This window comes from Rosa chinensis, chromosome 2 (genome assembly GCF_002994745.2).
Source record: "Rosa chinensis cultivar Old Blush chromosome 2, RchiOBHm-V2, whole genome shotgun sequence".
Taxonomy (NCBI): domain Eukaryota; kingdom Viridiplantae; phylum Streptophyta; class Magnoliopsida; order Rosales; family Rosaceae; genus Rosa; species Rosa chinensis.
Genome location: NC_037089.1, coordinates 55,100,087 through 55,172,175, shown reverse-complemented (window position 1 = coordinate 55,172,175; position 72,089 = coordinate 55,100,087). Strand labels below are relative to the sequence as shown.

Genomic DNA, 72,089 nt, shown 5'->3' with positions numbered 1-72,089 from the left:
CGTTTGATCATCCAATAACTCCTGATCCCGCTCTGTGATTGGAATCAAAATCAACCCAGTCAGATTTAACAAAGATTGATATCCCTGACGAAGCCTTGCTCCAGGGAAGAATTGAATTGAGACTCTCCAAGCGATAGCGCTTGAGGTGCCGCACGCCCTCTTCCCAGAACATAATACTGAAGATTGAAGCCTCAATAACGTCAACCCCTACCAGAAGATAAGCAGCTATGTCTTTCTCACCTTCTATATTGAATACGCATATCGCCTTACATTTGCCCAATAGCATGTTTACACGCAAATATGATATGTTCATTACTATTGGTTGTTAGACTAAATGAGCAAAACCAAATTTCATGATCAATTCACAAATACATAAACACACTTGACATTAATCAATGCCACATGAACCAAAATACAAGATTTATTAGCTAACCTTCTTCTGTGTTGGGAGCCATTGCAGTAGCACTAAACGGACTTGACAGTGAACATGAATTGATCTTCTCCTCAGCTCTGGATTTAAGCTCCTTACTATGGGGCAGGACTTAATGCTTTATAACAGAGAGAGCAGGGACCAACACATCTATATATATTGGTTATGATCCTAAGAATCCTCCCATAAAGATGTTTCTTAGAATCCAAGTGATCAACAACAAGAAAACCTAATGCAACACCAAGTCGAATTACAATGTAATCCAACTAATGGATTCTTAACCTATGAGCTGATATAATTAACTCAATAGCTTTCTAGGTTTTGTACTTAACATACAACTCCTATTTATGAACAAAGTTCCAATCCAACTTGTAAACTGAACATAGATGATAATAGGTCCATTTTAGTTCTAACATTCTCCCACTTGAACCATCATTGTCTATTCACAAACTGAATCAAAACAATTTTCAAAAATAGCTGAAGTGTGCACTGAGATATAAGTGTACCTTAAATCCATTCAATTCTGTCAAAATGCATAACCATTGCAGAATCAAGAAATAGGCATGTTCAATTGAGCATACTCGTTCCAGACCACAAAACAACAGTCTCTGCACTTCACATGAATTTAAACTTAATGTGATGCAATCAAATAACATTTTATATCAAACTGCAGTTGCTATTTGACACCAGTCCATCCTAAGCATTTTGAATATCAAAATCACAATGCAAACACAATTTCTTTACATACAGTGGATCAATGTTTGCTTCTAACTGAATATATGTATATATTATAATCCACTCGAATTGAATTGATAAACTAAAATTACAGCAGCCATAAATTTACCAAAATAAATAAAGTAGTCAAAAAATTTACTGAGAAATACCTCATTTCATTAAATCAAAACATGAAGTACAAAGTTTGAGTTTTTCTATTGGAACCTCCAAATTTACTCACTTGACCTCTATGCTTTTTACACCTCCTGTCAAATTTTCAAATACTAAATTTACTCATTAAACCTCACTAAAGTTCCTCAAATAACCTCACTCATATAATTAATTTACAAACAAACTAAGATCTTTATAATAAAAAACTTAGTCATTTCAATGATTTAATTACTCTATAAATCTTAATTACATTTCCATTCCTTAATCAGACAACATAAATCTCTTATCCAATAAAAAAAAAAAATTCAAACACAAGTATTGAGTTTTAAAAATTAATAAAAATAAAATAACATGAACTATTATGTGATTTTTTTTATTTACCTTTTCTTTTTTGGCTGTTCAAAAAAAAAAGAATAATCATTTTTTCTTAATGTTTCTCTATTTTCTGTACCTCATGATTAATTATTTAAATAGTTTTAATTTATTTTTATTTGCTAGTTCTTTTTTTCTTCTTCTTCTTTTTACAAATATAATGGATAGATTTAGATTTAGATTTAGGGCATAATACAATTTATTTTAGGGAAAATGATCATTTACCCGATTTTAGGCTAAAAATTGCCCACTTGCTCCACCAACTGTTTTTTTAACCCCATTTACCCAAAACACTCTAAGAGATTATTTCCCCTTTACCCAATTAATTCTTTTTTTTTTTTTTTTTTTTTGAGACTTTTTTGCCCTCTCCTTCTTTCTCACTTAGAGAGAGAAGTCACCTTCCACCTTGTTGTGCTCCGGTGACCAGTGGCCGGCGCGGTCTCCGGCAACCGGCGACCGGTAATCGAAATCCGGAGACCGATGACTGGAATCCGGAATCCGGCTATTATTGCCCCCAGTAATCATATTACTACCCCCCAGTAATCATATTATTGCCTCCCAAAATTCATATTATTGCCGTCCAGTGAATTGTATGAACTCCCAAAACCAAAATGAATACACTACAGGAACAATTGATCAATTTATAATCATATTATTGGCTCCCAATAATCATATTATTGCCCCCCAATACAAAGTCCAATGTCTCTACTGCCTCCCAATAGACCACCAAAAATGCACCATTTTGTATGATTCACAGATAATTTGGCTTTAATACACAGAAAACAACAGGTAACTTATCAATACACCACACTATAGTGATCCCTGTCCCTCATTTCAAAGTCTACTGGGGGCCAATAATGTGTCTACTGGGGGCCAATAATGGGTTATTATTATCTTCCAAATAACCATTTCCAAGTGCCTGATCAAGTAGATAAATCTCTTATGTTAAGAGAAACCTCGATCTGGTGGCCTACCCACGGGGCTCGGAGCCACCAACACATCAACACCAATCCCAGAGTAGCCAGTCAAAACAATCCATGCCATCAAAAATCATATCATTGCTGCCCAATAGACCCCAATAAAAGCCAATTACACTATCTTCATTATTAATAAATTGGTTTCCAACTCTCTCTCCTCTATCAGACCTGAAAAAAAAAAAAAAATCCTTCCTCGCCTGCATCCTAGGCTCATCCCAGCCCACTACCTTCCCAGACTTGCCGCCTGTGGGCACAGCAACATCCCACCGCTGCTGCAATAGCCCAGTCAGCGCACGGTGCGAGAGAAAGAGCAGATCGGGAGAGAGAAAAGAAGGTCATGAAACTGGCCGTGGATGTCGCCGCAGACGGTGACCGGACACTTGACAATCTGCACATTCCACTCCTGGGCGAGGATCGTCCTCGCTTGCTCACACAGCGTCTTCACCTCCGCCTCCGTCAGAGGCTTGCACTGCATTAGGTGGTCTATCTGACGGTCCAGATTGACTTTCGGCGGCATCGTGGTGGAGATTTTAGCTCTCGATTGGTGGTGCGGTGAGAGCTGGACTCGCCGGAAATGGAGTGGAGTGGAGGTTCTAGGTTGACTTGTGTTGGGGAGGTGGGAGGAGACGAGGGGAGATGAGAGGCTGAGGGGAGAGAGAGAGAGAGAGAGAGTCTGGGAGGTGAGAGGCTGAGGGGAGTCGAGTGAGAGAGAGAATGAGAGGAATGAGGGAAATTTTGTCAAATACTGTTAGATTGGGTAAATGGGGTTAAAAAACTCTTGCTGGAGTAAGTGGGCAATTTTTAGTCTAAAATTGAGTAAGTGGTCACGGCCCCTTTATTTTATTCTCCCTAACCAATATGCGTTCAATATACATATAATACATTTTTATCTTTATCATAGTTTTATTTCTTAATATATATATATATATATATATAAATATATGAATGCTTTAATGAGTATGTAGTGAAATTGGAAAATGAAAAGAGATAGGGAAAATAATAAAGAATGCATCTAATATTATTGAATTGGAAAGTCTAGAGAAAATAAATATAACCATTTTTTAGGGTATAATTATTGTCCTTAATAGTCATTTTATAGTAGGTTATATATGTCATTTAATAATTCATAATAGAGTGAGGTCAAGTGAGCAGATTTGGAGGTCCCAATAGAAACTCTCACAAAGTTTCTGTTACATAACTCAAAACAGAAAACCAAGAACTAAGCCAAAACAAAACTAAACTGAAGAAACAATTTTCTCAAAACATTTTGCTCCCACTGAAATTAAGCATCTTCAAAACTCGACAGAATTCCCATGTTCCTGGAATGCTCTTTAAAAACTGCTACTGATAATGCCTTTGTAAATGGATCTGCAAGCTGGTCTCCTGTCTTAATACCAGAAATTTCAACCTCACCATCTTTAACTCTTTTTCTGATGCTATAGAATTTTAAGTCTATATGTTTAGAATTGTTTGACCTCTTGCTATTCTTACTGAAGAACACAACAACCTCATTATCAAAAAACACTTTCAAACTTCCAGTTACAAGATCACTCAACACTTTGGTTTCCAAAATAAAATTTCTGATCCATAATCCCTCACACACTCCTTCATATGTCGCTATCACTTCTGCCTGCATGGTGGAAGTAGCTATCAATGAATGTTTCATTGTTTTCCAAGCTACTACACCACCTGCTAACATATAAACATAGCCACAGGTTGACTTCATAGACGTGGGATAATTCCCAGCAAAATCTGAATCTGTAAAGCTAACTAATTCTAGCTTTTTCACATGTTTATACACAAGCATATGGTCTTTGGTTCTTTGCAGGTATCTTAGAACCTTCTTACCAGCTATCCAATGCTCATGTCCAGGATTTGACTGAAACCTGGATAACATTCCAACTGTAAAAGACAAGTCTGGCCTTGTACAGACTTGTGCATACATCAAACTCCCTACCAGCCTAGCATATGGTATTGACTCCATCTCAGTTTTCTCAATATCTGTTTTAGGACACTGATTCTTGGTTAGTTTATCTCCCTTAGACATTGGAACTTCACCATTAACACAGGTTTCCATTCCAAATCTCCTCAGAATCTTTGAAAAATAATTTTATTGAGACAATCCCAATAGTCCCTACTTCCTATCTCTCTTAATCTCAATTCCTAGTACATATGATGCTTCTCCCAGATCCTTCATGTCAAAATTACTTGACAAGAAAGCTTTAGTATCTTTCAGCAGTTTCATATTACTGCTAGCAAGAAGAATATCATCTACATATAGGATAAGAAAGATAAAATTATTTCCAACAAGTTTAAGATAAACACACTCATCGACAAGATCCAAAAGATGAAACCACTGAGTCAAATTTCTTATACCACTGCCTACTGGCTTGTTTGAGTCCATAAATGGATTTCTTAAGTCTACAGACCATATTTTCTTTTCCTGGTTCAATGAAACCCTCAGGCTGTGCCATGAAGATTTCCTCCTCCAGCTCTCCATTTAAGAAGGTTGTTTTCACATCCATTTGATATAATTCCATATCATAATGAGCCACTAAAGCCATTATGATTCTGAACGAATCTTTAGTTGAAACAGGTGAGAAAGTTTCTGTAAAATCTATCCCTTCCTTCTGTGTGAAACCCTTAGCAACTAGACTAGCTTTATGTCTTTCTATGTTTCCACTGGCATGTCTTTTAGTTTTAAAAACCCACTTGCAGCCAATTAGTTTGTGATTTTCTTTTGGCTTTACTAGCTCCCAAACTCCATTATTATACATTAAGTCAAGCTCTGCAATCATAGCTTCAGTCCAAGCATAAGAATCTCTACTCTCAGTGGCTTGTTTAAAACTAGTGGGATCATTGTCATCTGACAACGCAGACTTAACTTCATTTAGGTACATTTCATAAATGTCATCCTCCCCTCCAAACCTTGGTTTTCTCACTCTCTGTGATCTTCTAGGTTGCACAACTTGATTTTGTTGTGGCTCAGGTTGAGGTTAAAGTTTAGGATGAGCTTGTGGTTCAGTTTGAGGTTCAGCTGGTGTTTCTTGTACTTGTTCCTGTTCTAAATTTTGTTCAGCCATTTCAGAATCATGGTCACTAGCCTCAAAAACATTATCTACTGCATTTTGATCTTCAACTAGATTTTGGCTTTGAACTAATCCTGAACTTAATGAATTATTTTGAATGCTTGTCATTACTGCTATATTATCCACATTCTCTACAATTTCTTCAAAATCTGAAGACAAGTCCTCAAAATTTGTATTGCAGACACTTTCACCTAAAAATTTGACTTGATGAGTTTCAAAAACTCTAGGTGAATGATGAGGTGAATAAAGTTTATAACCCTTAGACTTTTCACAGTAGCCAATAAAATGACAAGTTACAGATTTTGGATCAAGCTTTCCTAAATTTGGATTATAAATCCTTGCTTCAACTTTACATCCCCAGACATGACAGTGGTGTAAACTTGGTTGCCTACCACACCATAATTCAAAAGGTGTTTTATCTATAGCTTTGCTTGGGGATCTGTTGCAAAGGTAATTTGCAGTTCTTAAAGCTTCTCCCCAAAGCATCTTTGGCAATCCAGAAGTACACATCATACTTCTCACCATGTTTAATAGAGTTCTATTTTTCCTCTCAGCTACCCCATTACTGAGCCTTAATGCCTACACTTTGCAGATATAATGCAAAAGGACCCTTTTGTTGTCCTTGCTCAGTATATTTGCCATAAAACTCTCCCCCTCTATCAGACCTCACAACCTTAATTTTCAAATCCAGTTGATGTTCAACCTCAGTTTTGAAAATTTTAAAAGCCTCAAGTGATTATGATTTTTCTGACAGTAAGTAGATGTAGCTATACCTGGAAAAATCGTCTATAAAAGTAACGAAGTAGATATTTCCACATATTGTCTTATGTCTAAATGGTCCACATATACCTGTATGGATTAATTCCAACAGTTTCTTGCTTCTGTTGGCATTTTTCTTTCTTAAGTTTGTCATTTTTCCTTTATAGCATTCAATACAATTTTCAAGACCATCAAAGTTCAATTCTGGAAGTGTTTTATTTTTCATGAGTACTTTCAATCTATCTTTGAATATGTGGCCAAGTCTCCTGTGCCACAAGTATGCAGATTTTTCATTATGCAGAATTCTTTTTACACCAGTAATGGTATTTATACTTGATGTGTTATTGTTATTCTCAACAAGAAAAGTTTCTTGTTGACCTAATGAACAATTCAATCTTAAATAATCATTCACAATAACACCAGAACCAAAGATAGAATAATCTTTAGGCAAGAAATCAAGAGAATCCTTGAAAATTTTTATTCCATTAGAACCAATGTAAAAATTACATCCACTTTTAACCAAAAGACTAACTGAAAGTAAATTCCTCTTAATTGAGGGAATGTAATAAACACTATCTAAAACCAGAAAATTTCCTAATCCCAAATCTAGTCTTAAAGATCCTACTGCCTTGACTGCAACCCTCATTCCATTGCCAACGCAGATGTTAGCTTCATCATTTCTTGGCTTCCTCTTCCTTATGAATCCCTGCAATATGTAAGGGACTGCCACTGTGTAACCAATAAGAATGAGGTTCAATGTTAACAAAATTAACTTCTAATGAAAAAGTTTCTAAATGATTAAATAAATTAATCTTACCCTTTTTCACAAGCCATGCCTTATATAAAACTTGTACAGTCCTTCTTCATGTGTCCTACTTTCTTACAAAAGTAGCACTTGAACTTAAATGGCTTGTTAACCTTAGCTGCTGCAGTACTACTTGATGGCTTAGTTATAGTTTTCTTAGGCTTAAACTTGTTCTGTTCTTTGGCTTTTCAACTAGGTTGACAGAGGTGGAGGGCTGCTTCTCCTTTTTCATCCTACTCTCCTCATCCACGCAGATGGCAATGAGCTCATTCAAGGTCCAGTTCTCCTTCTATGCATTGTAGCTAGTCCTCAGGGTGTTAAAACTAGGTGGCAGGGAGTCTAAGACATTGTGAACAAGTTGGTCATCCTTAACCCCCATATCGAGATCCTTGAGCCTAGCATTTAACTCAGTAAGCTTCAAAATGTGCTGCTTAACTCCTCCACTACCAGTGTATTTTAATTCATTCATCTCCTTATTGAGTCTTGCTGCTTCAGCCTTATTGCTCTCCTTGAATTTCTCGGCTATATCATCCATATAATCAACTGCTAAGGCTGGTTCATCTATGCTACCCCTCACAGTATCAGACATGGTGGTCCTCATTACATTCTTAGCCCTATAATTTGCTCTATGCCAATCTCGATAATATTTCTTCTCATCAGGTGAGCTATTGGCATCTATTCCATAGGGTTATGTATCAGTAAAACACAGATCCATGTTCTCATGCATCATGAGATAAAACTCCACACCACTTTTCCAGGCCTTAAAATTTGATCCAGTAAGCATCTGGATGTTATTCAGGTTCATGTAGGTGATTCCTAGGGAGCAAAACAAAGGCAAAATAAGTTTTAGTTTTCAACAGTTCTCAATAACAAGTTTTGTCAAAAATGTTCTGCATATATGTGTTAATTCTAAAGCAGTTCAAGTAAACACACAAGCAAAACAAAACATCTAACAAAACAAACAATACCAAAACAAGGTAATTTTAGCCCCAATTCTGCAGTCAATATCAAGCATCACTTTTTTAGCAGAAAACATGATATTCAAAAATTTTCTCAATCATTATGCCACAACAGTGAATTCAATTTATTCTAAAGGCAATCAACAACTTTATGACAGAAGAAAAGTCTCTAGAATCCCCAGCTGAATCCAAAATTATGCATAATGCTGCTTATCAAGTTAAACCATACAATCCACACTTCTTTGGAAGACAATATATGCACAGTTTAAAAAGCAAGCACAAAATCAGGTCCTTTATCGACTCAATGAATTTTAACTGATAGATAGACAATTGCTTTGTGCAACATGTCTTCTTGATTCGTTAAAATTCTCAGACCATGAAGAAGTTTCTTTCAAAAATTTCTTTCTTAAAAACAATGTATTGTCAGTCGAAATTTTTTTTTTTGTTCAATCTGCAATTTTAACACAACAAGCATGTACCGAAAAATCACAGATCATCAAAGCATAGAACCTTCTTCTTCAGTATGCAAAAAAATCACATCGAAAACATCAAGATATTCACACACATATCCCAAAATCATCATATCACATAATCTGAAAATTAAGTTTCATCCGGTCACCATCTACTCTAGCCTAGGTGCACGCCGGGAATGCCTATATTGTTCTTGTACAAAATGATGATAAAAAATATCCCAGATTTAAAAACCCAAAATTTCCAGAAATTCTAACCTTGTTTTTCTTAATTTGCTGCAAAAATTTATTACGGAAGCATGATTTTCAATCAAACAGCAATTAATCAGTTCGGCTTCTTAATCCGCAGAATTTGGTGTCTTGAATTCCATAGAGGACATAAACGTCCCCTTCGCTTTCAATCCCGGATAGAACCCTAATTCCCAAATCAAATATTACCGTTGGAATACAACGGTCATCTGCAGGGGTTCTGAATGGTCGGATTCAGGTCAGCTTTTCTGCGGGTTTGGGCTGAACGATTTTATAAAAACTGGCCCATTGGTGGCCTTTTCTTTAGCAAGGTTTTAGAAATTTTTTTATAGGTTTTTGCTGAAATTAAAATTTTGGTTCTCCTAAAAATTGATCAATCAAAATTGATTTATGTTTGTGAAAACCTGATGCTTTGATACCATTTGTTAGACTGAATGAGCAAAACCAAATTCCATGATCAATTCACAAATACATAAACACACTTGATATTAATCAATGCCACATGAACCAAAATACAAGATTTATTAGCTAACCTTCTTCTGTGTTGGGAGCCATTGCAGTAGCACTAAACGGACTTGACAGTGAACACGAATTGATCTTCTCCTCAGCTCTAGATTTAAGCTCCTTAGTATGGGGCAGAACTTAATGCTTTGTAACAGAGAGAGCAGGGACCAACACATCTATATATATTGGTTATGATCCTAAGAATCCTCCCATAAAGATGTTTCTTAGACTCCAAGTGACCAACAACAAGAAAACCTAATCCAACACTAAGTCGAATTACAATGTAATCCAACTAATGGATTCCTAACCTATGAGCTGATATAATTAACTCAATAGGTTTCTAGGTTTTGTACTTAACATACCACTCCTATTTATGAACAAAGTTCCAATCCAACTTGTAAACTGAACATAGATGATGATAGCTCCATTTTAGTTCTAACATTGGTTGCATGATTGATAATTGCCACCTATTGTTTTCATGCACCTCCAACTTGCTTCAGTAAGATGTACTGTGTACACATGCACATGAGGCTAAACTTTTTTTTGCATGCGCAACAGCTTTGCCATGTGATATCACATATACTCACAACTATTTTAGACTATTAATAAAGTGAAGGGCACGTCCACCCCGCATGCTACCATATTTATAGATATCAATTGGGTTTGGCCTGTCTTCTCCTATCTCGGCACACACATATGGCTACTCGGTACATATAAATCAATGTACGTAATTTACAATAGCTTGTCAACTGCTTTCTCCAAACACTAATAGTTGCACTTAAGCATCAGTACCAAACTCCACATAGCTTTGCTGTGAGTTTACATTTCATCCTTTATAATTGGTGATCATCACATCTTCAATTACACATGTATGTCACATGGCCCCATGCTTATGTTTTCTCATGCCACTTTTATTTCTAAGCTCATGAATATGCCGTGAACAAAAATTGATTAGTTTTCATTTTTGGCTTTATATTTCAAGTGAGACATAAATTTGCACCCGCTCATGCTTGTGAAAGTTGGGCATCTTGTTGTCAATTAATGTCATGAAGTCATAATTATATTATGCTTCAATACATAAAATCCCAACTACATAAAGGAACAAGTTGCTAATTGCTTACTTATTTTTGAGGAGGTATACTCACCCAAACGGGCATCTTCTTACATGGGCAAGCTCAAGCAAGCTGTCAATGACCATTTATCGATCACATGGAGTCTTATATATATGGACAACTTCAATATTTCTACAATATCTTCACCACTCATGAAAGGCTCCAGATAAGTTCTCATCTACATCTTCTTAGTTTGAGCTAATGCTATACTTCACATGTTTCATTGATTACTATAATCCAAGCATATCTACAAAATGCGATAATTTTAATAGCATATTTACTATGCCTTAAATGTTGATGCAATGTTTAAATGTCTCCATGATTATCAAGCATGACTAAAATGCACAATGTCATTAGTATCTCCATTGTGATTTACATGTTAAACACACATGCCATACTTTTTCTTGAATACATTACTATGTATACACTTGCGATACTCGTTTTACAAATGGTGACATGCATAGATGTCCAAAAAATGTCATGCCCACAAAATTGCCCATTGAGCAATACTCAACAATCTTATATATTTACACACTTCAATCTTATATCCACATACTGCTACATGTTTAACACCTCTGTTGCTTATATACACATGAAATCTCACCAGCGAGATTAGTCCTCGCTCCTGTCATGACAAGTGTTCCCGATACTGGGGGACTTGCATACCATACTCACCATACCTAAATGACATACACTCGCCATACATGAATAACATACACTCGCCATGATAAATGTTCCCGATACTGGGGGGACTTGTACACCATACTCGCCATGGTAAACGTTCTCGATACTAGGGGACTTATGAATCGTACTTTCCATGCCTGAATGGCATAATGACATGCATGCCTAAATGGTATACTCTCATCATGGTAAACGTTCTCGATACTAGGGGACTTATGCATCGTACTTGCCATGCCTGAATGGCATATATTCTCCATGCCTAAATGGTATATACTCACCATGGTCAATGTTCCAGATACTGGGGAACTTGCATACCCTACCTGCCATGCTTGGATGACACATCCCCTCCATGCTTCAGCGACATATCGCCATGCTATACTCGCCATGTTTCAGTGATATCTCACTTCTGCTTCAACAGTATATCATCTACGCCTCAATGGTATCTCATTTATGCTTCAACATCTTATCTGCACCTCAGTGGTCTACCATCTATGTTTCTGTGATATCTTATCTATGCCTCAGCAGTATATTATCCAGGCCTCTGCGATATCTTATCTATACCTCAGCAGTATATTATCCAGGCCTCAGCGATATCTCCTCTATGCTTCAGCGATATCTTATCTATGTTTCAGCAGTATCTCACCTATGCCTCAGCGATATCTCCTCTATGCTTCAGCGGTATCTTATCTATGCTCCAGCAGTATCTCACCTATACTTCAGCGGTAACTCCCCTATGTTTCAGCTATATATATTATCTATCTTTTAGCAGTAATCCTCCATGCTTTAGCGTTTTCTATGCATCAGCGATACATCCTTCACGCTTCACCGACACATTCTCCACACTTTAGTAGTGACCTACATCCGCTATATCTCAATGCAGCATACTTACCATGTTTCGAAGGACACACTCGCCACGCCTCAACTGCGCACTCGCCATACCTCAGCGACATAATCAACGTACTCACCATGCCTTAGCGCCATATACTCGCCTATACTTTAGCTTCACACTTATACCCTACAGGCACTCTCTTAACTCCCCACTCGTGCCCTAGCGGCACTCGGGACAATACTCATACAAACCTGCCCCTCTGGGACTCTAACCAAAGTCTCCAACAATCACAATGTGTTCTCCAACGATCTCAATATATTCTCCAATCATCGCAATGTGTTCTCCAATGATCGCCATATATTCTCTAATAATATTCTCCAATGATCGCTATGTATTCTCAGATGACCGCCACGTCTTCTACAATAATCGCCATGTATTCACCCACGACCGCCTTGTATTCTGTCATTGCTTTTGGAAAATTTTAATGAAATCGGCTCGATATCGCCATGATTTATCTCTTCACCAAAATATCGCTAAAGGCATGGGCAAGCTGTATAGCAATCCTAAACAACTGCCTAACGCAAACAAGCTGAAAGGGCTACATAATTCAATATCGCTAAAGGCATGGTTGTGCTGATATAGCACTATACGTGCTATCACTAGCAAACCCTTTTATTGCCAACGCGATCAATGCGAAATGCTCCAATGTGATTAACGCGAAAAAGCTAAAATGGCTACATAATTCAATATCGCTAAAGGCATGATTGGGCTGATATAGCACCATACGTGCTATCACTCGTGAACCCTTGTATTGCCAATGCGATTAATGCGAAATGCTTCAATACGATTAACGCGAACAAGCTGAAATGACTACATAATTCAATATCGCTAAAGGCATGGTTGTGTTGATATAGCACTATACCTGTTATCACTCACAAACCCTTGTATTGCCAAGGCAATCAATGCGAAATACTTCAATGAGATTAACTCGAAAAAGCTGAAATGGCTACATAATTCAATATTGTTAAAGGCATGATTGTGCTGATATAGCATTATACGTGCTATCACTCGCAAACCCTTACATTGCCAACGCGATCAATGCGAAATGCTATGCGACACTCCGCCAACGAATGAATGAATAAATGTTACGCGATACGCCAACGAACGAATGAATGAATGCTATGCGACACTTCGCCAACGAATGAATGAATGAATGAATGTTACACTATACGCCAACGAATGAATGAACGAATGTTACGCGATACGCCAACGAATGAATGAATGAATGCTACGCAATACTCTGCCAATGCAATCAATGCGAAATGCTTCAATGTGAATTGCTCCAATGCGATCAAGGCGAGATGCCTTAATGAAATGCGATCAAGGCGAAATGCCTAAATAAAATGCGATCAAGGTGAAACGCCTTCGTGAAATGCGAGTCAGGCGAAATGCTTAAATGAAATGCAATCAGGCGAAATGCCTTCATGAAATGCGAGTAAGGAAAAACGCTTTCATGAAATGCGAATAAGGCAAAATGCCTCAATGAAATGCGAGCAAGGCGAAATGCCAATGCGATCACAATGTGAAATGTCTCAGTGCGATCAATGTGAAATGTCTAAATGCGATCAATGCACAATATCTCAATGCAATCAAGCTGAAGTGGCTAAACGCGATCAAGATGAAATAGCCAACACTAAACACCACTACAAGCATGGTTGTGGTGACCTAGCCTAGTACTATCATCGACAACACCTAATATCGCCACAACCATGATCACAACGCACTCTCCTTTATACGCGATATCGCCATGTTTATCTCTCAATTATATGATATCGACATGAGTTATCTTTCTCACGTGGTATCACCATGTATTCTCTCCATTATCTGATATCAGCATGAGCTATCTTCCTCCAACACTCGGTATCGCCATGTCTTATCTATCTATTACACGATATCGCCATGTTTTCTCTCTACTACATGACATCGGCATGCTTTATCTCTATTATACAATATCGCTATGTTCTACCTCCATTACACGATATGGCCATAAGTTCTCTCTCTAACACGCGATATCGCCATATGTCATCTCTCTATTATATGATATCGGCATGAGTTATCTTTCTCCAACATGAGGTATCATCGTATCTTCTCTCTATTATATGACATTGTCATGTTTTATCTCTCTATTACAGGATATCGCCATGCTTTATCTCCATTATAAGATATTGCTATATTTTACCTCTCTATTATACGATATGGCCTTGAGTTGTCTCTTCCCAACACGCGATATCGCCATATGTCTTCTCTCTATGATATCGGCATGAGTTATCTTTCTCCAACACGAGGTATCACCATATTTTCTCTCTATTATATGACATTTTTGTGTTTTATCTCCATTACATGATATCGCTATGTTTTATTTCTCCATTACATGATGCGATATCGCCATGACTTCTCTCCATTATACAATATCGCCATGTCTCATCTCTCTCCATTATATGATTCCATGCCACTACATGCAAAACAAAAGGCTATGTCGAGCTTAACAACAGCGATATCGCCACGTACCTTTCAGCCACTATCGGCTACATTCATTACAGCGATTATCAGCTTCACACCAAAATTATTACTATCGCCATATGCAAAAATGGGCTGACATAGCCAAGGCTATCCTTGTAGATACCACGTGTATCGAGTACACCTTATATCCAGCATACCTAATGCCATATGCTAGAAGACCCTAGTCTAAACCCTCTGACCTCAGTCTCGGGGGACTGGGGGACTAGTCACCCTAAGGAAGAAACTCTCGCCAAATGTCCAATGAATGTTTGAGCCATTCCTACTTAGAAAACAAAATCATCACCCCAGTTAAGACTCCTCTTAGCTGGGGACTTGGGGGACTGGGGGTAATGGTTGTACGGAAGCCATGTGGCAAGGATACTCGCCTTGCACTTCCGATACTTTTACCATGGACAAACTCCCCACCCAAGAGAACTCTTGACCGGGGACTTGGGGGACTTGTTGGTATAGATACCTCTTAGGCACAAGTATCGGAAGCACAAGGCTCACTAGTTACTTAAAACGATGCCGATAACGCCCAAACACGATGCCTATACCGATACCATACACTGGTGGTATCGGGTGGACCACAGCCAGTCCCACATTGGAAATAAAGGGGGTGACAAGCCTATCCCTACACTATAAATATATGTCTCTCCACTCATTCAAGGTAAGCCACCACTCTCCATTTACTCCTACCTAGTCTACATTCTTACATGTATCTGACTAAGACATTGAAGGGTCGAAGGCCAGCTAGCCCGGTATTCCCTTTGACCTCTACTCATGGTTGACAGGTACGGATCTCGGAGGTGGAAGATCTCATGACAACCCTGTTTCTACAACTGAAACAGTTATCATTTTGTTTGTATCGCTTTCATTGTGGTTCAGCTTTCTTTCGTTTTGCTGACATAGCTCTTTTTTTTTTTTCTTTTGTAGTCGACATGCCCATTGAGTCTGCCACCAAGAGTGACGCAACCTACGCTGATTTGAATATTGACTCCATCATCGAGGAGTTACTGAAAGACTCGGAGGTGGTAAGGCGTTGCAATGTGGATTTAGCAAACAAGAGGGAATACAAGACTGAGCATTAGGTAAGCATGTAGTTGCCCGATGACATGTATCAGAGATTTCTTGAGACCGTGTTGGAGTACCTGATAGCTGGACCGTGAATGTTGAGGCGCTGGTAGGTGCAGATGAGGGTGCCATCCAAGAGTAGCAGAACCAGCCGGGGAAGGCGCGGTCTCGATCTCAGAATGTGGCTGCCTAGTCAAGGCAGCGTCCTCGGGAGCCAGCTGAATAGAGGCGGCATTCGCGGGCTCCGGTCCGGCGAAAGGGGCAGTCCCCCTAGTTCAGAGGAAGGCGGTACCTGCGGTGGGAGTCTCGATAGAGGAAGGTTTGTCTGCTGATGTCCGAGTCGAGGGGCAGTCCCCTGGTACTCATGTTGAGGGAGGTGACCGCCATATCGAGCAGGGTGTCGGGAATGCTGTGGGGCAACGGGCACCACCTCTGGAAGTGGAGATCTCCGTAGAGGATTTGTTTGAAGAAGTGGAGTGCCGCCAGAGGGATACCAGTGCTAGAGGTTGCCTGGTGGAAGACGTTGTGTTGGAACAAATGGAGGGTGTTTTAGGTGCCGATATCTGGGGCCCGGGGTCACCAGAAGTTATCGCCATTGACAGTGGGGAGGCAGAAGTGACGAGACAGGTTGAGGAGGTTGCGATGACAACGGCCGAGCTTGATGGCTCTCCGCAAGGCCTTAGAGAGGGTGGAAGTGATGAGGGTGTCCAAAAGCCTGAGGCGGAGGTCTTTGTGTGGCCGGGCGAGGGAGAGGAAACTCAAGGTACTTGCCCGAGTACTGATGGTGCTGGGTTGAGGAAGAGAACAGCTTCACAACTTCGTCTGGGGAGCTCCCCGTGGGTGTGATTATCGACACTCATGGGGGGAAAAGGTTCCGAGTTGAGGAAGTGCTGCGCTCGCGCTCGACGAGTGAGCGTTCCCGCCATTCTCAGGACGAGGTAGTCGAAGGTCTCTCGTGGACTCTGGGTGAGATTGGTGTTGCTGATAGGGCGATCATGCATATGGTGGATGATCTGAGCAACTGTCATCGGGACTGCAGTCGCTTTAATGTGGATGATCCTCGCCAAGGGTATCGGGATTCACAAGAGAGGTTGATGAGGGTAAGTATCGTTCTTTCATTGTATGCATTCCATTTCGTTGTTTTGTTCCTCTTTTTATTTGTTGATGTCTTACGTGGGATGCTGGCTGTGAACATGAACTACCAGGCATCTGCTGAGCTGCTTGCCCATTTTGATAGAGAAATCGCTTGACTTCAGGATGAGTTGAATGCCGAGAAAGAGCGAGCACGTGAGCTCTAGGTTTTGTTGGATCATGGTCAAGTTGATCATGCAGAGATGAGGTGGGCGATTGACGATGGGATTGCGAGGAGGATGGAGTTGGAGTGTCACTGGCGGTAGGGGAGGCTCGGCGGCAGGAGGCCGTTGCCCCCTTGAGGGAATCCAATTTGGACCTGACTGGCAAGCTGCAGCGGGCCGAGGTGGGTTTAAAAGTCATGAAGGAGGTAAGAGTGGAGGTCCGCAATACTGAAGAGCAGTTGCGAGAATTGGAGAGGGAGATTCAAGACCGCGATGCCGAGTTGGAGCTTCGTGGGGTAGCCTTAGAGAGTTTAGCTCCTTATCCTGATCGGGTTGTTGAATTGGAGGGGCAACTCGGTGCATTGCAAAGAGAGGTTGATCGCCTGAGGGTTAATGAGCGCCAGGCTGGCGAAAAGGATGTTGAGTTGGAGCGATTAAGGAAGGAGGTGATTGAGGAGTGCTCTCGGGCTAGTACCTTTGCCGATGATTGCATTCGTTTTTGGGTTGCGACCGAGACTCCTTTTGACAAGCTTCAGAAAACCAAGCAAGACAGTGCGACGATGGCTGTGGATCATTATCTCCTGTCGTCTAACTTTAAGGAGAAGATGAACAAAGCCTTCTCGGATAGGGCCTTGCACTCGATTTGCGACGGTATAGCCGTTGGGTGGATTGATCAGGACAAGATGGTCCACGATATGCAAGCGAAAAAGGAGGCGAGATCACAGACTAGTGCTGTAAGTGGTGGTCGCGGGGAAAGGATTGTTATCCAAGAGATGTCAGCTGCCGTGGGGAGCAATGTGAGCTGAGTCGGGGACCGCAAGGCTGGGAGTGCTCCCACGGGTGAGCGGGTAGACGACACTCGTGTGGCCGATGCCAAGGTAGAGCTGGAGGGAGAGAACGTTGGGGAGCGAGACATGACTGGGGAGTAAGCACACAGTTTTTGCTTTGCTTTTGTTTTGCTGGCGATAGGCCTGCATGTTGACATGTATATGCTTTGGATTTTGTTGGAACATTAGTTAGTTGGCTTATTTATGGAATTTTCTCTTTTTGTTTTGGGAATATAAGAAATTTATTGGGAAGAGCCGTTTCGTTGGGCGATAGTCCCCCATGCGTTGATGTATTTACTGTCTTTTCATTTTTCGACGCTATCATTATTGCAGGTTATTAAAGCGGTCTGACTATTGGTTGTTTGGGGGCGGTTTCGGCGGTGGCTTTCCCCTATAAATAGGTACAGTGAGTTTGGAGTGGAGCATATTCACATGGCATTTTCCTTGTTTTTCATTTTGCTTATGCTCATGAAATCCTTTTTTCCCTTTGTCGATTTTCCTTTCCAGATTTCTGGGCTTTATAGCTTAATCTCATGCATGGGTTGTAGGCTTTATAGCCTAATCTCAGGCGAGCTTCTAGGGAACTAAGTCTCTGATTACTTGCATTTTTATGCTCGTAATTACATTCTAAACACTAGAATTAAGCTAATCTCCAAATCAATTATTATATAATTAATCTAGGATTAAATACTTGTTACTCCTCAAACTTTTGCCTGAAAAACAGTTTAGTCCCTCGCCTTTCAAATTAAACTGGATAGTCCTTATTCTTTCAAATTCTCACACAACCGGTCCAAAACAGGTCTAAAATGACTATTCTACCCCCAATATCCTTTTTTTATTTTTTTCTCTCTCTTTTTTCAATTTCTCTCTCTTTTTTTTTATTTATTTTTTTTGCTTTTCTCTCTCTCCCTCTCCACAGATCGATCTTCTCTCTCTTTTTTCAATTTCTTGTCGCAAATACATAATTTAATAGGCCCAAGCATACTGTGATAACCAGCATCATGAAAATACCTTCATCATCGAAGGCACGGACTTGAAGAGTGGCAAGCCCATCTAAGTCAAGTTTAACATAATTATGAAATATCTGGATTCTGGAAAATTTGTCGATAAAAACTTTGCACCGAATCACAACTCCAGTATTTACGTCGGTAGCATAAACAACAGTCTCCTTCCTACCACTATAAGAAGCAATTGATCTCAACCGCGCACTCGTTGAGCAGTGACTAGTTGAATTATATTCAGGCAGAACAGAGAGAATATCGTGATGATCCCATGACCTGCAACAATTAATATTGAATTTAGGGAAACGAAAAATATCAACAGTAATGTATATTTTCCAAGCACTGGGTCAAACATAAGGGCAAGGAAAATACAACTTCCTGAAATGACATTGAAAGGTTTGTTACTTGTCTGAATACCAGAGGAAATCGAATTACATTTCAATCACAAAACCGAAATCAAATATCCAGACGAGAGGAAATATTCCTCATAGGGTTCAATATTTCTACTCTTATTTAATATTTTTTCAAAAAATTCTCACTGACCAAACAGAGCTTCGTTGTTTGTCAATCCGATCAAAAGGTTATCAATCCCAAACTCAAAAGGAGCAAGTAAAACACAGCTTCATGAAACCACATCAAAAGCTTTCCTACTTTCTTGTCGAAAACCAGTTGCATGGCAATTTCAAGTTTTGTGTTGTAAGCTTTTACGATCCTACCAGATTACAAACAAAAAGAGAGAAATTGCCACCTCACTGCTTCCGATCATCGCTTTCTTTCTCCGGATTCAGCTGAAGCTTATTGTTCTTCTGTGTAGTACTAGTACTAGAAGCTGAAGCCGAGCTAGTTGGAGCCAAAGAAGGCGGTGGAGATTTGACTGAGTTGGTGGTTGGGTTCATCAGAGTAGTCATCGAAGGCAGCGGTGCTGCTGAGCCAGTTGAGGGAGTTGAATCGAAAGACGAGGGCGAGGAAGACAAAGACCCATTTAATGGCGAGGGCGAGGGAGAAAAGCATAAAGAAGTTGAAAAAAGAGAGAGAAGATCGATCTGTGGAGAGGGAGAGAGAGAAAAGCAGAAAGAAATTGAAAAAAGAGAGAGAAGATCGATCTGTGGAGAGGGAGAGAGAGAAAAGCAGAAAAAATAAATAAAAAAAGAGAGAGAAATTGAAAAAAGAGAGAGAAAAAAATAAAAAAAGGATCTTGGGGGTAGAATAATCATTTTAGACCTGTTTTGGACCGGTTGTGTGAGAATTTGAAAGAATAAGGACTATCCAGTTTAATTTGAAAGGCGAGGGACTAAACTATTTTTCAGGCAAAAGTTTGAGGAGTAACAAGTATTTAATCCATTAATCTATTTTTATCTATTTTGTAGAAAATAAGCGGAGTCACAGATATCGGAAAAAAATAGCGCAAAATCAGAGCAAATAATGAAGAAATGAAGAAATGAAGAAAAGAAGAAAAGAAGGGTTTCTGTTAATTAATTTTTCTTCTCATTAATTAATCATTGGACAATGATTAATTAATAGAAATTTTATCATCAGAGTATCATCTCATCACGTGCAGAAGCATGCACAATTAAACAATTACTTATTTAATCAAGTTGATCCAATCAGAAGATGACAAGTGGCAGCCATACAATTATACATTGTGGGTTAATTATGTGAGAATGGGCTGTAGCGTTTCTTTCTTTTCTTTTCCCCCACACATGCTAGCTCGGTAGTACGTGCCCATTTCTTGGTGAACGACAGACCTCATCCTATCTTCCCTTTCTTTGGATTCGTGGTCTCGTGGAGACTAGAGATCTATATATACTCTCAGATGTATTCTCTCTCTCACTAACCACAATTCAGCCGCACACACCAAAATTCCATCTCCACACTATTTCTTCTCCTCACCAAAGTCCATTTTCTTCCTCATGCATCAAGATAACCTCCTCACCAAGATCCTTTTTCTTCCACACCAAGAACCTCCTCACCAAGATTCATATTCCTCCTCACTAAAATTCCATCAAATCCTGATCAATTTCTCAAGGGATTTCAAGGGCCATCAAGATTTGAGATTGGGTATAGTGGGAAGCTATAAATCAAGGCTTGTCATATTTGCTCTATAACAATTGTGACTTGTTCTTGTTACTTTTCACTCATCTTCACCTTGACTTCTTTAATTGATGTATATTGTTGTTGATTTGTGGATGGGTTGTGAGTAGTCTATTTAGGAAGCTAGGGTTTGAGCCATAGCATGAATTTAATGTAATAAATATGTTTTGATTTAATGGTTTTCAATTATGTGTTTGGCATATGTTCCATTCTATAATATTTGGCTTAGATGCATGCTTAGGAGCTTGATTAACTCTTGAATGTGTAGATGAACATGTCTAGAACAAATTAGGGGACCTAATCACTTCTCTAATTTATGGCTAGGATACTTGTTTAGAACATAGTTAGTTACAATACCAATTTCGATTGCCGTATTGGCTATCTTGGGAATCTTGATTCTAGGACTCTTCGCCTTTTGGTGCAACTAGAGGCCCTAAAAAGGCTCTAGATTGTCCCAATTGAGTTTCTACGACCCTTGATCCGGAGTAGGAATACTCTTTAAGGAATCTATTGACCCATGAGCCTTGAAAAGCCTTGGCTACGGTTCTTGATGCCATTATGAATTGAATGACCATTGTCGGAATATATTTATGGATTAAATTTGGCTAGGCTATAATACCCTAGTGACGTAATTTCCATTTCTTGATAAGTTTCTATTATCTTTATCTTTAGTTGCAATATTATTTTCAATTGTCAATTTTTTTTTTCGCAATTAAAAAAATCAAATTTTGCAAATCACTTTCATTGTCCATACCATTTGGTTGTGAAATTCTGCATTTATTTGTGGTTCTCTTGACCAATTTTAGGCTTGGTTGTTCCGAGCCGGGCATGTAAATAGCTTGGTGCTATTTTTCTAGGTTTTGTTTGTTAAATTGTTTGTGACTTAGTAATCGTCATAATCAAGGATTGGAGTTAGCTTTTCAATCCCCATGGTACGATAATTTCGGGTTCAAATATTTCCCACTTCTTTGATGACCGTGCCCGTATTGCTCTTAAGTTGCATTTAAGTACCAAATCAAATGGCGCCATTGCCGGGGATTAAAGTGTAATAGCTTTAATCCCTTGGGTTTTCGGTTGTTAGTTCACTTACATTATTTTCTTAGTTTTAGTTAATTTTTCTTTGTTTGTTTAGATTTTAAAAAAAAAAGTGTGTTCGTTTATTTTACTTTTCTTATTTTGTATATATTTCATACTTGTGTGTTTGTTTTTTGAGACATTGTGATTATTTCTATCGAAGTGATTGGCTTTGTATTACTTTGTAGTACATGTAAGACATGAGCATCGATAGCGATCGTCACTTGCCTTGACTTGTTTGCTAGCTTTTTATTGGGTTTCCCACTTAGACATTAGTTTCTTGAGTTGTTGGTTTTCATCATTTCTTTTCTTTTGTTATTTTATTTTCTTGTTTAATTGTTGTCTTACTTTCTCTTCTTAACCCCTCTCATTCATTGTAAAAAGTGAAATTTGAGTCTCATTGCCTATTTTGTGAATTTTTTAGTACTTATCACGTGGTCTCATTTTTATTTCAAGGTGTATGAACGAAGCATCTTCTTCATATCAACCGATCACTCTCAGAAGCGGAAGGTGTAGATACCTCTACTAGCAAGGCTAGTTTGCTACCTCACCAAGCATAAACAACACCCTCATGGGATCCAACTGCTACTTGCATCTTGTAGCCCTATGTGCAAGCTACGCCACGCCACGGTATCCGGAAGTGGCAAATCCGTCGCCGGGAAGCCACCTTCCTGGCCTTGCCAACATGCCCTCACAACTAGGTTTTCTACACTAGAATAGTTATCTTTGCTTGTCCCACATCGAAAACCATGTAAAGGAGATGGCTTCCTTCACTTATAAAAGGAATGCCTCCTCCCACAACTCAAACAATCCCATTACATCTTTTGTAATCCCCTTTGGGCCGCAAGGCTCAACACACCAGTGTAACATTCAAGTGGACGTAGTTTCCCGCCAAGGCGGGAGACGAACCACTATACATCTCGTGTCACACTCTCTCTCTCTCTAAAGCTAACTAGAGATCCCAAGGATCACTAACGTTAACAGAAGGGTATTGAGTAAGGATACTAGAGGGAGACCAAGAAGGAGGATCCGAAGGCCATTAATGACCAAGAGTGCTCCACCTCGAGTTCTTGATCAAGAGAGAGTATCTTTAAGACATTCACAAGGAGAAGTCAACATGGGAGACGCACAAAATCCTCCCCAAGGTAAGACCATGAGGGAGTACACTAGTCTCACAATTGTTGATCACCCTTCTTGCATTGTACTCCCTCCATGTAAGCATCACTTTGAGATCAAACCAACTACCTTGAGCGTTCTACCCACATTTAATGGCATGGCTTTGGAAAACCCTTATGAGCACATTGCGGAGTTTGAGCAAGTGTGTACTACCGTTCAACCTAATGGTCTCACTTCTAATGGTTTGAAGCTTAGATTATTCCCTTTCACACTCAAGAACCATTGCAAGAAAGTGGTTGAGCAAGTTACCGCCTAGATCAATACGTACATGGGTTGAGATGCAAGAAACTTTCTTAGGAAAGTACTATCCTATTTCAAGAACTTCCAATGTTAGAGATGAGCTAATTGCATTTAGACAACACCCTCAAGAGAGTTTTCATGAGTGTTGGGAGCGCTTTAAGGATCTTGAGATGTCATGTCCTCACCATGGGCTAGAGAAGTGGTTTCTTGTGGACAAGTTCTATAGATGATTGATGGCAGACCAAAGACAAAGAGTTGACACTTTTAGTGGTGGAACTATTGCAAGCAAGCTTCCCAATGCCGCTTGGGACACATATGAAGAGCTTTCACTTAATTCCCTTTATTGGGATGATCATGATGCAAGGAGACAACAAGCACCTAGCAAGGAGAACACATCAAGCCGTGGTGGAATCTATGAGGTTCAAGGAACATCATCCGGGCCTTCTATGCATGAGTTCAAAAGGCTAGAAAGCAAGATTGACCAATTTCTAAACCAAGTGAACCGGAATTCTCCTCAAGCATAAGTCAAGATGGCAACTTCTACACCATGTTTGCTTTGTGAGAGTCTAGCACATTCCACTCAAGAATGTCACTTATCATCCAAGTTTCCGGACTTTATTGAAGAACAAGTGAACAAAGTGGGTAATTTTATGCCAAGGAACCAAAGAAATGATCCTTACTCTAACACTTATAACCCTGATTGGAGGAATCATCCCAATTTCTCTTGGAGAGACCAAGGAGGTGCATCTAGTGCGTTTCAAGGTGGAAAGCAAAGCTTTAGAGGTGGCCAAGGTCAAGACTCATCAAATGTTGCTAATTATGGCAATGCACACCAAGGAAGCACTCATTTTTCACAACATGGTCAACATGGACAGCAAGCATATGGGCCTAATTATCAAGGTCAATCAACCTCAAGTCATGGATTTCATGGTCAAAACACCCCTCCCGGGTTTACACAAGGTGTTGGCTATAGTGGTAGCAAGTTTCAAGGCAATCCAACTCATTTCAAGGCCCCCACCAAGGCGAGAACTACAATTCCCCTCCTATTCTTCAAGGCATTCCTATTCAAGCTCCAAGTGAACAAAAGAAGCCTAATTTTGAAGATTTGATGGGAGAGTTTCTCAAGGTTCAAACTTCTACTAATGCGGAGACCAAGCAAAGCATCTTTTCACTAGTTCAAGGGTAACAAACTCTACAACAAGGCATGGCTAGACTAGAGGTACAAGTGGGCCAAATGGCCACCAACATGAGTGAAAGACCAAAAGGAGCCTTACCTTCACAACCAGAGCCAAATCCAAGAGGCTAAATCCGTGAATGCAATGCCATTACCACTCTACTTTCGGGGAAGGTATATGATAATCAAGTTTACATGCCCACATCTTCTAGTTTCCATACAAATCCTCTATTTGATGACGATGTTGATTTGCATTCATATGGGGCCAAGAGGGAAGAAAATGTACCTCTTGGCCATGTTGTTGATGATAATTTGCATTTGCATCATGATTCTTTATATTATAAGGAGGATGGGACCGGAAGGGAAGAAAATGTACCTTCCGGTAAATATGGAGTGGGTGATGTGACTTTGAATGTGAAAGGAAGAAATAAGGGGGTGGATAAGGTAGCCGGAGGGGAAGAAAATGTACCATCCGGATGAGCTATTCTTGGTAAAGGTTATGGTTTCTTGTCCTTCAAGGATGATGCTAGTGAATATAGTTTGATTGATAGTGGCAAAGAAAGGGTCATGTTGAGAAGAACACTTCTAGGGATGAGGATGTCTCGGACTATAAATTAGATGGTGAGGCCATGAAGGCTAGGGACCCATCTAAGGCCGATGACACCTCTAGGAAGGTTCTTGATGACATTAGACCCACTCATGAGTTAGAGCCATCTACTTCTACCGAAAAAGGGGGAGGAATAAGGAGGAAGATCTACATGTGCATGGTAGCTCTAGGGATAGGAGTGGTCCAGTCTACTCATCACTAGGCGAGGCCTTGAGGGCTAAGAACCCTAGTGGGACCGTGACTACCCTTAGGGGCACCACTGGGAGTCTCACATTTGATCGACCTCTTGATTTGAGAACACCGGAACCTCAACTTCCTTACCCTAATGTGCCAAGAAAGGAAAATGTGAAGAAGAAGAAAGTTGGCTTGATGTCCGAAGTGCATGATATTTTGAAGAAGGTCACTGTCAATATACCTTTGATTGAGCTTCTTCAACAAATGTCGGTTTATGCAAAATTTCTAAAGGACTTGTGCACCCATAAGAGGAAGATAAAGAATGATGAGCGGTTCGAGATTTATGAGCAGGTTAGTGCTATCTTGCAAAGAAGGATCCCTCCAAAACTCAAGGATCCGGGGAGCTTTAATATCTCTTGCACTATTGGAGAGAAAGTCTTTGATAGAGCTTTGATGGACCTTGGTTCAAGTGTTAATATTATTTCTTTTGAGACTTTCCAGAAACTTGACCTTGGACCTATTAAAGATACTCCTATATTCTTGCAACTTGCGGATCGGAGCATTAAGAGAGCCATGGGTGTTATTGAAGATGTGTTAATCAAGGTTGATAAGTTCTACTTGCCGACGGATTTGGTGGTATTAGATATGGATGATGGACCTCATAGTGACAAAGACATACCTATCATTCTTGGCAGACCCTTTATGGCAACCGCGGGAATAAAAATTAATGTTCAAAAGGGCACCATCAAAATGAAGGTATTGGAAGAAAAGGTGTTACTCAAGAGTCTTGAACCCATATATCCTCCAGAAATAGTGAAGAGCTGCTATCTATTAATTTAGTGAAGGGTAATGAAACCAAGAGTGAGAGGATCTTTGGACCCTTGAATCTTTCCAAGCCTACAATCCGTGCACAAGATCATTTTCACCTATTTGGGGCTATGACCATGAGCCACCATTGAAGCATGATCATGTCATTCCTACTCCTACTTTGGAGCCAACTATCGAGCTTGAAAAGCAAACAACCCCTACTCTTGAGACCTATGAGCAACACAAGAAGAGAGAAGTCTACCATTAAGTGAAGCACAAGAGGAGTTCATCAAGAAGTTAAGGGAGGTTTGTGGAGTTCTCAAGAAGAAGGAAAGATCTAAGAGGTATGATTGGCCTCCACCTCCAAGCTACAAGCTCGCTTATTCAATTGTTAGATATTTTGGAAATGATAATGAGGCTAGCACAATTGTTGTGGGTGGTAAGGCAACTTCCTTTGAGCCACCTTGAGGAAGAAAAGTGAAGAAAACCGGCTTGGGGTCTTTAAAAACAAGCGCTTTTAGGGAGGCAAACCTAGGTGGTTTTGAAATTTACTTGTTCATTTTTCATTCAATAAGGCTATTTAGCCATCTTTTTGGGAGGATGGGAGGTGTTAGGAGTTTGAAATGGGGAGAAAGAATGAATTTGGCAGTGAGCAGTTTCTGTCCAGAAAGTTCAGTTGAATTTGGTTGACTATAGCTTCCAATCCACATGTGAATTTCAGCTGAAATTTTTTGAAGATATATCCCTGTGTGTCTACTATGTACTACCAAAATTTCAACCTTTTTGAGTCACTGGAAGTCAAGATATTTACTGGTCAATTAAAGAAGGTTAGAACAGAGACAGTTACTGTAGGGTGACTTTGGGAAGCTGTACCCTCTACATATCAAGCAATTTAGAGCTACGATTTTTCAAAGATGTATCTTCACAAGTTCTCTATATGCTGGAAAAACAGTTTTTAATTTGAACCTTCCTAGCTTCAGATATAGTGTTCCAAGTGACAGAGGTCAGAAACAAGGCACATCAGAAACTGCAGAACACAACAGTGAGTTTGGAGGCCAATGACTTTTGACTCAGAATTAATTTTCTAGTGGAATTTTAGTAGAAGTATATCGATGATTCTAATTTCATTTTCAGTTGGCCTCACCCTCTTTGCGCCTCTGGAGCCTGACTTATTGCAGTTTTGGTGATTGAGGGTCAGCAGAAGTCTTTATGACAGATTGTCAACTTTGACCAGCTATAGATTTCTTCTCAGTTGGAGATAGGTGGCTCATTGTTGTTGGATAGAAAGCTCGCTGAGTCTACTTTCTGTTTCAAGTAGTCTTACTTACTTATCTTTTTCTGAGTTTGAGATATGGGCATTTGAAGACATAAACGTCATTGCTGGAAGTTTTCTGCACTCACTTGTTCTATTCACTAGGGTTGATTGGACTTCTTTGCACCTTGATTTCATCTTTGAAGGCCATTATAGGGTTGTTGTGAGATGTGTTGGATGTGTTCAAGACCATGAGTTTAATGGAGGACTCTTTTCCTTATTCTTTGAAGTGGTTAGTGGTTATTGTGTGACGCATTGCTCAAGGACATTTATGTTCTAAATGGAGTTGATCTTTTCATGAGCACCTAGAGATAGCTTAGAGCATACGTTAAGGAAGTCAAGGCCTTGTGCCTTGATGATGGTGTCTCATATTAGTCCTCTCCGAAGGTCGTGAGCAATGGAGGGTCAACAAAGGGGGTTTCCGTAACTTTTCTCCGCATTAGGATTTTCACTTTCCTAGTTAATTTGTGTGCCTTCGCCGGTACTTCACTCTCATACCTAAATCCGACACGGATTTAAGCTTTCGAGCTCACTTTGCAACATTGAGGACAATGTTGGTTTTAAGTGTGGGGGTCACTACAAGAAAAATGACCTTTTGCAAGGAATTTTTTCCTTGTAAAAAACTGGAAATTCCTTGCATTAACCTAAATGCAAGGAATATTCCTTGCATTTGAGTCCTTGCAAAGCGGCCCTTGCAAAAGAGCAATTACAACAACTTGAAAATTCCTTGCATTTGAGTTCATAAATACAAGGAATTATTCATCTCAAATGCAAGGAATTCAACACCTGAGGTTAACTATGGTTAACTGATATGCAAGGACAATTCCTTGCATATCATTCCTTGCATTTAATATTAAAAAAATTAAAAAAAAATTTAAAACTGAATAAAAGAAAAATACCCCAAATGTCATTCCAGACTTTTTCTTTTTATTCCTTGCATTAAAAACAATTGGTTCGTTTGTACATCAAAAATTGCGCTTAATCACAAAACACTTCTAGCTCTAAGCAAATGACACTTGGTGGCATTTGAAACAGAAACTTGAGACAGTTTGTCTGCATGAGTGCTTGCAATCTATTCTTTCAATGGCAAATAGTGTCGCAGCCACTCCCCAATATGTACCTGAATAACAGAAAGATCGAATAGCTGAGAAATAGCATGACCAGAAGTGGGAAGAACTTGAAAGATAGCAAACAAAACTGGGAAGAACACTGTTGGAAATCCCATTGCCTTGTTTAACAAGAAGTCAATACTTTGTTACCAGTTACAAACAGGAACCCACAAGCTTTCATATCGTTACACAAGGACAAGTACCTACATATAAACCCAGTGTAGAAATCAACATTTGGATACAACTTTCTCTTAACAAAATACTCATCAGATTGTGCAGCTTTCTCCAAAGCAACAGCTACCTACAAATGACATGAGATAACTGCACTCAGACTTTATGGTGTTTATTCTAAGATGGAGATCAGAATGAGTCATATGAATCCTAAAATATAGATTATAGGCATGAAATATGTGATGAACCTAACATTGAAAATAAGTGAACTTCAATACTTGACACCAATACAAAAGTGTCATAAAAAGCTTACAGTGCACTTAAACATCAAAATTCTTATATGCTTCACCCTGAAAATAAAATAACCAAGAATGCATGCATATTTATTTTATAAGCTCCAGTTTCTTGGATATGCTCTGACCTTGTGCTAAAGAAAGCAAGAAATAAAAATCAAACCAATACATATTAACTGTCAGAATTTTTTTTAATTTATTGATAACTATTAGTTTAACAGTATGCAGCAACTTAATTTGTCTATGTTCCATAGGATCCTAATGTTAGTCGATTCTATACTTTTTTCATATGGATCTCTACTTGGAACAGAAACAAACATGTAAAGCAATAAAATCTTGTTTGGACTGTAAGTGATCGATATCATACATCAATTCCATATTATAGCATTCCTGCTAATAGGCAACAATCTCAGTTCTCATTTGGACTTAGAATAATAAGAATAAAATAACACACGAAACCTTTATTACACTTATCATTAGTTTGAACCCTAAGGATCCAAATGAAAATAGCACAAATAAAAACCTTGAGGAGGAAATTCAGGTTTGAACATGGTGCTTCTGGAATCGAAGTGTTTCTCAGTAACTGTGAATTCCACAATAATACATACGAGCCTTTTAGCTATTCCAATTACACAAGAAAATTCAAACGGAAAGTAACACATAATATGCAAAAGACAACAGACCTGAGTCATCTTATTATGCTTCTTCAACAATGAGATTACCAAAGAACCAATAATGGGGGCCTCAACAATCCATACAAATAACTTCAGAAAAAAACTAGTCAAATGCGGAGCTACAAGCACAGAAAAGAAAACCCAATTCACACTCAAAGCCAAATACATTCATATCAATTAGTGTTGTGAAGAACAGTAAACTGACCCTAATGCATTCAAATACCTTAATGAAAGAATCTGAGAGTGAGCATTGAGCAGCATTACCAACCAAATTCCACAATCCCTAACCCTGTGGAAGGAGACCACCAAATTCAGTCTTAGATGAACATATTTCAAGTATATAACTGACATAGCTAAGAAAGTTGATCACAATTCTACACTAATATTGCTGACAATTTCTCAATACCAGTAGCCAAGAAGACACATGAATTTCATTGATACCATTGATTATACGTAATAAAAGTTGCATCCGAATCATCCGACTCCTGAAACAAAATTAACTACATGCATAGATCATCCAATTTTCATGTGTCATCATTTAGATTCCAAGCTTTCAAACAATTGATGATGCCCACAAGAAAAGGTTCACTACCAATTAAAAGGCCCACATTCTACCAGGCATGAACATATTTAGGCATTTAATTGGGAAAACGTAATGATATTTATAATTCATATCTGATAAAACCACTCAAGCCAACATCTAGTAGTCTCTTGACAAATTGACCAAATTGGTACTGAAAATAAAAATACAAGTCAGCCTTAAAACTAAATGTACTAGTCATATACCAAATGCTAAAGTCATATACAAATTTCTGTCAATATTACTCACCAGTTTAACCAAATGTACCGGAAACCAAAACCTCTACAACTAGCAATTATTTGCTAAACCTTCAACCCATTGAATTCCTTAACAGAATCACTATAAAAATATTGAAATTTAACCAAAATTAACCTCCGATGAAATGAAAATCCAAATTGCAGAAAACAACAAACTATCAATAAGAATTCAGATCCTAAGCAAACTAGTTATATTATAATACCTTTCAAAACGAGGCAAAGCAGAGTCGCGAGGATGAACTGAAAATAAGATTCATGCTCAGCTTGCCGATTTGGAACCCAAAATTTCTGCCCGGGCATTTGGAAATCTATCACGGATCGAAAAATCAACTCAAACCTCATAAAAATTGAGACAGTCGTCAATTCACACAAACACAGAACATAAAAGCACAAAATCGAGAGGAAAGCATAAGAGATGTGGTTATTGGGGCTGAGGGGTTAGGATTTGTGTTTTGGGTATTAGGGTTTTTGGGCCTAGATTGGATTTAAGAGGCAATGGAACGGGATCTGAGAGCGTGAGAAAAAAGAATGACGAAGAAGACAGAGGGGAAGGGATGTGTATGTGATTTAGATTTGGGTTTGGAACGTGTTTCTGATTTTCTGCTTTTCGGATCTGGGTTTTAGTCTTAGGGAGAAATAGAGAACGAAGAGATGAAGAAAGAGAACGAAGAGATGGAGAAAGAAAGTAATAGATGGACAGAGAATTGGTTTAAGAAAAAAGAAGAAAAATGATAAATTTAGACCAAACCTTTGGAGCGCCAAAAATCCCGCTCAATCAATGCAAGGAAATGAAAAGCAAATACAAAGAATTTTACTTTTCTTATATTTTAACAAACAAAATGCAAGGAGTTTATGTGTTCTTGGCATTATCTCCGAACTAAATGCAAGGACTTGTACAATTCTTTGTATTATCAAACCAAATACAAGGAATTTTAACTCCTTGCATATAAACCCGTTGCATATACCCAAATTTCTTGTAGTGGGTGAGGGCTCGGGCGCCCTACCAAAAAAAAATTTATTTTTTTTAGATTAGCTTTTTGTAATTTTATTTTAGTGGTTAATGCCTTTTCCAACCCCAATGATGAGCCATGGATTTATCTTGTTATAATTGTGGATATATTGAGCATGATCTAAGACTTTGAATTTGTTTTGTAATTGAGTGCGTTTGTGATCTATGCTTGACTATAGGTGTGCACATAACCTATGGTTAGGTTGGTTCATTATAATTAGAGAAGTATATAGATGATTTGATTGACTTGCATACCCTTATTTGTGAGCTTTTGTGCCTATATCTATAGTGTATGCATCGTTCATTCACTTATTCTTTCATGTGTGTACAATTTCATGACATTGTTTATCTAGAACTTTCTTAAGACCTCTAGAGGCTATTTTTAGCTTATGACGGGATAGAAAGGATTGAGGCAATTAGGTTAATACCACTATGGCCAAAGAAGCATGTGCCCAAAAATATTTACCACTAGATTGCCACTTTGAGCCTATTTATATACTTACCCTTTTTGTTCATTTACACCACAAATTCCTACCTAGCCTATACACTTTTATCCTACCCTTCCATGGTAGTTGATGAAGCGATTCGAGAGAATGACTTTATGTTTGAGTGCTCCAAAAGAAAAGAAAAAGTCAAAAGTGTGAGGTTACAAAAGAATAAGTGTGGGGGTGAGTGTTTGTATAGAAAAGAAAGTTCTCAAAAAAAAAAAAAAAAAAGAAGAAGAAGAAAGTAAACGTAGTTTAGTTAGTGGTTGTACATTGGGATTAGAATGAATGACTTAGCATTTAAAAGCAAAAGTCGTATATCTCTACAAGAGAGAGTCGCTTCATGAGCTTTTATGGACTTTGTTTTTCCTTATCCTTCATTTCTATTAGCCATTTGCCCTTAGCCCCATTACAACCAAATAAAAGACCTCTTGATCTTGAATGTTGTGAGCTATCTAGCAGAGATGAGATTGAAGAGCAAGCATATGACTGCGCATGTTGTGAAATTGCTTTTGAATGAAACACATATAGCCCCTAAACAGTTGAGCGGTAATATTTAGTGAACCTATGTGAGTTTAGCGGGTTATGTTGGGTCTTTTATATGCCTATTTGATTATGGTGGATTGATTTGACACATGGTCAACACATGCATATACTTGAGCATCTATTACATGTGCATTTTAATTGCCTTACAAATTCAAAAATCTTATGTTGTGCTTACATCTTCTTCATGGTCATATACATAATTAGTTCTCTGAGGGTTATGGTTGGTGATTTGTGTGCTTAAATGCAACTTACGCGCAATAAGGGCACGGTCATCAAAGAAGTGAGAAATATTTGAACCCGAAATTATTGTACCACGGGGATTGAAAAGCTAACTTTAATCCTTGGTTATGCCGATTACTAAGTCACCAACAATTTAACAAACAGAACCTAGAAAAATAGCACCAAGCTATTTACATGCCCGGCTAGGAACAACCAAGCCTAAAATTAGTCAAGAGAACCACAAATAAATGTGGAAACTCACAACCAAATGGTATGGACAATGAAAGTGGTTTGTGAAATTTGATTTTTTTAATTGCGAAGAAAATAAAATTAAAATTAAAAATAAAGATAATAGAAACTAATCAAGAAATGTAAATTAGGTCACTAGGGTATTCTCTTAGCCAAATCTAATGCATAAATATGCTCCGACAATGGTCATTCAATTCATAATAGCATCAAGAACCATACCCAAGGATTTTCAAGGCTCATGGGTCATTAGATTCCTTAAAGGATATTCCTACTCCGGATCAAGGGTCGTAGAAACTCAATTGGGAAAATTTAGAGCCTTGTTAGGGCCTCTAGTTGCACCAAAAGGCGAAGAGTCCTAGAATCAAGGTTCCCAAGCTAGCCAATACAGCAATCGAAATTGGTATTGTAACTAACCATGTTCTAAACAAGTGTCCTAGCTATAAATTAGAGAAGTGATTAGGTCCCCTAATTTGTTCTAGACATGCTCATCGACACAATCAAGAGTTAATCAAGCTCCTAAGCATGCATCTAAGCCAAATATTATAGAATAGAACATATGCCAAACACGAAATTGAAAACCATTAAATCAAAACATATTTATTACATAAAATCCATGCTAGGGCTCAAACCCTAGTTTCCTAAATAAACTACTCACTACCCATCAACTAATCAACAACAATATTCATCAAATTAAAGAGAGAAAGGTGAAGAGAAGTGAGAAGTAACAACAACAAGTCACAAATTGCTATAGAGCAATTATGACAAGCCTTGATTTATGGCTTCTCACTTTTACCCAAACTAAAATCTTGATGCTCCTTGACAAATTGATGAAGCTTTGTTGGTGTGGGTGTGAGAAAAGAAAAAGAAAATGGAAGAGGAAGAGATTGGGAGAGAACAGCCCAAAGGGCTGTTCCTTTCGGTTGTGCGGCGCTGTAGCTCTCTTCGTATCTCCCATGTAGAGTTCTGTGTAGAGGATTTATATAATTGTCTCAGCTGCCCTTTTTGTGACCTAAGGGAATGGATGGGTCTGTGGCTGGGAGAGACAGAATGGAGGAAAAGATCATTTCAAGGTCTGGGTTGCGCAGAAAATTAAGAGAAAAGGTAAGGAAAATGGATCTGCCACGTTTTAGCCTTTAATTGGCTCATGTTAATTGAACAACTTAATTAAGCATACAAACGTGAATATGGCTGTGTGGGATGTGGCTGACATGATTAATGAATCATAGTTTGATGACTTGATCAATTAATTGAATCAATGATTAATTAATCCAACTTTTTCTTTTCTTCATTTCTCAATCATATACTCCGATTTTGCATTATTTTCTTCCGATATCTTTGACTCCGCTTATTTCCTACAAAATAAATAAAAATGGATTAATTACATTATAATTAACTTAAGGATTAACTTTATTCTAGTATTTAGAATGCAATTACGTGCATTTGTCCTCAAGCAAACTAAATGAAACATAATCCGAAAGTTTACTAACTCACAAACATAAAGGAAAATGCGGTATTAGCCTTTCCAACCATAACCCTCGGAGAACTAATTATGCATATGACCATGAAGTAGATGTATGCACAACATAAGATTTTCAAATTTGTAAGGCAATTAAGATGCACATGTGAGAGATGCTCAAGTATATAAATGTGATATCCATACGTCAAATCAATTCACCATAATCAAATAGGCACATAGAAGACCCGACATAACCCACTAAACTCACATAGATTCACTAAATATTATCGCTCAAGTGTTTAAGGGCTATACGTGTTTCACTCAAAAGCAATTTCACAACATGCTCCGCCATATGCTTGCTTTTCGATCTCATCTCTGCTGGGTAGCTCACAACTTTCAAGATCAAGAGGTCTTTTATTTGGTTGTAATGGGGCTAAGGACAAGTGGCTAATAGAAATGAAGGATAAGGAAAGACAAATTCCATGGAAATCGGTGAAGCAAATCTCTCTTGTAGAGATATATGACTTTGCTTTCAAATGCTAACTCACTCACTCTAATCCTAATGTACAACCCACACTATACTACGTAATACGTACTCTTTTTTTTTTTTTTTCTTTTTGTCTTCACACAACATACCTTTTTTTTTCCTTGAACTTTCTTTTTGTTTTCACAATTTCTTTTTTTTTTTTCTTTTTTTTGTCTTTTTTTTGGTTGAGAACTTTATTTTCTAAATAGATCACTCATCCCCACACTTATTCTTTTGTAACCTCACACTTTTGACTTTTCTTTTCTTTGGAAGCACTCAAACATAAAGTCATTCTCTCGAATCGCTTCACCAACTACCACAGAAGGGTAGGATAAAAGTGTTTAGGCTAGGTAGGGATTTGTGGTGCTAATGAACAAAAAGGCTAAATATATAAATAGGCTCAAAGTGGCAATCTAGTGGTAAATATCTTTGGGCACATACTTCTTTGGCCATGTTAGTATTAACCTAATTGCCTCAATCCTTTCTATCCCGTCGCAAGCTAAAAGTAGTTTCGAGAGGTCTCAAGCAAGTTCTAGATACGCAATGTCATGAAATTGTACACACATGAAGGAATAAGTGAATGAACGATGCATACACTATGGATATTAGGCTCAAAAGCTCACAAATAAGGCATGCAAGTTAATCGAATAATCTATATGCTTCTCTAATTATGATGAACCAACCTAACCATAGGCTATGTGCACACATATAGTCAAGCATAGATCACATATACACTCAATTACAAATTCAAAGTCCTAGATCGTGCTTAATCTATCCACAATCATAACAAGTTAAGTTCATGGCTCGTCATTGGGGTTGGAAAAGGCATTAACCACTAAAATGTAATTACAAAAAGCTAATCTAAAAAAAATAATTCCTTTTTTTTATTTTTTTTATAGGTGCTCGAGCCCTCACCCCCACACTTAAAACCGACATTGTCCTCAATGTTGTAAAGTGAGCTCAAAAGCCAAAATCCGTGTTGGATTTAGGTATGAAAGTGAAGTCCGGGCAAAGGCATAAAATTAACTATCTAAATGAAAATCTAAATGCCGAAAAAAGTTACGGAAAACCCCCATTGTCGACCCTCTATTGCTCACGACCTTCGGAGAAGACCAATAAGAGACACCAACCTCAAGGCACAAGGCCTTGACTTCCTCAACGTATGCTCCATAATAGCTCTAGGTGCTCATGAAAGATCGACTCCATTGAGAAATATATAGTGTCCAAAGAGCAATGCGTCACAAAAATGGCCACCAAAGAATAAGGACAAGGTCCTTCATTAAGCACATGGACTTGATCACCTCCAACACACCTCACAACAGCCCTACAATGGCCTCCATTGAAGAGTTGAAGTACAAGAAGTCCAACCACCCCTAGTGAACACAAAGTAGTGAGTGCAGAAAGCTTCCAGCAATGACCTTTATATCTTCAAATGCCCATATCTCAAACTCATAAAGAGATAAATAAGTGAGACCACTTGGAATGGAAAGTAGACTCAGATAGCTTTCTATCCATATAAAGTAAGCTATCTATCTCCAACTGAGATGAAAACGAAGCTGGTCAAAATTGCCAATCTGTCATGAAGACTTTTACTGACCCTCAGTCACCAAAACTGTAATATCTGAAGCTCTAGAGGTGCAAAGAGGGTGAGACCAACTGGAAATGAAAGTAGACTCATGAAAATACATACAGTTAAATCAGTCAAAAATTGTTGGCCTCCAAACTTACTGATCTGTTCTGCAGTTTCTGTTGTGCTCTGTTTCTGACCTCTGTTACTTGGAACACTATATCTGAAGCTAGGAAGGTTCAAATTAAAAACTGTTTCCCCTATATATAGAAGACATATGAAGACACATCTCTGAAAATTTTAGATCTAGATTGATTGGGATGTAGAAGGTGTAGCTTCCCAAAGTGACTCTACAGTAGCTGTCTCTATTTTGAACTTCATGCATTGACCATTAAATAAATAGAGCTCCAGTGACTGAAAGTGGTTCAAATTTTGGCACAAGACACTAAACATATAGAAGAATAGCTCCAAAAAATTTCAGCTCAAAATAGCATGTAGAATGGAAGCTATAGTCATCCAAATTCAACTGAATTTTCAGGACAGAAACTGCTCACTACCAAATTAATTCTCCTTCACATTTCCATATCCGGACACCTCCCATCCTCCCAAAAAGATGGCTAAATAGCCTTATTGATGCAAAATAAACCAGGAAATTTCAAAACCACCTAGGGTTGCCTCCCTAGAAGCGCTTGTTTTTAAAGACCCCAAGCTTGTCTATAGAACATGATCTTTGTCAAGGTGGATACTTCTCAAGTATGACCACCCTATTGTTTGGGGCTAAGGGACTCCTTGACGTGTCATAAAGGCAAGACCAAGAGCTACATAAGAATACTCCACTTGGTGGCCAAAAGTGTAGCTTCTTAATCTTTACCTTCTTCTCAATTTTTCTTCTAGGAGCTATCCTTGCCGTCTCCTTCTCAAGTGGATTAGAAATGATTCTCAAATGAACAATAGGTGGTAGAACTCTTGAGAGTAATGGGAAAGGGTGAGTGCAAGTGGTCCATTTCCTTTCCAATCCATCACCTCATTGTAGAAACATTGACCACTTAATGGTGGATTGGGAGGTAAAAGTACCTTGTTCCCAATCCTCTCATTAAGAATGTAAGTGCTCAATATTCTACAATCCACCGTAGGAAGCTCATGATGGATCTCCTTGGATGTAGGAGGAGAGAAAGTCATTGGCTCTTCAATTTCTTGACTATCACAGAGTATTGAAGGACTCTCTTCCTGCTTGGGAACATCGACCTCAATGAATAAAGGATTATGGTGTATGACTTAAAGCTCCGCATCCTCCTCGATGAATAAGGGATTATGGTGTATGACTTCAAACTCCGTATCCTCCTCACTAGACAAGTCATCCTCCTCTTCGAAATCATCTTTAAGTATCTCCCCTTCATTTGGAAGCTTAGATTTCCAATATTGTACCCATTCCTCCGAAGTGTAGTCTCGCACCCCACTTGCATTGAAACTTTCATAACCAAGCTCAATTTCTTGTACATCAACATCACTATCATCATTTTCAACTCGCATAAAGGACTCTTGCTCAAGATGCTCAATATGCACTTCTTCTCTTGAAATAGGCTCCACTTGGTCAAAGAAAGATTCATGCTCATAAATGGTGAAGGGTGGCTCTTGTGCAAAACTTGCTTCAAGTTGCTCATTGGAATGTATAAGCATTTCTTGAGAATCTTGCAATCGAGCTTGGGATGCTTGCAATTGAGCTAGCAGTTCATCAAGAGAAGACCTCCTAGACTCATACACTTGCTCATGAGGATATGCTTCGGGAACCACGGTCTCTTGTGAAATTCTAGCTTGAGAGGCTTGTAAAAGATCTCGGGAGGCTTGCAATTGAGCTAGTAGTCCTTCAACAAATTCCTTCCTAGGCTCATAAGCTTCATCTTGTGGATATGCATTGGGTACAAATGTCTCTTGATAAATGCCCATCTTGTACTCATACTTTTGCATAAAATCCGGGCATTCAAATCTCAAAGAGCACTCAAAAGATGAATGCCACAGAGAATTACACAAAGCACAAGTTTCATTGCAAGAAGACATAGAACCCACCGCATGAGAATTCCACTCTTGATGACCTCCACCATAGAAATTTTCTTGCACATATCCCCTTGGGTCATCCCATTCATAGCTCCATCGATCCATAACTCAATATAAGAAAAATATATGCCTATGAGTTTCCACAAGTGAGATTAGTAACCAAAAAATACAAAGAAAATAGAAAAATAAGCTCACAAAATATAATAAACTATTTAGATCAACAACTATATATATATATATATACATATATATATATATATTTTAACAAAGAAATAAAAATATGCTAAAGTGACCTAAAGAACCAATTTACTAAGGGATTAAGGCTATTAAACCCTAATCTCCGGCAACGGCGCCATTGACTTGGATACACATTTACGCAAGCGTACGTATCATTGTCAAGATAGGGAAGTATAATGCCCAAAGTTTATCGTACCACGGGGATTAGTGGCTAACCCACAATCCTTGGATAATCGGAAATAAAGACACTTAGCAAACAAAGAAAACAAAAAGAAAATAAATAAAAATGCTAATCTAAAGCACCAAGCCCTAGCAATGCTCGGTTTTGGTTTTCACCAAAGCCTAATCAAAACTAAGAGCCTAGTGGTGGATATGTACAAATGAGTGAAAAATTGTCATTCAAAATTGTGTTTGTAATTTTCTAATAACTAAATTGCAAGAATTTAAATGAAAGCTTTAGCTAACAACTAAATTAAATAAAGAAAAGAAAAGTAAGAAATGGAAATTAGGTCACTAGGGTATTCACCTAGCCAAATTCAATACACAAATATATTCCGACAATGGTTAAACAATTTATAATGGCATCAAGAACCGTACTCAAGGCTTTTCAAGGCTCATGAGTCATTAGATTCCTTAAATGGTATTCCTACTCCGGATCAATGGTCGTAGAAACTCAATTGGGACAATTTAGAGCCTTGTTAGGGCCTCTAGTTGCACCAAAAGGTTAAGAGTCCTAGAATCAAGGTTCCCAAGCTAGCCAATACGGCAATCGAAATTGGTATTGTAACTAACCATGTTCTAAACAGGTGTCCTAGCTATAAATTAGAGAAGTGATTAGGTCCCCTAATTTGTTCAAGACATGCTCATCGACACAATCAAGACTTAATCAAACTCCTAAGCATGCATCTAAGCCGAATATTATAGAATAGAACATATGCCAAACACGAAATTGAAAACCATTAAATCAAAACATATTTATTACATAAAATCCATGCTAGGGCTCAAACCCTAGTTTCCTAAATAAACTACTCACTACCCATCAACTAATCAACAACAATCAAATTAAAGAGAGAAAGGTGAAGAGAAGTGAGAAGTAACAAGAACAAGTCACAAATTGCTATAGAGCAATTATGACAAGCCTTGATTTATGGCTTCTCACTTTTACCCAAACTAAAATCTTGATGCTCCTTGACAAATTGATGAAGCTTTGTTGGTGTGGGTGTGAGAAAAGAAAAAGAAAATGGAAGAGGAAGAGATTGGGAGAGAACAGCCCAAAGGGCTGTTCCTTTAGGTTGTGCGGCGCTGTAGCTCTCTTCGTATCTCCCCTGTAGAGTTCTGTGTAGAGGATTTATATAATTGTCTCAGCTGCCCTTTTTGTGACCTAAGGGAATGGATGGGTCTGTGGTTGAGATTTGTTCAGAAGAGAGTATGGGACACGTGGCTGGGAGAGACATAATGGAGGAAAAGATCATTTCAAGGTCTGGGTTGCGCAGAAAAATAAGAGAAAAGGTAGGGAAAATGGGTCTGCCACGTTTTAGCCTTTAATTGGCTCATGTTAATTGAACAACTTAATTAAACATACAAACGTGAATATGGCTATGTGGGATGTGGCTGACATGATTAATTAATCATAGTTTGATGACTTGATCAATTAATTGAATCAATGATTAATTAATCCAACCTTTTCTTTTCTTCATTTCTCAATCATATACTCCGATTTTGCATTATTTTCTTCCGATATCTTTGACTCCGCTTATTTCCTACAAAATAAATAAAAATGGATTAATTACATTATAATTAACTTAAGGATTAACTTAATTCTAGTATTTAGAATGCAGTTACGGGCATAAAAATGCTTGTAATCAGTTGGAAAGCCTAATACTACACTATCTTTATGTTTATGAGTTAGTAGATTTTCGGATTAGATTTCATTTAGTTTGTTTGGGGACAAGCAAAGTTCAAGTGTGGGGGTGTGATTACTTGCATTTTTTATGCTCGTAATTACATTCTAAACACTAGAATTAAGCTAATCTCCAAATCAATTATTATATAATTAATTTATTTTTTATCTATTTTGTAGAAAATAAACGGAGTCAAGGATATCGGAAGAAAATAGTGCGAAATCAGAGCAAATAATGAAGAAATGATGAAAAGAAGGATTTCTGTTAATTAATTATTCTTCTCATTAATTAATCATTAGATAATGATTAATTAATAGAAATTTTATCATTAGAGTATCATCTCATCACGTGCAAAAGCATGCACAATTAAACAATTACTTGTTTAATCAAGTTGATCCAATCAGAAGATGACAAGTGGCAGCAATACAATTATACATTGTGGGTTAATTATGTGAGAATGGGCTGCAGCGTTTCTTTCTTTTCTTTTCCCCCACGCACGCCAGCTCGGTAGCACGTGCCCATTTCTTGGTGAACAGCAGACCTCATCCTATCTTCCCTTTCTTTGGATTCGTGGAGACTAGAGATCTATATATACTCTCAGATGTATTCTCTCTCTCACTAACCACAATTCAGCCGCACACACCAAAATTCCATCTCCACACCATTTCTTCTCCTTACCAAAATCTATTTTCTTCCTCATCAAGAAACTCCTCACCAAGATCCATTTTCTTCCTCACCAAAAACCTCCTTACTAAGATTCATATTCCTCCTCACTAAAATTCCATCAAATCCTCATCAATTTCTGAAAGGATTTCAAGGGCCATCAAGATTTGAGATTGAGTATAGTGGGAAGCCGTAAATCAAGGCTTGTCATATTTGCTCTATAGCAATTGTGAGTTGTTCTTGTTACTTTTCACTCATCTTCACCTTTACCTCTTTAATTGATGTATATTGTTGTTGATTTGTGGATGGGTTGTGAGTAGTCTATTTAGGAAGCTAGGGTTTGAGCCATAGCATGAATTTAATGTAATAAATATGTTTTGATTTAATGGTTTTCAATTTCGTGTTTGACATATGTTCTATTCTATAATATTTGGCTTAGATGCCTGCTTAGGAGCTTGATTAACTCTTGAATGTGTAGATGAGCATGTCTAGAACAAATTAGGGGACCTAATCACTTCTATAATTTATGGCTAGGACACTTGTTTAGAACATGGTTAGTTACAATACCAATTTCGATTGCCGTATTGGCTAGCTTGGGAACCTTGATTCTAGGACTCTTCGCCTTTTGGTGCAACTAGAGGCCCTAAAAAGGCTCTAGATTGTCCCAATTGAGTTTCTACGACCCTTGATCCAGAGTAGGAATACTCTTTAAGGAATCTATTGACCCATGAGCCTTGAAAAGCCTTGGCTACGGTTCTTGATGCCATTATCAATTGAATGACCATTGTCGGAATATATTTGTGCATTAAATTTGGCTAGGCGGATACCCTAGTGACCTATTTTACATTTCTTAATAAGTTTATATTATCTTTATCTTTAGTTGCAATATTAATTTTCAATTGTCAATTTTATATTTTTTCGCAATTAAAAACACCAAATTTTGCAAATCACTTTCATTGTCCATACCATTTGGTTGTGAGCTTCCGCATTTATTTGTGGTTTTCTTGACCAATTTTAGGCTTGGTTGTTCCGAGCCGGGCTTGTGAATAGCTTGGTGCTATTTTTCTAGGTTTTGTTTGTTAAATTGTTTGTGACTTAGTAATCGTCATAACCTAGGATTGAAGTTAGCTTTTCAATCCCCGTGGTACGATAATTTCGGGTTCAAATATTTCCCACTTCTTTGACGAGCATGCCCTTATTGTGCGTAAGTTGCATTTAAGCACCAAATCAGTCTCCATTCAAGTGTGAGACCGAAGGGCACAGATTGCTGGCAGTGCGACGGGGCTACAACGGTGGAGATCGGTCGGCGATGGGGCAAAGATTGACTCCGCCCCCCAGTCTTTCCTACCAGATTTTGACCAGCCCGTCAGCGCCGGTGGCAGTGATCTGCTTTTGGAGCTCCTCATATTCCAAGGAATCAGTCTTGGTGGGAGGGGTGACAAGGATAGATATATGTATCGCATTGGTGTGCTAAGGGTAGATGTGTTTTTGGTGAGAATAAGGGAACTTAGTATAAAGCATGATGGAGAGAGATAGTGACACAAGCATGTATTGTGGTTCACCTTGCCCATGAGGCAAGGCTACGTCCACTTAGATATTTCACTATGAGTGAGGCTAAGTAGCCTTTGTAATATACAAGTGTGGAGATCATGGATCCCTCCTATTCTAAGAAGGGTGGACTCCCTTTATAGCTAAATGAAGCTTCCTCCCATTTCATATTTCCGATGTGGGACATAATATACATATTTGCTTTTCTTGAAGCCTTTTGGAGAGTATGGGAGGATGGCTTCTAGGAATGATATCGGCCGACCTCCACCATAACAAGGTAGCTCGGGTGTCAATCTACCAGGTGCATGGCATAGGCGGGGCTAGTCATGTCATGGAGACCCACCTACGAGGTCGTTGCTTATGCTTGGCGGTATATAATATAAGTAGTATCAACAAGATGTATGTATCGCATTCATATGATGAGTAAAATTTGTTGTATCGCTGTTGGCCGCAAATCCTTTTTAATAATTTTCCTTTTGTGTATTGTTCATTTGTTGTCGATGGATGTATCGCCTTTCAACATGTTACTTGCTATAGTTTGTGGTTTTTTTTTATCATTGGGAGTTGCTTTTTATCATTGACCTGTATCGTTGTCTATTACATTCTACTGCAATGATGTATCATTAACATTCGGTATCATATTTTTGACTTTACATTAGAACTGTGGGCAAGAGCGTTTCGTTAACTTTTGGTATGCTATCGTTCGGCATCACTTTTGAACGTTAGTCATTACTTTATTATTGTTGGTATCGTGATTTTCTTTTAGTCGTTTTCTGCTGTGTATCACATATCGTTGGCCTTTGCTTTACTATCGTTGGTGATCACAATTAGCAATGCAAGGGTATGCGAGTGACAGCATTTTGCTATGTCAGCACAACCGGCCATAAGTGATATTTCCTTTACATTAGTGGTAACACGGAGGCAGTGAGTTAGGATTGCTATACAGCGTGCCCTTGCCTTTTGCGTGTTGAAACATTTAGTGGCTACCTTGGGACCTGATCGTGATGGGCGATATGGGGGATACAATATTGACCACTTAGGGCCCGATTGCGATAGTCATTTATCGTTCGTTAAATGTGATTGAAAAAAGGTAATAATGATAAAAACATTTCATTCATTGCTGCACCAGGGTAGTTGCAAGGTACATTAGATAAAATAGCAAAATAGAACCTAAGTGGTGACCATGTTCCTGTTGCCATGGAGCTCGGTGATAGCGAGGTAGTGTGCATGTGGCCTGGGTGGCTTTGCCTCTACTTGGGATATTAGCGGAGTGTTGGGCGTTCCACGGGTGTGGGAGGGTTATACCGTCTGTTCTCCTCAGGTAGAAGGTAGCGGGCCCAATGGCCTCGATGATCTCGTATGGCCTTTCCTATGTGGCCTTTAGCCCCATTGGAGTTGGCATCCTTTGTTTCATCACCCAATCTCCGACAGATAGAAGGCGAGGCATTACCCTTGCGTTGTAGTATCAGGCGATACGTTGCTTGTTGTTGATGTTGCAAAGGTGTGCTCGCTCTCGGCGTTCTTCCAGGAGGTCAGAATTGAGGCTCAACCCCTCCGGGTTGGTGAGTGCATCGAAACATGCCACTTTATCTTTTTGGACTTCCTGTTCAACAGGGATCATTGCCTCGGTGCTGAACGACATGCAGAAGAGGAACTTGCCATTGGCCTCCGTTGGAGTTGTTCTGATCGTCCAGAGGACCTCAGGTAACTCTTCCGCCCATAGGCCCTTGGCGTAGTCCCAGCGCTTCCTCAGGTTTTGTTTGATAATCTTGTTCTTTGCCTCTACCTCGCCATTTGTCTGTGGATGAGCAGGTGAAGCGTATCGGATCTTTGTGCCATATTGGCCGACGAATTCCCTCAGGGTATCATTATTGAACTACGCTCCTTTATTAGTGATAATTGTTTCAGGATTCCAAACCAGCAGTAGATGATGTTCCATAGAAAGTTGATGACCTTGGCGACCCTGATGGTGGAAAGGGCCTCGACCTCTACCCATATTGTGTTGTAATCTACAGCAACGATATCAAACTTTAGCTGCCCTGGCGCTGTGGGAAACTTGCTGATGAAATCGAGTCCCCACTGAAAGTATGCCCAAGAGGAAATGATAATGGAGAGTAGCACCGATGGTGCGAGAGGAGAGTTGGTGAATTGATAGCACTTGAGGCAGGCGTCGGCAATAAGTTTTGCATCTTCTTCGATTGTGGGCCAATAATATCTTGTACGTAGTGCCTTGAATGCTAAGTTTCTGGCCCCTGCATGGTTACCACAGACTTCACTGTGAAATGATAGTAGAACTCGCTGTCCTTCCTCAAAGGAGATGCATTTCAGTAGGGGGAATGACCTTCCTTTTATGTATAATTTTCCCTCTCAGACAATGTACAATGTCGCCCTTCTGCGGAGACTGGTGGCGATGGCCCTGTCTACTGGCTCGATACCCCTAGAGAGATAATTAATGAATGGGTCCATCCATGAGGGTGGTTGTTGGCTCTCTGTGGCCAATATCTCTGAGAATGGTCAGTCGATACTTGGTTTTTCCAGGATTTCCATTTTGAGGTTTTCGATATCTGTGTCCGGTGGCAATGTTGCTAACCTGGCGACGACGTCTTCTTTAATGTTCTGTGCCCGGGGGATCAGGGCGATGGTGTGGCTGGGAAGGCATTGTTGGAGTATAGCTTTTGTGAGGGATTGATATTGGGATAAATGTGGTTCTTTGGCCTGGAAATTGCCGCCGACCTGGTTTACAACAAGTTGTGAGTCACTGAAGATGTTCAGGCTTATCACTCCCAGTTCTTTTGCCAATTGAACGCCGGCTATTAGTGCTTCGTACTCGGCTGTGTTGTTCAAGGCCTTGAACTTGAACTGTAGCGTGTACTCATATGTATGCCCCTCTGGGTCAGTTTAGACCACTCCGGCCCCGCTGAGTTTGCTATTAGAGGACCCGTTGGCGTGAAGTGTCCATGCTAAGGTGGTGATGATTTCCGATCCTATCTCATTTGGGGGCTCCCTGTCCTCTAGAGGTATGAATTCTGCAATGAAGTTTGCAGCAGCCTGCCCTTTGATGGCTGTGTGTGGCACGTAGTGGATATCAAACTCGTCTAGCTCGATGGACCATTTCATCAACTGTCCCGAGGATTCCGGTCTCTAGAGGACCTGCTTGAAGGGTTGGTTGGTGAGGATGGTACGCCTAAATTAAGCGCATAAACCCTGCAAAAGACACTTGTTAGTATAGGATAAGTAGGGATCGTTCAGTCTGGGGATTGAGGATACTTTCACAAATTTCGTTAATTGAACAAAACTATATATATAAAAAAAAACTAGAAAAAAAAAAGAAAATAAAGTTGACGCAAAAACTAAATGAAAGGGGGGTTTTAAGGTTTGAAAACGTAGACAATAATAAAAGAAAGAAAACGTTACAATTTTTAGGGTCTCTAAATCAGATGTATGGACGTTGAGAACTTCGTAATCCACCACTAGTTATGGTTAGAGAAAGTCAATTTAACCTAATCTTCAATTACTAAGGCATGTGAATGAAACCAATCAAGAACTTTAGGATTGCCGCTAAAGCCTTATTTTCCCCAAAATTACTTAGAACTGTGAATATACTGCATCCTAAGCTTTCTTATATGCAATAAAGGTGTAGAATGCTACCTTATCAAATTAACTCATTAAGTACACATAAACACATTAAGCTCTTTGGAAAGATTGATTTTAGAGTACAAAACTAGTGAGGAACGCCATCCTAGCATGCATTCTATTTGTTTGATTTCACCTAACATGTTGGCTTTACTACGTTAGTGTTTTAAGATCGTGAACGCACTGCACCTTAAAACTAGCTCCAATTACATGCTCATATTTTAGGTGATCAATCTAAGACATAAACATATAAAAGATTTTATAAAACAAAGCCAGGACGGCAATTAATTATGTTTGAAAATGTGGGTCCGTCTTTGAGCCAATCTTGACCTTTCTTTCTGGTTTCGTGTCTGAAATAGAGATGGATATCAAGTCTTCCAAGGCATCTGGCCTTTGGTGTTTGAGCTTCCACTTATCTTCCTTCTTTTTACTACGTGTATCGCAATCGTCCTGGGTTCCGGGGTCTTCTCTTGGGTCGTCAGGCTTGTCGGATGGGGAGGGTAGGTCCGTGGTGAGGAGTACGACAGTCTAGCCAACTCTTGATCGCCTTGGATGGTGAGGGTGCCCCTCGGGGTAGGTATCTTCATCATTAGCATGTGCCCTACAACGAAGCACTGAAGTCCCCAGATGACATCTCGCCCTAGGATGACGATGTAGGATGAGGGGCAATCGACAATGATAAAGTGTGTTGCCATGGTGGCGATAGTGTTGCCTCCACTTAGTGTTATGCTCAAGTTGTCGGATCCCAAGGGCTGTGTGATTTCTCCTGCAAAGCTGATCAGAGGCTCGTGATAATAGGTGAATTTCTTCTTGTCTCGGTTCAAACCTTCATAGCAACTGCCAAATATGACACTAACCGTTGCACCACTATTGACTAGACCCTATGGCATCGATAGTGGTCGATGACCACGGTGATCAAGAAATGGTCATTATAGTGTTTCCTTATCGTGTTCTCCTGGCGGCTAAAGGCAATCGAGTCCCACTCCACCTGCGGGGTGTGGTATCCATAACTGAGTCCCAATACTTCCTGTCCCCGAGGGCATTACCGTTTTGGCAGGTGAAGGGTCTCAAATCCTCTTGGGTCACCTCCTTGTATGGTTAGTATCTGTCCGTAGACTTCAATGGCGTTAGCTCCTGTTGCAGGGGTACTGTATTGCGAAAACTTGCCGTTCTGGATGGGATGTTCGATAGCATTTTTCAGTGCCTAACAAATGTTGGTGGGGTGGCCTTCTTCTTCATGGTACGTGCAGTATTTGCCATTGTCTCGAGGTTTTTCCTGACCAGGTTTACGCCTTGGCGGTCGTGGGATGATGTCTTTGTGCTTGTTTCAAATGTCCTCGTATGAGGCGGTGAATGTGGTATAGATCTCGTATCAGGGTGCATAGTATTTTGGGGTTTCCCTGTATCGGGTACTACAGTATGGTGCCACGCGATATCGGCTGCCCGATGAGTTGTACTTTAACTTTTCGGGGCTTCTGCAGTACTGCTTGTCCCTTTTATCTTTGTAACCAGGCCGCTCCCTCGGAGTTCTGTCATTTTGTTGGGCATACTTGTCTCTATTGTTATCTTTGCTCCTCTTATCCGTGGTCCCGATGGGGTTGTTGAGTTGGGGTACGTTGACTGGGTTTGCATTGGTGATGGTATCATGGCAAATGTGTCATACTCGGCTTGAGCAAAAGCGGTGGCGGCATCGAGTAGGTCATCATATGTCCCGCGGGGGGGGGGGGGGGGGGGGGGGGGAGTAAATAGGAAGTATCCTGGCTAGAGGGCTTGTTTGAATGCTGCTAGGTCAGGGTCGAGAGAGCGGCACTATGTAGCTTGCTTTTGCCATCTTCGGACAAAGTCCTTGAGTCGCTCATTTGGCCTCTACTTGAGCCTAAATAGGTCAGGCGTTGTGCGGTACCCGCTGCCGCACAGGATGAACCGTCTAAGGAATTTATCTCTAAGCTCCTGGAAGCTGTCAATAGAATTGGCGGGGAGGTTAAGGAACCAGCGTAAGGCCTCTTCTGTCAGGGTTTCTTCAAATGCATGGCAGGCCATTGCGTCCGTGTACCATGTCTTATGCAAGAGGGACTGGAAGACCTCTAGGTGGTGGTATGGGTCTCGAGTACTGTTATATTTTTTGATCTTGAAGGGTTTTACCTCCTGTGGGCACTTCTCGGCTTGCATCCAGGGTGTGAAAGGTCCCATCTTCCCTTGGAATCCTACCGTGATTAGTTGCCAACCAGATCTGCTCTCTACACTCTCAATTTGTGCCTGTAGGCCGGCGATGGTCTCGCTCATTTGGAGTAGCAAACGCGTGTTGGGGTCGGGTGGAGGTATGATTGCATTGGTGGTCGCAGCGGCATTGGTGCCTGAAGTTCCCACCATGTCGAGTAGGCTATGTATCATAAATTTTTATTTAATACATTCTTTTATTATAATTTTTTAATTTAATGTGAAATTTATTTCTAATTAATTCTGGCACCTATCAAGGAAAGGAAATCACCTGTCCCTATTTATTCTATCCCAATTATGTCCCACCAATCATGTTTCACCACATATTTATTTACTAACTGAGACATAACGCCGTTTACATCCCCTAAAAATAAAGCTTTATTTTGTTTTTCCTGTACACTTTATTTCTCTCCTTTCTCTCTCATCAAAACCCAAAAGCTACGAACTTCCACGAGCAAAAACAAGTGGAAGCAGCCCAGAAGCTGTGAAGTCTCTCTCTCTCTCTCTCAACGAAACCCAGAAGTTGCTATACAAATAGAGGTTTCTTCTTCTTTTTTTTCTTCAGCAAAGCCATGTCAGATCTCCAAAACTCCTTTAACTAAATCCAAAATTTTGATTTTTAAGTGTGTATTCTATCTAATAAGTCTGGTCGGAGAGAATATGTTAAATTAACATTTGGTTTATGTGACTAGAAATTTGGATACAAAATACTTGCTTTGAAAGTATGAGATCCGAATCATGGAAAGCTGCAATTCAATCCCTTTCCTTTTCTTCAATTTGCTTGAAGTTTTGACGAAACATGTATGGCATACAATTGGTAGCTATGTGGTTTGGGGAAGAAGAGATCTGGGTTTGTGTTAAAATATATAATTTTACTTTAATGTATAGGACCCAAAGCACCAAAATGTGCAAAAATTATCCCAACAACAAATTTTTATTCTCACTTACTCATTTTAACAGAAAATGACCATTTTTCCCTCAATCCAATTAAAATATTACAAGCATGCCATTGCGTCCTCTCTCTCTCTTTCCAGTGCCACCCCCGTTGCAGTTCCCTCTCCGGTCACTCTCTCTCTCTCTCTCGGTCCTTGTTCACGCCAGCGCCAATGACGCACGGGATCTCGTTGGCGATAAGTCGCCGGGGCTGGGTCGATTTTGCCTGCACAGTTTGGATTCTAGTGGGGTCGTCGGCAGCAAGGAGGCTATCTGAAGCTACGCGGTAGCAGAAGTCGAACGAAGAGAAACGCCGGAGTCGAAGGTCTAGTAGGTTCGCTATGGTAGGAGTCGAGGAGCGACGACGAAGCTGCGTGAAGACGACCTGGTACGCAATCTCAGAGTCACATATCTGAAGCACCGGCGCCAGCTTTTGACTTGGGTGCCCAAATTGTTTCTTTTTTTTTTTTTTTGAAAATGAGGGCAGATTTTTTTAATTTTCATAAATTGATAAAATCTGGGCAGAAGGCACAGAGGGAAAGAAAAAAAAGTTTTATTGGAGGGCAATACATGGATGATAGATGTCTATTGGGGGGGGGGGGGGGCAATAGACATCTATTAGGGGGTAATAGACTATTGGTGCAATAGATGTTTATTGGGGGCAAAAAAACCTTTTCGGTGAGATTTTCAGCAAATTCCTGTGGGCGGCTGCTGGGGACCGGAATCTGTGCGAAAGTTGCCGGATTCACGTGGCCGGACTGGGCTCCAGCGAAGTCTCTTATGGTTTCTCTCTCTTCCATTTTCTCTCTCTAAAGTAACAAAGGTGTGAGGGTAAAATGGTATTAAAAAGAAAATCTTAATGGGTTATTAGGGAAGTCCTCCTTAGAGTGTTTTGGGTAAAAGAGAATTAAAAAAACTTAATGGGGTAAGTGGGAAAAAAATCTCTAAAAATGGGGCAAATGGACAAAATCTCTAATGTATATTTGTTTAAATTTTAGTTTTTTAGTAAAGTTAACAGAGTTAAGGGTATGATAGTAGTGAGGACATGTGTCAACAAAGTATGAAAAATGACAGAATTGTGATAGAATAATTGGGGACACGTGATGTCCTTCCCCTGTCAATATGGTAATAACTAAGTATCTATATTCTTTCTCACATCAATGAGGTTGGTATAATTTAACTTTCTTACCTTTGTTGTTCTTCAAGTTGAAAAACTTTTTGTTTGCCTCTTTATTCTAAAAGAGGATCAAAGGGTTTCACTCCTTCCCCCATGGTGACTCGAACCCATGTTGAAAAACTTGATGTCTCTAAAAATTTTAAATATTCAATAAATGTCAATATATTCGTGATCCATATAGTCATGGTCAATATTAAAATCGATAAAGAATGAGCCATGGTGGTTGTTTTGCAAACGAAGTGATTGATGATGATGTATTCATGTATTCAAGATATATTTGATGGTTTTATAACCTCTTTCAATATATTTCAACTAATTTAGTCGCTTGCTAATTCTTCATGTAGACTACAGTTATTTTATCTACCATTAATGTTCATGTATGATCTTGAAGGGAGGTCAATTGTATCATGATCAAAGACGAGGAGAAAATTAATTGGGGTTTAGACCATTTACCCTAATTCTTAGGGACTTTTTTCCCCCTTACACCACCAACTTTTTTTTTCTCACTTACCCATAAAGACTCTAATAAGATCTTCCCTAATACCCAATTAATTTTTTTGTGTTTTTGTTATTTTTGAGACAATTTTGACCTCACCCCTTCATTACATAGAGAGAGAGAGAGAGAGAGAGAGAGAGAGAGATAGAAGCCATAGGAGACTTCGCCGGAGTCCTGTAACTGACTGCACCGACCTCAGGTCATCGGTCACTGGAATTCGGTCACTGACCATCAAACTTCTCTAAAAACCTAGCCGGAAGTCCCCAAAGAAGTCGTCAAGCATCTCATAGGTCACCAGAAAGGTTTATTGCTCTCCCAAAAAACATTTATTGCCCCCCAATAGACATTTATTGGGGGCCATAAAAGTTTATGAAACCTCGCCAGAGGTATCTAAAGCGGTTGTCGAAGATCTCATAGGTGGCCTGAGAGGTTTATTCCCCCCCCCCCCCCCCCCCCCCCCAAAAAAAAAAAAAAAAAACCTTTATTACCCCAATAAACTTTTAAGCCCCTGGAATGAGAACTAATCTTCTTAAAATTAGACAAATAAAACTTAGATTAAGAAAAAAACGAGGAGATTACATTAATTCAAAAATGTTTATTGACCCCTAATAAATGTCTATTCAGGGCAATAAAATATATTTTTTTGTTCCCTTTTGGGCCTTTTGCCCCCATTTTACCAAAAATAAATAAATAAAATAAAAGAATGATTAATCAGGGTTTAATCAAAACCATCCCAAATCAATCAAGGTTTAATTTTTCAGTGACGTAGAGATAAGGATCATGATTGTACATACATGACATCTGCCGGCCATAATCAGCACTCATATTTGACCATGTCACTTTGTCGGAACGACTTCAACAATGTGACCCCTGGGAACACAGCAAGACAACCTTTACTGTCAAGCCATCTCTAGGCCGAAATGTTCCTTGACGCGCCGACACGTGCCATTCAAAGTTGCCTCTACAGAAAGGACCAAAACTCAACAAACTGAAGTATATCAGTCCCACATCGAAAACAAGAGTGAGGCAACTCACTATCTCACCTATAAAAGGTCCACTTCTCTCCCTTCATTGGTTACACATTTTTAATAGCTATCTACCACTACATTTGTCAATACAAGTACATCGTCTAACTTTAGCATCAGAGGAGCGAAGACCGCCAACGCGGTTTCCCCTCTTGACGTCGTTGTATTTCTTTTGATAGATTAGCGGGATTTCAAGAACTCTATATATATATTGGAAGATTGGACCCTCGTCCACGTTATTAGAAGCCGACATCATATGGCTGTATTCTGAACATTAACAATGATAAAGGGCGGTGTGTGGAAGAACACAGAGGACGAGATCCTCAAGGTCGCGGTTATGAAGTGTGGCAAGAGCCAATTGGCTTGAATCTCCTTGCTTCTCGTTCGCAAATCTGCCAAGTAGTGCAAGGCTCGGAGCGTCAAAGTCCTAGAGCGAGTCGGGCTCAAAGGTGTTGGATTCAAAATCGGGCTCGGTGGGTTGGGGCCTTATCGGGATTAGAGAGGCAATCGATTGCATGCGCTGGCGAGCTTAGAGAGGCGCTTAATGATCTTCTCTAGGGATGGAGAAATGACCTGTCGGAGACAGGAATAGGCTTTCAAAGAAGCCATTCTCGGTGGTGCCTTCGAGTGGTTGCAGTGTTAGGAGGGACACAGTGGGGCCGGACTTGGAGAAATGGCTAGGGTTTCCGATTACTGGACTCCGTCGCGCGAATTTGGAATTGTTACGGCAGTGAGTTGACTTAGTGGCATAGAGAGAGAGAGAGAGAGAGAGAGAGAGAGAGAGAGAGAGAGAGAGAGAGAGAGAGTGTGTGTGTGTGTGTGTGTGTGTGGCATGGATGTAATTCATTAATTAGGTCGAGGGTAAAATTTTCATTTTACTTTACATTGGGTTAGTGGGAATAAAAATCTCTTAATGAGGTAATTGGAATAATTTTGGCTCATTTTGGTGCTTTGGGTCAAGGATCCAAAATTTAACCTATAAGAAAATATTTAACTAATATTTTGATATAGAAAGCATTTAATTCTTTTTTTTTAATTCTTTTTATTTATTTACTAATATTTTGATAAGAAAATATTTAACTAATATTTTGATATATAGGGGTGTTCATTGAGTAATTAAGGGTGTGTATATAAAACTTCTCTAATAGGAAAGGTAAGAAGAGTATTTATTTGAATGTCTTTGTTTCGATGACTTTCTTTCTACTAGGGTTTCCTCTAGTTGAGAAACTGATCAAGTTTGGGCTGTGATGGAGGCAGCGGTGGCTAATCCGACAGCCGAGGAGACTGTGGTCAATCTGATAGGGGGCGGTGAGGCGATCCACAACATTTTCTTTTATCTCCGTGGATGTCTGCTATCTCCAAGGCTTGTGGGGATATCGTCATTCACAGCGGTGATCTCCGAAGTTTGGAGACTGAAAGACCGTGTTCTGGTCTGCAAGGAGGAGGGGGTATCTTTGTGTTCCAGTTCAAAGAGAAGGAGGTGAAGACCCATGTTCTCGATGGTGGCCTTTGGTTCTATAAGAATTTGATGTTATTGTTAGCCGATTATGATGGTGTTCATTCTTTGGAGGAGGTACCGCTGCACTTTCTCAAGGTTCTGGTGGCGGTAATAGGGCTGTGCGTTGCAATGGGCAATAAGCGTGCCCAAACCTTTCTTGGCAATGCTCTGGGGCAGTTTGTGCGGTTCGATCAAGCTGCGATTGTGTGGATGGATCCTGTTTAGAGGATCAAGGTGATCCATGATGTACGGCGTCGTATCTGGGCTCAGCACACGTAAAGGTTTTTGCTAGCAGTGGCGGTGGCTTTGGAACTCAAGTAAGAGAAGTGCCATGGGATCTGTAAAGGGTGTGGGTTCTTTGTCCATGGTCAAAGTGGCTGTGATTGGAAGAGGCGGCGATGCTTGTTGCGGCTCCGTTGAGTTTGTGTAGTACCCCAGAAATTCATTATTATTTTTCGAGGATTGTTCAGGAATTTAATTAGTAGTTGTTGGACGATTTTGTGGTTCGTGGGTGAGGTGGAAGTGTTTCGGACGAATAATTACTTGAAACATTTTATTTTCGAGGGGACAAAAGTTTGACTTTTTATTCGTTGAGTTTCTCCTAAAAATTTATTCACAAAAGTCGTAGAGCGAGTCGATACGAGTTCGTGGACATGTGGAACACTGAAATCGGAGTTCGTATGAAGAAGTTATGGCTATCGGAAAAAGTTTCCATTTTGGTTAAATAGGAAAAAAAAAATGAAAATATCAAAAAATTGGAAAGTTGCCAAAAAAGGAAATTTTATCTCTCTTCTCTCTCGAGCCCCGTCGCCCATTTCCCTTCGCTGTTCGACCACCATAGGACTCCAAATCAAATGGGTTCTCTTCGCCTCATCCTCCTCTAGAAGTCTATGGAAGGATTGAAAAGAATTTCTAGTTGTGGAAGGAGCTACATCAACAGGAAGAGGCCGCGACAGAGTTGAAATCGCCTCCTACGGTTCTTCCTCCTCCGGCCACCATAGCCTGTGTTTCTTGCCCAGAGGCTGGGGAATGTTTCACCCAAGGTGGGTTGCAGCAATTTCACATGTGGAGGACGAATCGAGGTTTTGAAACTCTAGGGTTTCAAATCGGCCCCTTTTGTTCTAGGGTAAAATTTAATCGTTTGGCTTATAATTTGACTTCGATGTAGTTGGGAAGTCGTTTGGCCAAATTCCGAGTTTGGATGGCGGCAGTGCCGCCACTGTGGCTGTATTTTCCAGCAGGTTCCGGCCACCTCAGGGGTAGTTTTTGCTCCTTATTGTTATCTACTCGTTGATACGAGCATTTTGATATATATTGTAATTTTTAGAGGTCGAATGAGTATGTTATGATTTTTACGGTTTCAAACCGTTCAATTTTTCAATCTGTGAGGATTAGAGTGTTTGATCGACTTGTGGTTTTTTCATATCGATCGTAGAAGTATTCCAGAGACTTTGGGTGGTCTCGGATGTGGTTTCGACTCGATTGGCGTCACTTTTGTGGTTTTAGTTCAAAACGGGGGTTTCAGACTTTAATCTCTTGTGTTTCGTGTACTAAGTTGGGACCGTATGTGATTATGTACTTGACAAAGTTTGTTGAGCGGTTATGTTGGAATATATGTGTAATGAATTGATGACAACAATGTGATGAATCTTTGTCATGATTATCATGTAAAACTTGTGTAGGAATATAGGTATAATGAATCGGTGACATCTGTGTGATGATCTTTGATGTGATTGTTGTGTAAAGCATGTGAGAATATCTATGTGATGACCGGCGAAATCTGTGTAATGATCAGTAGGATGATGGCTATCTGTGTGATGACCGGTGAAATCTGTGTGATGATCAGTGTGATGACTACTCGATAGTGGAGTTGAACTATTATTAAGTTAACAACGATTGAGAGGACTACTGTGATGGTCGGAGCTACCTACAGATGTCAGAGTGTGGGGTTATGATGATTACTATGACTTGAATTGGTTGTCTTAATATAACCTTTTGAACTAAACTATACGTAGGGGTTACTATGAATTGTTTTGAATTGTGATTGCCTTGTTTTCTTCTTAATTTTATTGATTGATCGGTTGATTAATCTTAATGGCCATAGTGGTGACGATTTTATTATGTGGTGAGGATAGGAATGTGATTCATTTTTTTCACCTTTGATGTCATGTTGTTCACAAAGGCTTCCGGTGGGAAGGAAATGAGTGTGATCTTTGTGACTCGCCGTTGTGCGTCAAAAGATTTCCAAACATTACTTGGGGAGGTTTTGGTTGACTGGAATTTGTATAATTGGATGCTAGGTTGAGAATCTGAGCATGTGATTTTAGTCACGAGTTGACCTATATAAGCATGTCATAGAAGGTTATGAAACAGATGGTTGTAGTTGTGAGTTATGTGCTTATCTTATTTAAGTTGAGGTGACTTAAGAATGTGTTTCTGCTTTGTAGTTTTGAGTTTACTCATACAAGCTTTCATGAGCTTACCGGGTTTGTTGTGTGGCAACCCGGTACACTATTCAATGGTGTAAGGGGTAATCATGCAGGTTAGGATAATCGTGGCTGAAGCTAAGATCCCGTGCTTACAGCTATACGGTAGGAATCCAATTTTGTGACTTTACTGTTGAAAAGACTTCCGTTGTAGTAGCTCTGAGGAGCTTTTACTTATATTTTGTTGTGACAATTTAATTCGTAAACTTGTGTATTATTTGACTCTGCAGAACGAGTCTGTATTGACATAATGGGTTCAGGACATCAGTATGTATTTGGTTTGAAAGGAAAAAGTTTTCCAGGTTTTTTGTATTGATGGATGAACCATTACGCATGTATAATTATGGGATTATATATCGATTTTTATTTGTGTTTAAAAATCGGGGCATGACAGTTTGGTATCAAAGCGTAAGGTACATATTTGGTGATAATCAGTACTACTCGAGTGATGGCCTGTCTATAATGGTTCCCCCATCTGATGCTCTTCAGTATTGATATAATCATTGGGTATGTAGTGGTACTCTGTGTGGGTCAGGGCATAAGTCCTTAGAAATGTAGGGTTGCCCTATAAGTTTATAGTGGAACTTGTTTAGCTTTCCTGAGTTACAATCTTTTGAGGAATGGGAACCTCTGGATTTAACTTTGATTGAGTCGTCGAGGATCGTTTTCATGGAAATGATATCTTTTGGCACGATTGTGGTTACGTAGTTGTTGGGATCATGGTGTTTGATCCATACTTTTATTGAAGGTTGGTATGAGTATTAACTAGTAGTAGTTGTGCCTTCCTAAGTGGAATAGACAGATCTTGTGTGTGTTTTGAGTTTTTAAATTGTGTTAGTGAGACTACTGTGTGGTGACATCATGTTATTAGGTGATGGATCTTCAAGGAGGCAGAGCTAGGGGCAGAGGCAGACCCAGAGGTAGGGGTAGAGCCTGAGGTAGGGGCAGGAGTCCTCCTGTTGAGGAGATTTTTGAAGATGAGGTGGATGCATGGCATGTGGTGCAGCCTGTTCCACCTGTTGTGGATGTTGTAGATGCCACTCGTTTGTCGAAGTTGGCAAAGGAGATTTCTAGGCTGGGAGCAGTCTCTTTCAAGGGAGGTACCGATCACATGTTGGCAAATCAATGGATCGAGAACATGAAGAACTACTTTGAGATGGTTGTCTGTGACATCATGGAGAAGAGAAAGATAGCCTCATATATGCTTCAAGACGATGCACAGGTGTGTGGAACTACATACAGAGAGTTATGGATGTGTCCACCATGACTTGTGATGAGTTTGTGGAACTCTTTAGGAAGAAGTACTTTCCGCCTTCAGTGAGAGAACAGTTGGAAAGGGAATTCATTTCGCTGGTCCAAGGGGCTATGAGTGTGAGAGATTATGAAGTGAAATTTTCAAGGTTGTATCGGTTTGTGAGACAGATGGATGCTGAGAGTTTGGCTATGATGTTTCAGCGGGAGCTGAATGCTTTGATTAGGCGCGATCTTGCTATTCTGGAATTGAAGACGGTGGAGCTCATTTTGGCTAAGGCTTTGGCCATTGAGCAGGAAAACTAGACTTTCCAGGAACAGGGGTCGGCTGAGAGGGACTCCGACAGGAAAGGAAAGGCAACTGCTGAGAGTAGTGAGGGAACAGATAATCAGGGTGGGTCCTGGAAGAGGAAGATGACTCATTAGCAGGTGCCAGGTAGAGTGGTAGCTGCACCTGCTGGGGTTGCACCTGTCGGGCAGGTGGCACCCTTAACATGTTATAACTGCAAGGAGGTGTGCCATATAGCAAGGCAGTGTTTGAAGCCGAAACCTAGGACATGTTATAATTGCGGGCAGGTAGGGCATGTGGCCAATGAGTGTACCCGACCTCAGGGTATGAGACAGAGGAATCAATAGAGGCAACAACCTCAGGGACATGCGAGGGCATTCGTTGTTGGTCAACAGAATGCAAGGATGCAAGGTACCTTATCTGCTTGGAATTATCTTGTGTAGATGAAGTGTGATTATCTTATCTGCTTGGAATTATCTTGTGTAGATGAAGTGTGATTATAGTGTGCCTTGTCTCCTCGTGACTGTGTGGTGATAGGTTTTGTCTGATGTCTAAAGTTAGACCTTTGTGTGTGGCGTCCTTTTGTGGAGCCATTATTGAGCATTGTGTATTGCGTGTTGTATGTTTCATTCGGTGGTAGCTGAAATTCTTTGCAACCCTCTGTGTGTGTGCGATATCATGTGATGATTTACGTGTGGGTTGATCGATGCTAGACCTTATCTTAAATGTGTTTTGAGACGGTAGTACATCATTGAGTGTGATGCATACTTCTTTTCATTGTGGTAGAAATTGCTGTGAGGGTTTGGTCTATGGAAAAAATTTGTGTTGTTTTTGCGAAAGGTTGACTGTGAAGGAACTGTGTGTTGATGTTTGAGTTTAAGTGATGTTGTCATTTTCAATTCTAGGAATGTCAGTGTGGCTTTATCAACGTGTTGATGCAGATACTGTTTGAGAATAGGATTTTGAAATTTTTGGGTAGTCTGTGTGCAGTGCTATAGTTAGCAGAATTGTTGTGATGTTGTGTACAGAAACGAGATTTATGAAATGCTTGTTTTACCACCAAGTGGAGTGATAGAGTGTGCTAGTGTGGCTATATGGTGTATTGCACCTATATTTGTGGTTTGAACTAGACATGTTTTACTTCGAAGATTTAAGACTGTTCTAGAAACTACAAAGAATCACTCAAAGTGCGAGTGCGACCATTGTTGGTGGTTGAATTTCATTTTGTATAGTTGACTAGCTCAATGTCGTGTGGAGGTTTCGCGGTGAGAGCAATTCTTGTTGGGGATCGAGAATTGGTTTTGAGGATGATTTATCCGTACTTGTTGTGTGTGGTAAAAAGTAGTACCCGAGAAATTTCTTTAAGGAGGGTAGAATGTAGTACCCGGGAAATTTATTATTATTTTCCAAGGATTTTTCAAGAATTTAATTAGTAGTTGTTGGACGATTTTGTGGTTCGTGGGTGAGGTGGAAGTGTTTCAGACGAATATTAACTTGAAACGTTTTATTTGAAGGGTCAAAAGGTTGACTTTTTATTCGTTGAGTTTCTCCACAACCTTCCTTTATGAAAGTCATAGAGCGTGTCGATACGAGTTCGTGCACATATGAAATAGGAGTTCGTATGAAGAAGTTATGGTCATCGAAAAAAGTTGTCATTTTGGTTAAATAGGAAAAAAATCAAAAAATATCAGAAAATTGGAAAGTTGCCAAAAAAGGAAATTTTCTCTCTCTTCTCTCCCGAACCGCGTAGCCCTCTCCCTTTGCCAGCTGTGTTCTTCACCGTCCGGCCACCATAGGACGGAAAATCAAGTGGGTTCTCTTCGCCTCATCCTCCTCTAGAAGTCTATGGAAGGATTGATGAGAAATTCGAGCTGTGGAATGAGCTACATCGATGGGAAGAGGCTACGACATAGCTGAAATTGCCTCCGTCAATTCTTCCTCCTCCGGCCACCATAGCCGGTGTTTCTTGAGGGGTTTTGTAGGTCAGAGGCTGGGGAAGGTTTCTCCCAAGGTGGGTTACAGCAATTTCACGTGTGGAAGTTATTACACGCATTTCTATGCATGTAATTGTATCTAAAACACTATAAATAAGTTAATCCTCAAGTCAATTATCATGTAATTAATCCACTGTTATTTATTTTGTAGGAAATAAGCGGAATTGTGAAAATCGAGGAAAAACGACATGTAAATAGAGCTAATTTGAGTTACCGAAAAAATGATGAAATTGCCAATCCAGGTCAACATAGTCAACACGAGCGAGGAAGCCGAGCGAATGAAGTACTTATAAAGAAATGAAGAAAAGCTAATTAATCATTGTTTTGATTAATTAATCATTGATTTGATTAATTGATAATGGGATAATTGGAGTTAGGCATCAGCCATCACGTACAAATGCTGCAACAATTAAACAATGTACTGTTTAATTACTTCAGCCAAGTACAGATTGCCACATGGCAGCTTCCTTATCCCTTTCTTGACCACGGAGACCACATATCACCATGACACCATATTAATCACTCTCTCTGCTGCTTCTCGAACACGGAAACCTTTCTTTATAAAACCATACCATGCTCCATTCTTCTCATTTAGTAGGCGCACCTCTCTTCCCCATCTTTCTCCACCATTTTTCAATATTTTCTTTAGTTTTATTTTAGGGATTAGAAGGACTACTCACACAAAGCTTCAAGGTTCCATCAAGGGGCTCAGCCTCTACAAAATTCAAGATTTGGGTAATTGTGGGAGTTGTAATTCAATGATAGTCATGCTAGCTTTCTAGCTATTTGTGGCTGCCCTTGTTTTCTCCTACACTTCTATACTCTTTTCTCTTTGAATTTTGTAATCTCGATGTCTATGATTATGGATAGTGAGTAGTTCAATTTTGGGAGTTAGGATTTTGAAGTTCTAACTCATGTTGTGTAAATATTGATGCTTTAATGAAATAAATGTAATTTTTCTTGTGTATGCTTTAAATATGAATTTATTGGTCCTTAGAAGCATGTTTCTAGGCTTTGTCACCCTTTGAAATTATGTTGTGGGCAATTGTGATGAATAGATTGATAAATTGACAACTTATTAGTCTTGTGGCATCTAGGATTTGAGTGTGGTGATCATTAGCTAGCTCAATTGTAGCGAAGCTTGCTTGAGTCTCTATTATCTTGCTCTCTAGGCCTCTAATTTTGGATATTGCGGCCTTGACCGACGTAATGCCCAAATTAGAGAGTTGATTGTGACTCTAACCGGCATAGTCAATACATCGAAATGATAATTGGTTTAGTAGCCTTAACCGGTACTAGGTACGAGACTTAAAACATGGAAAATGCATGCATTTGTGAAATTAGCATCGATGTTTATAAGATAGTTAGTGTGAATCATCCAACACTCCCATTAATTTGAAAACCCAAATTTAATTTTCTAGTTCGTTAATTAGTTTTTTAGTTTACTTTTCGGTTGTGTTTAATTTAGTTAATTCACAATTCAAAACTTTCTCCAATTTTCGACTCCTTGTGCATATCCACCACTAGGCTCTTAGTTTTGATTAGGCTTTAGTGAAAATCAAAGCCGAGCATTGCTAAGGCTTGGTGCCTTAGAATAACATTTTTATTTATTTTCTTTTTCCTTTATTTGCTTAGTGACTCTAGTTCCGACTATCCAAGGATTGTGGGTTAGCCACTAATCCCCATGGTATGATAAATTTGGCACAATATTTCCCTATCTTGACACGATACGTACGCTTGTATAAATGTGTATCAAGTTAGTAGGACGAATCGAAGATTTGAAACTGTAGGGTTTCAAATAGGCCCCATTTGTTCTAAAGTTAAATTCAACCGTTTGGCTTATAATTTGACTTCGATGTAGTTGGGAAAGTTGTTGTAGATGTTGTGAAGGAGATTTTTGGTTTAGGAAGTTTGGCCAAATTCTGAGTTAGGTTGGTGACAGCGCCGCCAGTGTGGCGGTGTTTTCCGACAGGTTTCAGACACCTCAGGGGTAATTTTTGCTCCTCATTGTTATGTACTCGTCGATACCAGCATTTCAATATATATATATATATATATCTTGTAATTTTTGAAGATAAAATTTTTACGGTTTCGAATCGTTCGATTTTTCGATCCGTGACGATTCGAGTGTTCGATCGACTTGTGGTGTAGATACCTCTACTAGCAAACTAGTTTGCTATCTCACCAAGCATAAGTGACACCTTCTTAGAGGGGCCCACAAGTCATGGTGAGGCCAACCGCGACATGCATACCGTAGCCCGACATACCACCTACCCGTGGTAGTCGGAAGCAGCCAATAGCTCGCCGGGAAGCCACCTTCCCGGCCTTGCCAAGTTGCCTCCACAATATGACTTTCTAGACTAGAATAGTGGTTTCTTATCCCACATTGGAAAACATGTAAATGAAGGAGCCTCCCTCCCCTATAAAAGGAGACTCCTTCCCACTTACTCAACATCCCATTACACACTTTGTAATCCCCTTTGGGCCGCAAGGCCCAAACACACATAGTACAATATTCAAGTAGACGTAGTCTCCCGCTAAGGCGGGAGACGAACCACTATATTTCTTGTGTCTCACTTTTTCTCTCTCTCTCATTCTTTACGTTAATTAGACCCCTCGATCACTTACATTAACATTGACGCAGTCTGTGGGAAGCCGATACAAAGGCTTTGTCACTTACCATTGAGTTAAGTCTTCTTAATGGAACTCAAAATAACTTTTCTTTGAGTTATGTAATTAACCTTATTAACGGCAACTTATGCCCAATTTTGGTCACCGCTACTCATCCTTCTTAGCAGCAACTTGTGCCATCTGCCGAGTAAAATCCGGTCAACGCTAACTCAAATCCGGTCAACGCTGCACCACTCAAAAAAATATCCTTGCTAGGCTAGCGGCAGAAACCAACGCTAGAAGTGCCAGCGACTCTAGCACAAAAACTCGAAAAGTAGCTCCAACGCTGCACTTGCTCCAGCGACAATACAAAGCTCGCTGGACGCACACCGACAAGTTTTAGTTGGCACCCAGAAATTACTCTGGACACCCATCCCATCTTTGATCTTCACTCAATCCTACCAACAATCCTTGGCCATTCATTCACAAAACACAAGCATCATCACATCAGGTGTTTGATCAATCCTAGCACCTCCGCTAGCAAAGCTAGGACCAGCGTCAAATCACAGCTTACTGCCATCACAGAGGTTAGCTACCACAGCAACCAGCGCCGCTAGCAAGGCCACCACCAACTATCACCGCCAAGCTTCTTCAACAAAGCACCATCAGCCGCAACCCAGCACCGCCAAGCTTCTTCCGCTAAGCGTTGTCAGCGGCAACCGGTAAACAAAGCTCCGCCAACAGCACCATTCTGCAAACACCTCCAGTGTCAACAATCTTGACGTCGTTCGTCAAGCATCACGGCAGCTCCGCTTAACCGCTGACCACCACCGCTGGACAAGGCTACCGCTGACCAAAGTTTACTCCGCTAGCACACCAAAGTGCCAGCAGCACCAGCGGCCTCCATTCAGCCACCCTCCACTGGAAAATCATCCGCTAGGCACCACCGCCATGGCTAGCTTTGGACCAATGGAATCACCTGCGTTCAACTCCGCCAACCAATTACGAACACGGTCATACTTGTAGACGCGGTCTCCCCTGCAGTGGGCTATCAATTTGCTCTCTACACCTATCAACCCAGGTACCTTCAAGCATGACACTCATCAACTCTCATCTAGAGCGCTCTCATCTAGAGCTGGGTGCTGAGTTCCTCTCCGAACACCCACCGCAACTGACAGCAAGAGATGAGTTTTCTTTTCGAAACTTCCACTCACCGTGGTTGATAGCCAGGCTTCATATCACTACAGCACATAGATGATTGCTGCTCACAGCATCATACTTGCTCAAAACAGTTTAACACGATTCATGATCCACTATACTTCTAAATGCAGTTAACTCACTATTATCTGTGATGCACGTATATGCTGGACAGGGACAATATCGATGCGTAATTTATATTTTGATGCCGTCGTATGCTATTTTTTATTTTTCAAAATGACTTGGTCTACTTCATATGCCGCCATTCAGTTCCCCGTACATGCTAGCTCTACTTCACCTAGACACATCAAACACTTGCTATTCACCTATTTGCTGCATGCTCCACATTTACATAATCATGGACACATGCGCATGTCTTGGTGAGACTAGCTGTCCATTCCAGCTTCAAGCTAATTAAGCCCAAGTATTGTTTATTAACACTATGAATCATATAGTTGACCTTCATTTTTCTACACATGTGCCACACATATTCATGCCGCTACACATGTTATTCAAGCATGATCTCATACATATACACTTGCAGAACACATATACAATTGTAATCTATAGGCTCTCTGATAGCATAAGACGTAAACAATTACCACTGCCATTCTCAGTTTCTTACTAGTCTATGTTGACGGACTTGTCACTACTAGCAAAATAACAACACACACGGATTTACTGTAGTTAAGTCACAGATATCAGTGTAAAATATAAATACAAACAGATAACGGTGTGAAATGAGCATAATTGGGCCCACAATAATTTATACAATAACAATATCAACGGAAATCCGTGTGAATAAACAACAGTAACAGATATCTGTGTGAAAATCAATTCACACGGATTTCTGTACGTATTATAAATTAGTTTATTTCGAAATCATTAATTTTTTTTATGTTATGTGAATTATAGAGGGACGGATTTCCGTTACAACAAGTATTTGATATAACATTCTGTGTGAAATGAGTAACACACAAATATCTGTATGAAATGTTGACACAGATATCCGTGTGAAAAGAACAATTAGTTACAAAATTCCGTGTGAAAAAGGAGACTACACACAGAATTTCATGTAAATAATCGACTAACAATTGACATGATAGTTAGTGGTTACCGAGATAAATACACACGGAAATCAGTTACAAAATGTATAAGTATTTTACACGGATTTCCGTGACAATTCTGCTTATAACTAGCAGATTGATCGAAGTTTTCCATTGTTCTTTCTGTTCTTCTGCTCACAGCTTTGGCCTCTCACCTCTCTTCTCTAAGATATTTTTCATATTCACATTAAGCAACGACATCTGCTCCTACTAAGTGCTTCAGCTATTTTTTTTTTATAGCTTTTGATCATCAAGTATCTCTTTATATGAATCTTCTCACATAGTGATTTTGAATCTCTCCTTTGTCTTTTTTTTTTTAAAGATGGATTATGATGAAGACTCAGATATGCAGGTTGATAAACAATATATTTGTTCAAGGTATGTTCTTTCCCTCTTATTTCCCCAAACTCTCTATTATTTTTGTTACTGGATCTTAAATCTTATCAGCGTTTTGTAGTTTCATCTCTAGCAATAGATTGTTTCAGATCCGTAAGTACCTGAAAGAGATTGTGAGATTTGGTTTATGCCCACTTATTTTGCGATTAGTATATGTATTTTATGTAGGTTTCTGTACATACCGCCTATATATCACATACCGCCAAGCATAAGCAACGACCTCATAGGTGGGCCCCACGACATGGCTAGCCCCGCCTATGACATGCATCAGGTAGTTCGACACCCAAACTACCTCGCTATGGTGGAGGTCGGCCGGTACCTTGCTAGGAGGCCACCCTCCCATGCTCTCCAAGAGGCTTCAAGAGAACCAATATGTGTATTGTATCCCACATCAGAAATATAGAATAGAATGAGATTTCCTTTAGCTATAAGAGGAAGTCCTCCCCTTCTTAGAGATGGATCCATGATCCCCACACTTGTATCACTACAAAAGTCACTTGACCTCACTCATAGTAAAATATCTAAGTGGACGTAGCCTTGCCTCAAGGGCAAGGTGAACCACTATACATGCGGTGTCATCTCTTTCTCTCTCTCTCTCTCTCTCTCTCTCTCTCCCCATCATGCTTCTTACTTTAGGTCTCGTATTCTTCAACAGAAACATTGGCGCTAGAAGGAGGGTCCTTAGGTTTGGTACGAATCTCCGACCTTGAGTAAGGGTCATGCACAGATACTATAAGCTTCCAGGTACACGAGCTTCCAGGTACATGAGCCATCAATTACATGAGCCCAAGTTCCACTCTTCATCGGGCTCTCACGCGTCAGCAGATCTCGGAGGCACATACTTCATCCGGAGACCAACACCACCACAATCTCTCGATGACCTACCTCCGGCCTCTAATACCCGTATGGTATAATTACGCTAGTCTCTGCAGCATGGTACCAACAACCCTTACCACTACTCGAAACTTGTCCGGTACCCATGCTTCCTCCAGGAGATCATCACCGGCTTGATAAATCATCTCCCCGACCGGTACTTTCACTCAACTCCCTCGATAGGCAAGACCCGGATCAAGAGCCGGATCCTATCTAGACCCTGGCCGTCATTGGCAGTTCCTGAACTCAATTGCAATCCCGGTACAGCTATCAACACCGAGAGCTACCATTAATCTTGAGAGTTCATGCCAGCACCTCATCACCACCCGGTAACCAACAACCTAACTCAGTACCCATTCATCAACAATTCAAGTCATCATCATCGACAGCCCCAGGATCCAGCCTGCAAACCTACTGAGTCAGTAACCTGTCCGGCCAACGCAGGATCTCGACTCGCCCAAAGGCTCCAAGAAATTGTGAACATGACCTCATCTTGTGTGTCATCTCGAGTACTCACACACCCGTCCGGGACCTTCTGGATTCACTTCTTCCCGGAGATCATAGCCACTCAAGACCCCTTCACCGAAGCCATCAGTTTCCGGTACCCTAATCATCATCCGGGACTCCGGGTCTCTCCCAGCACCACGAGTTCCCTGACATCTACACTGACCAGTACCCTCTACTCTCGGTGAGGTCATTACAACTACCGGTACCCTCCTCCGCTCTCGGTGCCCTGAGTAGTTTCGAGCACGACTACTGTCAAAATGCCATCTTTCCAGCACTTTGGGTACTTGCACACTTCCCGGACCTCTTGACTTCTACCCCACCGGGATCATCGCCGTCCGGGACCTCTTTGCAACCCACTCACTTTCATGATTTCATGACCCCGACGGATGTTGCCTTTATCGGTGAACGATCCATCCCGGCAGCTGCTTCTACTCTCGGTGACTATACCTTGAAATTGATCCCTGTGGCATCATGTATAGGTCAAGGTCCCGGGAACATCATTTCTGGAAGCCCATTATGTTCGAAGTTCGAGCAACAACAAAAAAAATATATTTTTTTTGCTTTCCGGGACCAATTTCACTTCCCAACAGCAACTACAGGCTCCCGGCAGCTCATCTTGGTGACTTCACCGGTAACCCCTTCATCATGTCTCGGTGGCAAAACTAGGAACCCGACTGCTTTCACCTCTCGGTGACCCAATCCGGAACTCACTTCCGGTACCCGCTGACGCTCTCCAACTTACTCTCCGGGAATATATCACTCGTCCGGGTTTAAAAAAAAAAAAAAGAGACATCTTGGTCAAGCAGTCTCCGATACCCCCTGCCCTCACCGGTACTACCAGCTGCCTTTATCAGTACCCTTTGCTCTTGGTACTCTGTCTCTGTCTCGGTCTCGGTGACCCTTGCAGCATTTGAAACTCATGAAGCGGTATTCAATTATGAAAAGTACCGTTCACAGGAAAAAAAAAAAAAAAAGTAACAATTTTTGGCACCCGAGTATCTACTATGGACACCCAGCCCAAACACCATAAAATTTCTTGCTTCAGCTACGGGAAGATCGGTCTCGCTCGACCTCTAGTCATCACCCTCACCCTTGCCGACTTGAACTGGGTACCTGCAGCTCTTTCCTAGATTCATACCCAGAAGAAGCGTTTCCTACTGATGGCTCCGTCATCCCGGTGTCTCACCTCATCCCGCTGCGGTTTCATCTTCTCGGTGACCATCACCAATAGCCCCCCTCACTTCCTGGTCAAACACTGACCGACGAGCATGCTCCGGGTACATACGGAACAGCTGCATCAGATTTTCGCATCTCCAGCCATGAACGAGCTCCGGGTACATACAGCTTCAACTGAACTGCTATCTCACAGGCCTCGTGCACCCATAGCTAAGTATTCATATACACGCTTAATTATAAGTTCAGTGGATGCTTAATTATAAGTTCAGTGGATGCATGAGTTTTCTAACAATCTAAAGAAATATCAAGCATTTGTCTTCACACATGTGTATACTTCGAGCACACACACATGCTTCAGCAACACCTGTCTACAATTAGCTACATGCATGGGTTATTAGTTTTCAAATAGACACCTCAACATAGTATGCAGTGGACTATGCTTTGCATGAACTTATGACTTTGTAATTCATGCATGGTTACCACCTTGAGGGCACGTGTTTGTCAAAGATTAATTATGGCAAAACTCATATGCATGGCCGCTAACCGATATACATGTCAAGTGTCAACCATGCCTGTACTTACAAAGCACATTTGTTGCACTTTATTCATATGGGGTACCGCCATTCTATACAAACATGACAGAAGCACATTTGTTTTATTTCTACATCCTGCTTCTTCAAAATCACCTGAACATTGTTAATTACCTACTATAGCTACCCATGATTATAATTGCCATGCAAATAGCTTTTAGCGTGCTCATTTAATGTTCTCATGTCAGCTTAATCATTTTTCATAGGGCAATGATATAGGGCCTCAATGAGGCCTAAGATTTATGACCTCAAATCCTAGGTGTCATGCCATGTAAGCAAATACTAATTTTATTTTCAATTTCACATAATATATCTTGCCACATCATACTATTGCAACACCAACTTTACCCTTTTATATTTCCTTTTAGATGTTAGGGGTGAATGAATTACATTAATGAATTTAATTAGGTGACAAAAAAAAAATCAGCTATTAATTATGCATTAATTTAAGAGATATGTCTACAAATTCTTTAACCAATATTTTTCTTCATTTATTTAAATTCTTTCCTATAATTTTTCTTTCCAAATAGCATAAATATATTGAATTAGGTTTCAAGAAATAGGTAATAACTTTATTGATTAATTTCATCCAAAAAAATAGCATTAATAAATTGAATTTGGAAAATACATATGTCTAAATTAAGAGGTAAGAAAAAAATTCATGTTAGTAGCATTCATTAATTATCATCTACAATCTAAATATAAGGAAAATAAACAAACAGAAAATAATAAACTAAAATATAACGTTTAAACCCTAGCTACATAAAGATAAAAGAATGAACATAAGAACATATATAATGATATAACTATGTATTTTTCACATTATATTTTCAAAATTTACATAAACGCAACAAAGGTTGAACTCATATACATGTATTATGCAAATCTATTGATCAAATGTATATGAAAATCTATTGATTGAATTACATGAAATTTTTTCTATTCTTGACATTGTTATTTAAATCTAAGCATGAGTGTAATGAAAAGAAAAAAAAAAGACAAAATAATTTTTTCTTTTAGAAAAAAAAAATCAAAATAACTTGGAGTCATTAGATTTTGGAAGGCTAAAATTGTATTTTTCTCAATAATTACATGGCATGATTTGACAAATAGGTGATGTGTGTAGGTGACATGGCATGACACCTAATATTGAGGCCATAAATCTTAGGCCTCATTGAGGCCACAAATCATTTTCCTTTTTCATACTACAATTCAATTTTCATGCTATTTAAATCGATTTAAATAGTCAATATGTCTCCCATACTCTATTACAGAATTTGAGAAAACTACGTTTAATTCATCAATTAAATTATATCATATAAGTTGCTAATCATTTATTCTGTTTTACACTCTATACCGGGCATCTTCTTGTGCATACAAGACCAAGCAAATTATCGACGATCATTCGTTGATCACATGGAGCGTCATGCTTGGACAACTCCAACATGATTTGGTATTTGGGTCAATCCCAATTTTCACCTCCAATTAGCACAAGATAATAAGTTCTCATTTACACTTTCAAATTTTAGCTAATGCAATGCTTTACATGCTTCAATAAGCGATTACTATGATCTAAGCATATCTTTAAAATGCGTTAATTTTTCGTAGCATACCCGTTTATGCCTACATGAGTTAAAATTGCTACATATATACATGTGAAACTCACTAAATAAGTGTAACGTGTGGCACTTAAAACCTCGCTCCGAGCAAGGTACCCCCAAGGTTACGCCAAGGTCAAATCCTTGCATAAAACCCCTCCAATCATGTGAGGTACCCCCACGAGGTTACGAGACACAATTCCTCATTCTACCTGGGGCCACACCACTGGGTACAGGAGGCCAAAGCCACCGGGTACCCCCACGGGGTTATGAGGCACAATTCCTCATTCTACTCGGGGCCACGCCACCTGGTAAAAGAGGCCTACCGGCCCTCATTCAACCCCATTGGGTTAAGGAGGCTCAAGCCCTCATCTACCCTACAGGGTACACGAGGCTCAAACCCTCATTCACTCCACCGGGTACAAAAGGCTCGAAGCCTATCTACTCCATAGGGTACTAAGGCTCAAATCCTATCTACCTCACCGGGTACACGAGGCCTACAGGCCCTCATAAATGCTCTACTCAAGCGAGGTATCCCAACGGGATAACTAAAGGGTAGCTGATCCCTTACATAAACCAACGTCCAGTCCCTTGCATTATAATCCTTGCCCCGAGGAAGGTACCCCTAACGGGTAACCCAAGGTCCAATCCTTTTCTTTTGAGTCATCTCACCTCCCGAGCATTCTCTATACTTGGGGGACTTATTCATACCACTTATCACAAGTGGAGGTAATACCCGACCAGGATTATCATTGAGCTTCACGCTCACACTTTTAGTGCTATGGTCTATTAACGGAAATATTGAAAATTTTCACCTATTGTTGATCGCAACAATTAAATTTCTTTTACATCCCATTAATAGGACCATAGGACAAAACTTACACAACCTATCACCTGCTCGACAAGAGCGAACTCAAGTCCTAACTTCGATTTTACTAACTATGTGACTTGGGGGACTCGACGAGTAATAACACTCCCGGTCCTAACACATGTGCATCATATGCATACAACATATACATATCATTATGTGTCATTGTGTTCATCACACATCTTTGCATCATATGCACTTTGTATGCTATCACAACCACATACATTTTCGACTAATGCGTCGTACGTCAACATCACATAATACGTGCATACACACAATGTGTAACATGCATCTCATATAAACATCCATGCACCTTGATGCATTTTGATTCAAATGTCACTTAGATTGCCCTAGAGCAATCAATATGCTTTTTGTACACTTTTATCTTATTTGTAGGTACTAGCTTGATGAGGGCTCTGTGGCACCAACCTACCCTTAGAGTCCCTTCTTACTTACAGAGTTGGGGGACTAGTATGGGTATGGCATTCAACAAAGTCATCACTCATACTTGGTGGCATCATATTTTAAACTCCCCAACCAAGAAGCGCTTCTTACTCGGGGACTTGGGGGACTTGTACATACCGCCTATATATCACATACCGTCAAGCATAAGCAATGACCTCATAGGTGGGCCCCACGACATGGCTAGCCCCGCCTATGACATGCATCTGGTAGTTCGACACCCGAGCTACCTCGCTATGGTGGAGGTCGGCCGGTACCTTGCTAGGAGGCCACCCTCCCATGCTCTCCAAGAGGCTTCAAGAGAAGCAATATGTGTTTTGTATCCCACATCAGAAAAATATAATAGAATGAGACTTCCTTTAGCTATAAGAGAAAGTCCTCCCCTTCTTAGAGATGGATCCATGATCCTCACACTTGTATCACTACAAAAGTCACTTGACCTCACTCATAGTAAAATATCTAAGTGGATGTAGCCTTGCCTCAAGGGCAAGGTGAACCACTATACATGCGGTGTCATCTCTCTCTCTCTCTCTCTCTCTCTCTCTCTCCCCATCATGCTTCTTACTTTAGGTCTCGTATTCTTCAACAGAAACATATTCCTCTTGCTTTAATTACCCTGGAAGAGGTATTGCA

At 39.9% G+C, this 72,089-nt stretch overlaps 2 protein-coding genes and 1 non-coding gene across 15 annotated transcripts; all 3 read right to left on the bottom strand.

Annotated features, from left to right (window-relative positions):
- Positions 1–3,946: 3,946 nt before the first annotated feature.
- On the bottom strand, positions 3,947–4,741 carry LOC121051280 (secreted RxLR effector protein 161-like). Its single transcript, XM_040513472.1, has one exon. It carries the CDS (start codon positions 4,739–4,741, stop codon positions 3,947–3,949), a length of 795 nt encoding a protein of 264 aa, XP_040369406.1.
- An 18,803-nt stretch (positions 4,742–23,544) lies between these two features.
- LOC112191146 lies at positions 23,545–23,651 on the bottom strand. The gene has a single exon (XR_002932863.1). It is a non-coding gene; the product is annotated as a small nucleolar RNA R71 (small nucleolar RNA).
- A 4,794-nt stretch (positions 23,652–28,445) lies between these two features.
- Positions 28,446–31,348, bottom strand: LOC112190906 (citrate synthase 1, peroxisomal-like). 13 transcript variants are annotated; one of them, XM_040515429.1, is made up of 6 exons: positions 30,820–31,348; positions 30,003–30,264; positions 29,789–29,898; positions 29,629–29,688; positions 28,792–28,942; positions 28,446–28,652 (listed from the first exon to the last, which is right to left on the bottom strand). In XM_040515429.1, exons 3-6 carry the CDS (start codon positions 29,795–29,797, stop codon positions 28,534–28,536), a joined length of 339 nt encoding a protein of 112 aa, XP_040371363.1. In that variant the 5' UTR covers positions 29,798–29,898; positions 30,003–30,264; positions 30,820–31,348; the 3' UTR covers positions 28,446–28,533. The 13 variants fall into 13 exon arrangements, 5 of the variants coding, with proteins under 5 accessions (XP_040371363.1, XP_040371364.1, XP_040371365.1 ...); XM_040515430.1 differs by having other exon boundaries at positions 30,003–30,068; XM_040515431.1 differs by lacking the exon at positions 30,820–31,348 and having other exon boundaries at positions 30,003–30,068; positions 30,186–30,600.
- Positions 31,349–72,089: the final 40,741 nt, after the last annotated feature.

Coding starts and splice junctions, on each gene's coding strand:
- LOC121051280 (XM_040513472.1), bottom strand. CDS start 4,741: ATGGAAACCTGTGTTAATGGTGAAGTTCCAATGTCTAAGGGAGATAAA.
- LOC112190906 (XM_040515429.1), bottom strand. Junction 28,943..29,628: donor ACCTGAATTTCCTCCTCAAG/GTTTTTATTTGT, acceptor TGTCATTTGTAG/GTAGCTGTTGCTTTGGAGAA. Junction 28,653..28,791: donor TGGGTTCCTGTTTGTAACTG/GTAACAAAGTAT, acceptor TCTGTTATTCAG/GTACATATTGGGGAGTGGCT.